Source organism: Spea bombifrons, chromosome 1 (genome assembly GCF_027358695.1).
Source record: "Spea bombifrons isolate aSpeBom1 chromosome 1, aSpeBom1.2.pri, whole genome shotgun sequence".
Classification (NCBI taxonomy): Eukaryota; Metazoa; Chordata; class Amphibia; order Anura; family Pelobatidae; genus Spea; species Spea bombifrons.
In genome coordinates, this window is record NC_071087.1 from 84126335 (window position 1) to 84198423 (window position 72089).

The 72089-nt window shown below is 39.6% G+C and overlaps 3 protein-coding genes across 4 annotated transcripts in view; all 3 read right to left on the reverse strand.

The window, feature by feature from the left end:
- Positions 1–5916, reverse strand: part of CILP2 (cartilage intermediate layer protein 2) — a 14309-nt gene extending 8393 nt beyond the window's left edge. The window contains exons 1-4 of the mRNA XM_053456316.1: positions 5811–5916; positions 1772–2041; positions 965–1147; positions 1–119 (exon numbers count right to left, since the gene is read on the reverse strand). The exon at positions 1–119 is cut by the window's left edge and continues 34 nt beyond it. Coding sequence (XP_053312291.1) covers positions 1–119; positions 965–1147; positions 1772–2041; positions 5811–5871 — 633 coding nt within the window. The 5' untranslated portion in view covers positions 5872–5916. The remainder of the gene's footprint in view (positions 120–964; positions 1148–1771; positions 2042–5810) is intronic.
- Positions 5917–10122: 4206 nt separating this feature from the next.
- Positions 10123–45197, reverse strand: YJEFN3 (YjeF N-terminal domain containing 3). Of its 2 annotated transcripts, none has more exons than XM_053465773.1 (6): positions 45107–45197; positions 26929–27037; positions 23417–23500; positions 14274–14387; positions 13489–13639; positions 10123–10381 (listed from the first exon to the last, which is right to left on the reverse strand). In XM_053465773.1, the coding sequence occupies exons 1-6, from the start codon at positions 45160–45162 to the stop codon at positions 10182–10184; spliced, it is 714 nt and encodes a 237-aa protein (XP_053321748.1). In that variant the 5' UTR covers positions 45163–45197; the 3' UTR covers positions 10123–10181. The 2 variants fall into 2 exon arrangements, with proteins under 2 accessions (XP_053321748.1, XP_053321747.1); XM_053465772.1 differs by having other exon boundaries at positions 23390–23500; positions 45107–45195.
- Positions 45198–48907: 3710 nt separating this feature from the next.
- Positions 48908–53561, reverse strand: NDUFA13 (NADH:ubiquinone oxidoreductase subunit A13). Its single transcript, XM_053456328.1, has 5 exons — positions 53408–53561; positions 52954–53032; positions 51509–51580; positions 50078–50147; positions 48908–49091 (listed from the first exon to the last, which is right to left on the reverse strand). Exons 1-5 carry the CDS (start codon positions 53499–53501, stop codon positions 48972–48974), a joined length of 435 nt encoding a protein of 144 aa, XP_053312303.1. The 5' UTR covers positions 53502–53561; the 3' UTR covers positions 48908–48971.
- Between the last annotated feature and the right edge of the window lie 18528 nt (positions 53562–72089).

Genomic DNA, 72089 nt, shown 5'->3' on the forward strand with positions numbered 1-72089 from the left:
GAACGACTTTCCAACACAGGAAATGTCCTTGCTATTGCAGGTCCGGCGTCTGATGCTTCTTCCCATTCCACATGTCTTTGTACAAGGGGTCCACAATCCCCAGGGTGACCACTTCCCTTCTGAGTAGTATGGCCATCGTCAAAATCAGTTTGTGTGAACAATTTTATTAAACATATGCAGCTATAAAATGGAGGCTTTAAAAAGTACCTTTCAGGTGCATCTAATGTCATTAACATGATGTGCAGAATATACAACATTTCTAAAGTCTTCTATACTTTAACGTGAAATTCATTGTTACTCAGAAAGTTAACTTGTCCAGTCTTTTCAGTATCCTACTAAACTATATGGATAAGTTGTGTTTTACTTTTACATTCTCTCTGTTAGAAGGATGAGGCATGTAGTCCCCACCATTTTGCTAATGTGGTCTTAACTTACCGTTGTGTTCTGAGTTCATTTAACCCCTTAAGCACAATGGGCTGTCCCAAAACCCATTGAAAACAATGCATTTTGAGCCCGTACATGTACGGGCTTTGTCATTAAGGGGTTAAGCCTACTATTACATTTTTCATTACCTTCTGAAATAAGTTCTTACCATATTTTGGGAGTAGCAGTGCAAGAAGGGCAGTGGCCCAGGCGCCACATGGTGATACGAATGCTAGAGTCACCCGGCAGTAATACCCCTTTATCACCTTTTTTTTTCCAGTAACTGATGTGATGCAGTGTAGGAAGTTACCTCCGACTGACACATTTAAAATCCAAGCTTTGAACAATGCAGTTGTGACCTTTAACATTATAGTCAGTGCTTAAAAGGGTCACAGAAACTGGTCTACCCATATGATTTGCCCAGGTAAGAATACTGTTGGTAAATACCAGGGCTGTCAGCCACAAGGTAAAAAAAATAATACTTGTCCTATCAAGGAATGCTTTAGTGAATAGAACCCATCAATGCTGCTTAGTTTCTCACCTACACAGGGGCTGGAGTTGCAGACTCTCCTCTCCGTAGCTTCCCCCACACACCTTTTCAGACTCAAAATACCCAAAGGCTGAGTATAGATGCAAGAACGATGCCTGACCTGAATCCCTCTGGAGCCACAGCTGGTCTGGGAACACGAACTCCATGGTGACCAATGAGACCAGTAAAGAAGATCTGGAGTGAGGCATAAAATTGTTGGTTCCCATGTAATTATCAATATATAGTTTATTCAATATGGTATACACACCAAAAAATATACTCCAGTGCTCCCACAAATACAGTAAATATTTTTAAAGAACTGGGATTATCTTCGTTTCCATTGGCTTGTTTTTTAAGGTACCAACTTGCTCTTATGCCAACAAGTTTTGGAAAATAATAATGCAACTAAATGCATGGTCTTTCAAGTGGACCGGTGATAACAAGTTTAATGTTAAATGTATGAAAGCTGCTTTTCAATAGAAGATAGGTACTGACAGTGGCTTTAAACTTAACTTGTGTTAATGGCCATGGATTTCCACTTGAAACAGCTGAGTTTCCCATGAAAATTCATTGACTCAAAGAGATGAATCGTTCTGATATATTAATCCATACAGACAAGCTAATTCATTTATGGCTCATAGTAATATTTTCAGACTACCAATGTATATCTTTTTTGGTTAGGGTGTGTTTCACATGAATATTGATAGAGATCACACACTCAACATGCTCTATTAAGTGTTACAGCTAATCAACCTTGGACCTACCATTGTTTCTATAATGTGTGAATCTTTGGCGTCTTATTTAACACAGATCACTTACCCAGTGGACACTGAAATCTAACATGGTAGTTTGAACACCTCTGGTCTTTGGGCTGCTCTTTGTTAATGCACCAGAACCCCTTTTCTGGATTAGAGTGTACAACCTCCTTTGTTTGTTCAGGAGTTGCCCAATCTGTCGTTCTGGCTTCAAGGGCAATAGGTCGAGAACACAAGCGATCTTTATAATAGAAGCGAATAGCCTGTACTGTTTCATAATCTCCTTCCCCTCCTGGGTGGTCTATGTTAAACCAAGATGTCCACTCTGTGGTACCTGAAAAGGTTGATGAGACTGTCTCAGTTGTATAGTTGACTGAAGACAAAAAGCAAAAAAAAGATGATACACAAGAAAATGACCACATCTTGTCAATAATACAGGGAGGAAATTATGGAGCAAGTGATATTTTTAATACAACACAAGGAAGCATAAATCAACAAAACTGTTTTTATAGTAGCCAAGGAACATATGGGGTATAGGCTTTTGCAAACAGGTTAGGTACTGAAAATACAAAAGCAATTTTACAAGGGTATATGATATAAGACACAGGCAAAGTATTGAGGGTGACGGTTAAGGATTGGTAAAAAGAAAACATGTAAAGAAGAAAGAGAACAGACCTATCATCTCCCTCTACATGAGTTCGTGTTTCTGTAACCCTACCCCCGTAGCTTAAAAGATTGAATTTGATTATTTTTTTCTGGACTTAGGGCACAACATAATTAATTAAAACGTACTTCACATGCCAGTCTCTGATTGTAGAATATGGAGTGGTGTAACAGAGGAACGTTTCAGGCAAAGAGAGCTGTTGAACATGCACCATGGTTACAAATACCACTACCAGGAGTTGGTGTACCATTGACAGTTGCATGTAGCCTCATTTGCCCTTGTATAGTCTACTACCACTTGTATTAAAGTAGAGGGGACAGTGCTGAGCGATACTTGACCTAATAAACACCCCTCTACAAATAAACACAGACACCAGATTTGGATGTAAACAGGCCTAAGTTCAATTTGCCCAACAGTGACCTAAATGAACGAACCCTCGCTACCTCAGCCTTCAAGTCTATGAATTTTTCCCACGGAAGACGACACTCTATGGCCACGGTGTGGTGTTTAAACCAAATATAAAAATATATCTCACAAAGGTTCGTCTATTTTAACAGATATTTAATAAGCGACAAAAACACAGTAACATACAATAAATGAGTGACAGCCCAACATACAATGCAACACCACCGATTACCCCATCCACGCAGGATGTTGGGCAGAGAGAGACTGAACTAAGATTTTGCATTCAACAGGCATATTGAATCACTGTAGGTGTGCCCTCGTTAACATATCAAAAGACACATGATACAGGAAGAGTTCAACTGGCAAAAACATTGACAACAATACTTATGTCACCACACACGGAATCGATCTCGATTCCCAGGAAACTCAGACAAGTGGTTGGGCCAAGGGAACTCTGAAACACTGCATAACCTCCTGAACCAAAGCCAGCAACCGAGCACATGCTGGCAAGTCATGTGACCCAATGCATAGAAAATCATCAAGGTAGTGCAGGATGGAGGAAAGCCCAGACTCTCTCCGCACCACCCACTCCAGGAATGTACTAAAACATTCAAAATAAAAACATGAGATTGAGCATCCCATAGGGAGGCTCAAATCCACATAAAACTGCCCATCGAACTGACATCCCAGAAGGTGATGGCATTCCGGGTGCACTGGCAGAAGGCAGAAAGCCGATTCCACGTCCGATTTTGCCATGAGAGCTCCAGATCCAGATACCTGAAGTAAACGAACTGCTGCATTAAAAGATGCATATGAAACCCTACACAGTTCCGCAGAGATTTCATCATTTACCGAACCCCCTTTGGGGGTATGATAAATGATGTATTAAACGGAATTTTCCGGGCTCCTTCATTGGGACCACGCTTAAAGGAGAAACCCATAACGTAGCCAACGGAGTGGCAGAAAAAGGACCCGCCATACGTCCAAGTGAAACCTCTTTTGCCAGCTTCTCACGAACCACCTGAGCATAATCACGAACAGATCGTAAGTTCCGCACAGTGATGCAGGACGGTCTGAGAAGGGGATCCAGAACCTGTGTGTGAAATCATTAAACAGGATCCCCGCTGCCCTACGGTTCCTATAATGATTTAGCCACGGGAGCATGGTGCCGACGTCCACTGGCGTCCTCCCCCTTACCTCCCAAGTCGCTTTTGTCAGCTGTCTTACCCCGCTTGAAGCAATGGGAAACGCATTCCGAACACTTGTGCCTGAACTGACACTGGCTGTCATTAAACTGATAGCAGTAGCCTGTTCTGCGTTGAGTGCTCCCCCCCCAAGAAAGGTCGCAAATCCCCCTTGGTGCATTGCAGGACGGGTCATGATAGACAGCCAGAGAGCGATATCCATGTGGTCCCATCCAATGGACCGGCGCACTGCCAGACGCTGGCGAAACTGTTCATCATAATGCCAACCCCCCATAAGTATGGCATGCCGTCCAAAAGAATTTCTCTGGACTCTTCTTCCCGATTACGCTAGCGAGGATAGAGAAAGCCATTATTCAGTTCCCAAAAGTCTTGGGAATCCTCCTATACCGGTATTTTTAATTTTCTCCTCTCCTTTTCTTATCCGATCCTTCCTTCTCTGGAGGAGGGGCCTCCTCCGGGGCAGGAGGGAGAAAACGAAGATTTCAACAAACTCTCCCTTCCATATTTTCTCCCTTGTCTCTGGCCATACCCTGCTTTCAAAGTGGCACTGACTAACCCCTTTGCTAATGACAGACACCCCACACAAACCGCACCCCCCCCGCATACAAACATAACCAATCACACCCACTCATACATGTGCCCTGTCCGCCCAGCTATACAAGCTCCCAGGGGCCTAAAACAGAGGTAGGCAATATCCGCACCATGACCCAATAATATGTCCCAATAATATGCCCTGTGATTATTACATTTTTGGTTGAATTAAATCTCATATTGAATCCAGAACAAATATTTTAATTCAGATCAATTATTTATTTTTAAAAATAAACAGCCAAATTCAGAACACAATAACAAGAACTGGTAGCTCAGTAAGGTTTCTACTTTTTTCCTTGAGGTTTCTCACTTACAAAGTAGGCACATGTGTGTGTAATGGCATAGGATCACCAAACCTTATATGTGATCCTATGCATTAATGCCTATATTACAATTTGATGATGGTGACACCTTCAATCTCAATAATATTGTCTGGAGCATTTCTTTCTCGCTCTCTCTCCAAATACATCCTCCCATGTCGGCTATACATTTTAGAGGCCCTAAAACAGATAAATGAGTGGTTCCCATCACTAACACAAAGGATGTGTTATCAATAACACACCAAGATCAGAGTTAGATGATGTGCTTTAACAATGTGAAATTAGCAGATTGTACAGCCTCTACAATAATGTTGATACAGCCAGTGGTCTTGATTCAATGCTAGAGATCAACCTTTCACAAGTAATTGAACTAAACTGCATAGATTACAATGGGAAAAAATTACATATATAAGAGTGCAATATATTTAATCTCAAGTATTGAATGTGGGCCAACATATGTGTGTTTTTATGGATTTCTTTTCCATTTTAATCTATGAAACGCATGCTATTCACTTACCTATAATATTGAATCCAGTCCAGTGTCTCTGTATGTGCTGGTCAATAAGAATAGCTACGATTAAAACCAAACATAACACTGGAAAGCTTGTGGTTCTTATCAGAACCGTTTTACATACCTGTGATTTTCCCAAGGTGCGTGATTAAAAAGAATTGTAATTTAAATTCAAATATTATTAGAAATGATTGTATTTGTGCCACCCCCATTGCAGTATAGGAATGTAAACTCTTTGCGTTAGAGTCTAAGTGATGCATTGTACAAGATAAAAGGTATATTTAAAATAGATGAAAAGTTTTCTTCTTGGGCACAATCACTCCAAAAATGTGAGGCTAAAAAGTTCTAATAGTATACAAAGGGAGTAAAGACACTTCAGGTTTTAGAAGAAGAAGTGGTCTACTTACTGTAAGTGGTTGAGAATTTCAGGAGAATGGTAAGGATAAGTGTAGGGTAACATGCTGGCATGTTTGTGTCCTGTGTAGGATAGATGGGTTTTTGAGTCTCCCTCCCTCAGGCTGTAGAGACAGGTAGTGAGCAGCTCTAGCAGATGCTGGATATAAATCCTCCTCCAGCTTCCAGATGAGGGATCTGTTTACAGGAGGAGAAATAAGAGCCCAAATAGGGTGTCGGAGGATCTGGACAAAACTCAAGATGTAAACCAACACTACAGTGTGTGCCTCCACTCTTTGTAATTGCCCTCTTTCTAAATCAATTTATTTTTATAACTTCTCCGCATTGTTTCATTCTGACTGTTGCCCTGGCTCTGTCCCCACATTCCCATCTTCCAGTGACTGCCCCACCAAGTCCCATTGCAAATAGGGGACTCGCAGACTAAATTGTCAGTGTCTCGGGGTGGAATGGGACGGACTTTTTCAGTGTGTGAAATTCCCTTCTGCCTGACTCAATGATAAAGGGAATCCAAATCAGTATCTTGCATGAAACTTTTTAATGTTCGCCCTTTAGGTCCCACAGAGTTAATTCTCGCACAGTCTTTGCCAATGTTTTGCAATTTTCTAATAAGGTTTAAATGAATGCATTGGAAATATTTTTTTTCTAATTCAGCCTCAGGGAAGTCATTTTCTAGAAAGAAATCCTTTAACTGTTTTTAAAAGCACGTTGCCAAAGTACGAGGCTGTATCATAATAAATATCAAGCATAAGGAGTTGCATCTGTAGGATTAAGTGAGGAAACCTTAAAAAGCGGTGTTTTAGGCAGGTTTTGCTTATGGACATCACATCCAAAGCTTTATCTTTATCGTCTTTCTGAGCTGACTATCAATAAAAGGTTGAAGGGCTGCAATTCATATGTAATTAACCCTGCAAAGCCCACTTTCAGATACAATGGATCCAAAAAGTGTGCTTTAGGCATATACAATCACAACAAAATTAATCCGAATCTGATCTATTTAGCTATCCTTGTTCTAATGATGTCATTATGCATTTTCTGTACTGTATCTTCAGTCAGGAATTCAAGAATTGATATACAACAGAGGCATCTATATTTATATCCAAGCTGAGCAGGTTCCAGGACCAAATAAATAGGTCAGCGCCATATCTACATAGCAACATACTATATATATATATATATATATATATATATATATATATATATATATATATATATATATATATATAAAGTCACCAACTGATTATCAGAAGCCTTATTTTGGACACTTTGTGTAAACCTAGGAGAAGGATACTTGTGTTATGAGGTAATGCTTTATTTTAAAAACAAAGTTTAGACTTATGGGACAAAACTGTTTTATGAATAATAGATCATTTTGGTACACTCACTGTGGTACTAGTATACTTAGTATCTGATAGTCTATGCACTGTATTACCAAAAGTATGTGAACACCTGACCTATATGAGTTCTTGGAAATCCCATAACAAAGCCATGGGCATTAATATGGAGTTGCCCCTTTTTTTCCAGCTATAACAACCTCCACACTTCTGGTAAGGCTTGCCTTATGATTTTGGAGTGCAGCCAAAAAAGCATTTGTGAGGTCAGGCACTGATGTTGGATGACAAGGCCTGCCTCCAATTCCTCCAAAGGTGTTCAATGGAGAACACCACTCCAAAAAACACACTTCCAATACTACAAGTCCAGCGATGATGTGCTTTACACCATTGGCATTGCAAATAGTGATCTTTGGCTTGTGTGCAACTTAGCCATCAAACCCATTGCATGAAGCTGCCAAGTGCTTGATGTTGATGTTTCTTCCAAAGGAAGTTGTAGTTAGTGATGCTACAGAGGACAGTAGATTTTTATGTGCTGCGCACTTTAGCACTCAGCATCCCAGCTCTGTCAGTGTGCATGTCTACCGCTTGATGGCGGAGCCCTTGTTATTTCTAGATGCTTCCACTTCACAATAATAGCATTTACAGTGGACTAGAGCGGATCCAACAGGCCAGCAATGTCTTGTGGCATCTAATGACAGTGCCATGTTTAAATTCACTGAGCTCTTCAGTATGACCCATTCTACTGTCAATCTGTGGAGATGGCTGCCTATGTGCTTGATTAATACCTGCTATTTGGCTGCAATATCTAAACCTAATAAATGGGAGATGTGTCCACAGACTTTTTGTCATATAGTGTACCTAATAAAAAGTGCTCCATTGACCGCATAAAAAATCTCTATCGTTGAGACCCTTGTTGTGTTGCTTCCAACTTTGTGACATTTGTCAATGATTATGTTACAAGCCAACCAGTATTTTCATTAAATATTGTGTTATAGGTGAATGAGCCAGCCAGAGGTACTGCACATGCAGAGCTAAGGCCGAGCCTGATCCCTAAACTAGTGCTTAGCTCTAACGTTCACAATAAGTGACATACCCATACCTGGGAACTTCTGGGCTCCGGCTACCCGGAGCCTTCCCTTGCGGGATGCGGCCAGGACGTGTGACGGGGAAACACCCTCATTTAAAGGAAACCCAGAGGATTCAGGTCTTGAACCGGAGAACCAGGCAATCTCTGGGTCAAACCCAGAGAGTTCCCAGGTATGGATGTACCATGCCTAGTACTGACATATTGTGCTTTAGCACTTTTCAGGCAACTCTCCTTCCCTTATGTACCTTCTTTTTGGGTGCTCAGAATATTTGTTCGGTGTGGTTGTATACCTACTGTGATGCATCCTTAAAGTTTACAATATAGTTTAGATATAAGACAAAGTCAAAGCGAAAAATGCGTCCCTGGGGTGACATTCACTCTAGGACTGTTGTTTGTATGTATGTATGTATATATATATATATATATACATATATATATATATATATATATATATATATATATATATGTATATATATATATACATATACATACAAACACACCATACATACACATAGATCTCACAAAACAGTTTTTGATTTACGTGATAAGCATACCAGTAATGTTCAAGTGAGTTAAAACCGAGAGAAACTAAATTACCGAGAGCTATTTTTCTAAGTCAAACAATACAGCTTAAATAAAATATGGTCTGGTCTTATTCCTAAGATACAATCAATTCCCAGATGCAGTTAGAACCAGAATGGCCTCATTTACACAAAACTTTGTTTATTGATATTATTGAAAATATAAACATGCAGAATTTTGCATGTTCTTGATTTTCGCACGTTATGAAAAAAAAATCGATTGAATGCTGTGCAAAAGAACTAGATTGGTGTATCAGTTGAAAAATTTAACATTAATGATGAATGCTTAAGTAAACACTATAGATAGGTGCAAAAACTATAAATTACTCCTTGTTAACTACTCCTAGTGATTTAAGCTGTTGTGCAACTCCAGAGTTAAACCCGTTAGAAGCTGGTACAATGGTAGGCATCTGCACTGAAAATAATTTTAAGAAATCAATGAGATACGTTCCTTCATGTCCTTCACATGACATGTCTTATAAAATCACCTTGTCCTGAAACAGATTAAGGAGGCAAACCCCATTCTACAAACAATGTATCAACAGAATTACCTCCACATGTTGTTTTGAGCTAGGGGTGCTAGTAATTACTACAGGTAAACATTTCAGCTCCCTTACCCCAGTGAACTTCTGCAAGATGTTCAAGAGATCATCCCACATTCCATTCCAAAACCATGGGCATCAATATGCAGTTGGACCCTTCTTTGTGAGTATAACTCCTAAACTCTTCTGGGTTTTTCTGTGGGAATTTGTGTTCATTCAGGCAAAAGAGCACTTGTTTGGTCGGGCATTGAGGTTGGACAAGAAGGCCTGACTCAAGGTAGATGTTCAAATTCCTGCAAAAGGTGTTCTGCATGGTCAAGGTCACGGCTCTCTGCAGGCCACTCGAGTTCCTCCACACCAAACTTGACAAAACATGTCTTTATGGACCTTGCTTTGGGCACAGTCATTCTGGAAGAGGAGAGCGTTTTCCCCAAACTAGTGCCACAAAGTTAAAAGCATACCGTTGTCTAAAATGAACACCGCAGGATATTACTCTTCTTTCGAAGTAAGGCAATATGGTACTATGCATTCTGCTGGGTAGTGTTCTCCTGGCATCTGCCAGATACATATTCATCCATCATACCTGTTAGCAGGGGTGTGGATGAAACACCTAAACGCAATAAAAAGGAGTGGTGTCCACATACCGTACTTTTTGTCATGTGGTGTACATAGTATTGAATAGTTTTCTGCAAACTCAGAGTTTAGTGAATACACAGCTGAGGTTTACTCATATTGTTTAAGCAAAACATGTATGACACAGAAGCTATACACAAAATGTTTAAATTTATTGACAGATTTAAATTCAGAAAGCAGGTTTGTCTTTCTAAAGCTGCACCACACTCTCTGTCCCAGGATACTTTGGTAGGTTGAGGTCATATTTCTTCTGTATGTCATATGGTAGGAACCTTCCTGCAACAAAGTGATGTTTCCCAGAATACTGGAGAGCACATTTCTTGGGTGCCACCAATGAGATCAAGACATCAGGGTTCAAACCATCAGGATTCCTGGCCTCAGCATCCCAACCTAGGTGTAATATGCAGGATTAAACAGAAAAGCAGGATAAAAATTCCAATTACCAAACAAATCTCAAAAATAAGCTAAAAATGTACAATACTAGTAAATTATGTATTAATACCAATGGGTTGTCTGAAATTGACGAACCTGTTGATGTTCACATCAGAAACAGCATTTTCAATCTTAAATATGGGCCTCAACCACTAGGCCCAGAAACATTTAGAGGCATGGTAGGGGTAGGCTGTGGCTCTCAAAACATATTCACGCCATACCACTGGTTCCCATAGGCAAAAGTGACTTTGCAGCCCATTGATAAAAAATGATGACGATGATGATGATGATATAATGTGCATACCAAGATTACAGCTTCAACCCTTGATTACCCCTATGTCCTTATCATCTTACCCCAGACTATGTTTTCTATCCTTCCACTGTTTTCAGTTTTACAGGAAACGCAATATGTATTAGTACGAATTTTAAAGCGGTCCCTTTCAGACAAAAAAGCTCAAAACAAAATCTCTTTTAATCCATGTAAATAAATACTGCAGTCTTCTAAATGACCTTTGTACTATTTCTGTAGTGTTCTAAATGACACACAATTACATAAATAGCTTTCAGTAAAATATATTTTGCTCCAAGTGTTCTTATTGGTAGACATACACAATGAAGGAGTAGTACAAATATGTGTTGCTGGTTTCTACTTTTATCTGCCATTGGCTGCTGAAACTCTCTGATATTTCAGAAACAGACATTTTTCTCTTCTCTTCTTGAGGCTTTTCCCATAGTCACATGGCATTACAAACCCCCTAACCAATGTATTTTATTGAATACTGCCCCTTAAATTAAGATCAATGAGATTAAATGAGATTAAAAAAAAACTATATATCCTTTATTTCTAGCTACATTTCCTTTATTATTCATATTTTTTCAGTCCACCAAATACAATGTATCTTGCCCCTTTGTATCTTATTGGAATTCTATAAATGAAGCACTTTATTATAAAATGTGGACAGCTTACTCCTTTGGACACTAAATTAATCCCAGGAAAACTAACTTTAAAAATTGACATTGCATCACTTTCCTGGTAAACTATATACTGTATGTATAAATTATATATACACTCAGACACTATCCTCAAAATATACGCTACAAAACCTCCAGACTGAGGGCCCATGAGAAAAGGTGATAAAATCTATCACAGGGAATGTGGCCTCTCCAATTTAAGCCACGTGGTGTTATTGTAAGCTTCTGTTTGGGGTACAGTAGGAAGGTATGCATCTCAGCTCCTGGTTTGAAGCAGGCTAACCAGAGAGATGAGGAATTGATAGGTTTCCTTTTTCCTTGGGATTTTGTTGATCCGTCCTCTCAATCCATCCTTTCTTCCCTGTGCTGAGTGGATTTCCAGATGCAGCTTGAGTAGACACGCTTAAATGTTTTCAAATGACATCATGTCTGCTACTTCTCATCTCCGAGATCCTTACTCTAGAGAGTCCCATCAAAGCCATAAGGAGGTGAAATAAAAACAACAAACACAGATTCCCTGATAATCGCCCCACAGGACTCATTTAGTCTTATCCACTTAACCCCTTCAGTATTCTAAACTCTTAATATCACAGCTAAGAGTGCATCTACTGCACCATGTAGTCAACAAAATAATAGACTTCAAACTTTTTTTTGGTTTAGTTTTAGTTTGGACACTACCCTGTACAAGACAGAACACAAGTTCTATATGTCTGTTACACTTGGAACTATGGGGTAGAACCTTAAAAACAATGAAAAAAACCCAAAGATTTGTGTGAAATCTAGGATGTACGATGAGTTGATTTACATTGACCTCCCCCTCTGGTACTGGTACCAGTCAGGATATAGGGCTGAAGTTTGGCCAGGTTTAGCTCAAGTGAAAGGACTCACACTCCACGCAACTCCTCTAATGATCACCATCACCTCCTGATTATACCCCTACACACAGCTCTATCTCAATCCCCTTTGCCCTTACCTGCCACTACCTCCACTGCCGTCCGCTGTTAGCCATATCGAATGCTTGTGCTCTGGACAGCTGCCCCTTTTGTACTGTCTTAAAAATAGACCTATCCTATGTGGAGTGTACAAAGTGAGATGCTCAACACTTAGCTTCACTGTCCTAAGATCTAGTGACCATGGTATGGTCATCAGGTGACAATCCTGTCTGAAAACAAATGTTAAAACATTCTTCTTTTAATTGTAGGATTTTAAAAGCATAGCCTTACATACCACAGACATTCAGAAATCTAAAATGCTTAGTCTGTAGAAACAGATTAATCCTGGCAGAACATATTGGCTCTCCGCTGCATTAACCTGTTTTCCCTGGCTGGAAAGACTTCACTGCAGCATTTCATTTTGTTTATATTTTAGAAACAAAATTGACTTTGTGGAGCCAGTAATAATGCTAAGTTAAGTTATATTGTGCTACTGTATAGGTTTTCAGGGTTTTTGTTTTATTTATTTTTTGTACTAGTGAGATAGGACACATGTGTGGATTGGATGCTGAAAGGTACCCACTGCGCTCTGGAAAGGTACACACAGAAGTGGAGAACATGGCAGGGGCACATAGGCAAGAAAACTGCTGTTTTTTCACAGGTCTGAAAAAATGCATAAATTTTTGAGCCTATTACACTTAATAAATATATTAGAAACCCATTTTGTGTGCAAACCAAGGGAGCCGCCATCTTTACCTTGCAACTCTTTCAAACATACACTGATGGTATTTAGATGTCTCCAAATAAAGGGAAAATATAACATATATATATATATATATATATATATATATATATATATATATATATATATACACACACACACACAACATATATTGATTGCCTTCACTTATTATACAAACTTATAATGATTGTCCTTTTTGAAGTTAATTTTGTATCTTCGTCATACTCCTTTTTTTGGCACTGTGCAAATATTAATTTTACTGTTAATTCATAATTCCAAACCTGATGTTGCCAGATCTGCCTGTAGTGTATGCGAGGAGGCTTCAGGTACCAGTTTCATTTTACTTTTAACATTCTGTCCACTAACCCCATACCCCAGAGTCACCATAATAAAGAACCGCAGTTGCCCCAATTACTCACCTGATGGAATATCCAGGCTGATTATAGGAATTCTTATCTGTTTCAAGGTCCCCAAAATGCTGTAATACGGTTCTTTCACTTCTTCAGATTCTGCTTCTATCCCCAGCACTGCGTCCACTACTAAATTATATGCATCATTAATTAACTGCACCTAGAGAATATGAGTGGAGAGATCACCCAAGGCAACAATAAAAAATACAATTTCCAAGAATCCTTAATGGTGTATTTTGGCTGGATCCCCCAGCACATACCTCTGTGGCTGCCATCCTCTGTGCTGAGTGGTGACATGCCAGAATATAATATACCAGCATTTTTCTGGTAGAAGAATATGCAGCATTGAGTAAGACACAGACCTCCATAGATCCCTGATCTCCCCAAGTGGCCCACTAAGTAGTTTCTTACCAGCGAGCCCAGAAAATGCCACTGCAAAGTTTGTAGATAAAACCAAGCCATAAAATCTTAGTGATCTACACAAAATAGATTTGTAAGCACAAATGGGTGGCAGTGAGATACTGTGCCGTGTTTACTTAAGTGTTTAGAGTGGTTCAGCTGAAGCAACAGTATTATCTGTCATTGTACTGCGCATGGGCATTATAATGGCAGAAATTTGACATTCAACATTTTTTTTTAATTACAGTTAGTAGCGTGGAGTTAAATGCACTTAAACCACAGGCTTGCATTTTACATGAACTAACCAAAATAATGGTGATCTTTAAAAATAAAGTCAACTTTATCTCACATTCCACCTCTTTTAAAGTCACTCTGTCTGTTATCCTGAATCTTACTTCTGTGGGAAGGTAGGATAGAAAAGGGATGTCCATTTTTTCACATTGAATGGTGAAGTCCTTGTAAAGGTTGTCTAGCGACCTTTTAGGGTAGAAGATTGTAGGTTCATAATCCTAAAAAAAAAGAGAAGCAGTAGAAAGAATTAAAGGTTATAAAGCTTATATTGGTCCATCATTGTGTTAATGATGTTTTATTTTGATGATGTTTTAATTGGTTATTGATATGATGTTTTAAAATAACATTAAATGGTTCTACTAATCGTCTAAAAAATGCGTCACTAAAACAATAATTAGTACTAACAAAACTGTGTACAAAATATCTGGCAAGATTATCATTTCAATATGGCAAACCACCCCGGGCTCTGTGTTTATTTACTATAGGGTTTCTATATCCGTGCTTCGCTATTCGTTATGAAGGGTCAACACTGCAAAGTTTCTCCATCAAGAAGGGATCAGTTGGCCCTGTATAATGTAATAATAATCCAATGGGTCAGGAGACCTAGAAGAAATCTTGATGATTTAACTATGTATTATATAGGGCTGAGTTCTTCTTGCAGCACTGAGAGTGGTAGCTCCATATTTTACAGTAACATCATGCAAAATTATCCAACATAGTCCCTGCCAATTAGTAAATGAACCAGTTTGGGGGGGGGCATAGAAGAAGAATTGACATGATATGTATATCTTAAATAGACCTAAATAACCAACGATGAGATTGTAATCACTCAGCCTGCCAAAATATTATTGTAAGCCTTATATCAGAGTAGGGGGTAACTGGCAAGCTAGCATGGAGCAGACCCTGCAAGGTGATTCTATATATTATAATAACCAAACACTATTGGCAAGCTACACACTTAATACCCCAATCTATCATGTACATTAGGGTCTTCGACCTTATATAGTTGTTAAGATACACATCGTGGTTGCTTTTTGTAAAATTTGTATTGGCCTAGAATCCTTATTCAGTGCATATAAGAGGTCATGGAGGAGAGGTTTACTCAGAGACCCAGTTGGACCAATGATGTCCCTTATGTCAGGTATAAAAAAAGGTCAAATATCTAAAGTTGGTGATGCTCTGCTTAATCCAGTTAAAGAGAACATATTGGCTGCAAACATATTTTAGCAAGCAAGTTTATGTAAGTTTCAAGTATCCATCTGCACAATTATTTGACAGTCGGAATAACTAGTTAGAGTATTGAGGGCCCTTGATATTAATTGCTACTGCCTATTCAGCATATATTAATTCAAGGCCTGTCGTTGCAAATTATCTCTTAATCCCTGCCAATTTGAAGTTTTGAATTCGACAGCAGGATTGTGAGACATCCCACGTGTACTGAGTTCTGATGTACATTTCAGCCATGCACGGGGCACAATGTAGAAACAAAGACAACATCTGCTTTTATTGCTAACATGGTGTAATAATGCTAAAAAATCACCACTGCTAGTCTATACTGTACCATCAGTTGATACCAGGAACAACTTGGTTTGCTTGTGAAATGCTTATCTCACACCTGTTCGATGTGTGCCACTCAAGCGGAAATACAGAATTTCACAAAAAATGATAACAATTAGACATGATGCTAATGTTTCATAAACAAGGCAAAGGCCCAAATAAGGTCTGAGGTTTTTACAGCAAAAAGGGCAGACTAGATAAGCTGACAAGTTCTTATCTGCCTGGAAAGTTTGCAGACCTTTTTTAATTTTGTCAACATAATTTATGTATTTCTGAATCTATGGCCTCAGAACCAGACAGACATACCTGGGAACTTCTGAGCTCCAGGCCAGGACTGCCCACTGATGTCAGTAGGCGGTTCCGCTGATGTCGGTGGGCGGTCTCGCTGATGTATGTGGGCGTTCCCAGGGAAACACCACCATTTAAAGGGGAAATGGGCGGGGAGCAGGGCGTGTCAAGACCTAGCTCCCACGAGGATTCAGGTGTTGATCCGGAGAGCAGGAATGCAGGATAGAGTATTCTAAATTATGTCTGAACAGTGACCTTTAAGGCATCATTAGTACACCTTTTTTCCCAATAATGATACCTCTTCCTGGACAACCTAGCAACCTACTGGTTTTTCCTATTGCTTCTCTACACAGCCCGGCCTACCCACTCACCTTTAAATCATCTTGAAATATTAACTCTCAAGTCCCTTTCTTATAATGTATTTGTAATCAAAGCCATTGTTCTGCCTTTGGATTTTTGTGTCCTAAACATTCTTTTATGGTTAGACTTGTTACACGTTAGGCCTCCAACAATAGTCCTTTCCTCTAGTTTTCTTAGATCATGTGTCAGTTGACCTGCAGTATTTCGTCTCTTGCACAGTCGCACACTACTAGCAATATTCTTAATAATTATATTATACAGAGCTGGCCCAAATACTGATCTATGTGGAACTCCTTGCGTAACCTTTCCTTTCTATATTTATACAACACTGTCCTCTATCATTTAGCCAACACGTTATCCATGCGATTACATTTAAGTCCAGTCTCAACATATGCAGTTTATGAATTAAATTACTGTGTGGAACAGCATCAAGTGCTTTACTAAAATCCAAGTAAGCTCTACTGCGTCACACTCATCTATTATTTTAGCTACAGTGTTGAAGAATCTGATAAGATTGGCCTGACACGATCTCTCTAGCGTAAATCCATGCTGCCTTGGAACTACATAGACTAAATCCTTACTACATTTATAATAATTTTTTTAAAGACATCCCTAGCAGAATGGGTTGTTTTAAATTTGTACCAGGCTGTATTAAAAATGGGCTTCAGATTTTTTAAGCAATATAGTACAAACGAAATGTATAATTTTAAATATGCAATATTGTTAGTTCCACGGAAATCAGTAAGTTCTAAAATTAAGTTTGTCAAAATCTGCATAAGAGGGTATTCATACTAAAAATATAAAATAGTACCATTAAAAGGAATCTCATCCTAAAATAAAAATATAATTTTGCATCAATATAAACCACATTTTGGTTTTCCTCCTTTTCCCAAGAAAAGTTTACCTAGTAAAACAAGACCATTCTTTATTGTCCCGAACGGCCCGAAGGCAGACTCAAAGTCAACCTTGCAATAAGTGCCCCTTGACCACATGATTTAACTGAGTGAAACGCTCTATCAAAGGATGTATAAACACTCTGCTTAGTCAGGAGAAATACTGTCATTGCCAGACCTTCCTCTTGCGAAATAGAGTATATATTGTATATAAGCTGAAATTTCTCAGGCTCCTTTTTGGGGATAACTCCCAAAAAGGAAAGTGTAAATTAGCCAAGGGGGTGTAAACGGGCCAGCCATTCTCCCCAATGCTATGCTCCCAATGTCTCAAAAACCACCTGCCTGAGACAGGGCAGACTTCCAGCTCTTCACTACCATACCAACCAACACCTCTCTAAAATGTATCCTAAACCTGTCCGAATAACCATCTGGACTGCAGCACCAGCACTCTGCTCACTCCCTAGGTGTTTGCCCTCCTCCCCAGCAATGGTATTGGGCTCCCACTTCTTCTGGCATCCTCCCAGGCCAGCATTGGAGATGCAGGGTCAGCCCCCTCGCTTTAGGGAAACATGGGGCATCAATCTTCTAAACCCAAGACCAAAATTGACAGCATTAGAGATAACACCCTTCCCATGGTGATAATCACATGATGCTCTGACCCTCCAACTTGCCACCCTTGACTGCTTCAGCCAGTCATTGCTACTGAAGTTTCTGAGGTCCTCACATCCTCCCAACTGCACCTGTCCTCTTGATCCTGTACACTCACATCTCCTACCATCTCTTTCTGGCATCCTTATCCCAACCCTAACAATGTATTTTCACTCTTTCCTCTGGTGTATTCCCATTCTCATTTAAACATGCCATGATCTCTCCCATCTTAAAAAACCTTCCCTTGATCCCACATCCCCTTTAAACTACCCTCTGGTTTCCCTTCTCCCTTTGGCATACAAACTGATGGTAGAATTAACTTATAATCAACTATCTACATTTCTCTCCACAAACTCTCACTACTTATACTCTTGGACCTCTCTGCAGCCTCTGACACAGTTGATCACCCCTCCTTCTACAAACCCTTCACGCTTGTGGCATGTCTGACACAGCTCTTTTCCTGGCTCAAATCCTACCTCTCTGACCGTACCTTTAGTGTCTCCTTCACCGGAATTTTTTTCCTCTCCCCTACGGCTATCTGTTGGTGTTGCCCAGGGCTCAGTTCTTCGGCCTCTAGTCTTCTTCTACTTTGTTTTCAATACCACTAATACGTGAATGATGTGACTTGCATCATGGATGGCTTCGCACTACCTAAAGCTTAACATCTCAAAGACTGAGCTAATGGTTATCCCACCATCCCCTCTGTCCACAATTCCAAACATCTCTATTACTGTTGACAGCTCCACCATCCAACCACGGCCCAAGTTCGCTGCCTTGGTGTCACACTTGACCCTGTTCTCTCCTTCATTCCTCATTCTAATCCCTGGGGACGAAAGGGGTTTAAGTGACTTTGAAAGTGGCATGGCTGTTGGTGCCAGACAGGCTAGTCTGAGTATTTCAGAAACTGCTGACCTACTAGGATTTTCAGGCACAACCATTTCTAGGGTTTACAGAGAATGGTCCGAAAAAGAGAAAATATCCAGTGGACGGCAGTTGTGTTGACGAAAATGCCTTGTTAATGTCAGAGGAGAATGGGCAGACTGGTTTGAGATGACTAAAAGGCAACAGTAACTCAAATAACCACTTGTTAAAACCAAGGTATGCGGAATACCATTTCTGAATGCACAACACGTCAAACCTTGAAGCAGATGAGCTACAGTGGGTGCCCCCCTGTTAGCTAAGAACAGGAAACTGAGGCTACATTTTGCCCAGGCTCACCAAAATTGGACAATGGAAGACTTTATTCCAGCTGCGACAGTCAGATGGATAAGTCAGACTTTGGCGTAAAGAACATGAATCCATCCTTGTATTAACAGTTCAGGCTGGTGGATTTGGTGTAATGGTGTGGGGGACATTTTCTTGGTACCCTTAGTACCAATTGAGCATCGTTTAAATGTGACAGCCTACCTGAGTATTGTTGCTCACCATGTCCATCACTTTATGACCACAGTGTACCCATCATCTGATGGCTACTTCCAGCAGTATAATGTACCATGTCATAAAGCTCACGTCATCTTAAACTGGTTTCTTGAATATGGCAATGAGTTCATTGTACTCCAATGGCCTCCACATTTACCAGATCTTAATCCAATAGAGCACCTTTGGGATGTGGTGGAACGGGAGATTCGTATCATGGATATGCAGCCGACTAATCAAAAGTGTGTGATGCCATCATATCCATATGGACCAAAATCTCTGAGGAATGTTTCCAGTACCTTGTAGAAAGTAAGCCATGAAGAATGAAGGCAGTTCTGAAGGCAAAAGGGGGTCCAACCTGGTACTAGCAAGGTGTACCTAAAAAAGTGGCCAGTGGGTATATATATTTAAATAAATCTGTTTAAAAAATGGATTGTTTGTTCGCAAAAAATTATCCTATTGTTACCCATTCAGTTATCTGTATTTTTTGTTGAGAGCTTTTCTTAACATGATTTTCACATGGTTTGAGTTTTTGGATCAAAACTCTGTATTTCAGTTTGATAGAAAATACAGACGTCTAAAACATCTTTATAATCTTGGCCCTGTGTAAGCGTGTACCTCCCTTCCATGCCTTGTTTGGCTAAGTCGGCTGTCTGAAATCCTAATGCCCAGTGAGACTGGTAAATGGTTTGGTAAACAAAAAAAGATTGCAAGAACTGTCAGCAAATTCCAAAGGAATCTTGATACGTAATTGTAGATATTTCTTTAAACATTTTTCGTTCTATTTGTTGTACATTTTGCTTTTGTCTAGACTTACAAACATTTAACAGCAGTTGGGATTATCATTAGCAATAGTCTGTTTTCCATACAGATCAATGAGTGTAACAGTACCCTTTAAAAAAAAATACAAAAATAGATGAATTGTGATGTTTATTTATACCAGATTAACAATTGATAGTCGTAGCTCCTGGATTGCCCAAATCAAAGCCACAGTTTTTGTTATTTGTTCTGTTTATTGTTGTTCATTTTGTTATTTAGCCACAGTTTTACATAATAAATTGGACAAGAAAGCTAAGAGCTCTTTCAGCAGCAGAGCACTTACACTTTAAAAATGATGTTAAAGCATCAATAACATTTTTGAAAGTGGTTAGGAATGTGAATGAGACCAAGAGCAACTCATATTTAGGAAAGCAGATGCAATAATAATTTCAGACAGGAATGTTGTCTCTGTGGGCATATCCGCCAGGTGGAGAGCCTGCTCCTCCCATCATTTTCCAAAACGGAAAAATAAAAATAACTTACGAGAGGGGAAATGCGTTAACATCAGAGGAGCCACAACAATACAGTGCCAGCCTTGGAACTAAGTGGATGGGCTGAATTGAAGGGCTCAATCAACTAAACAGTATGTCAAAATGTTAAGGGACCTTGTGTTACCGCATATGTAAAAAAGCTTTTAAAATTACAGTGTCTTCTCTTCGCAGATGTGATCAGCCCATGGTGTAAGTCAAAAGATTTGATTGCACTGGAGTAAAAAAGCTTTAGCGCTTGGGTGGGCATACACAGGCACAGAAAATATGTGTGTATATATACAACATTTTCTCAAATAATAGAATCTCACTCTGTTCTTGTTGGTTTCCCATGTGGGAAGAGCTCCTCATCCTGCATCCATTGGGAGTGGTCGCTGTGCACACTGCGCAGTCCGAAAACCATCTCCCGCTGCACAGACGTCATTGCGTTTTTAGTGTTGTGCTCTGCTTTTTCAAGACCATATAATCACCAACTTGTCTATGTCTGTCTCATTCCCTTAAACCTCCAATCCAAAAGTGGAATGCACCGTGTGAGTGGAGAAGAAAAAAAGCAGGATGGCAGCTTTGGAGACTCTGGGCCAGGGATAGGCACAGACATTTCATAGTAAACATTTTCAAAACCAACTGGATCAGTGGAGGACACATAATTTATAACAATCCTTAATAGTTTCCTTTGGTTAAAATGTATTAATTAACCATGTGTTTAGAACTCTATTGCCTTATAAACATACCTGGGAACTTCTGGGCTACGGCTACCCGGAGCCTTCCCTTGCGGGACGCGGCCAGGACTGCCCACTGATGTCAGGGGGCGGTCCCATGTCGTCAGTGGGAGTTCGTACTGACGTCAGTGGAAAACACCCCCATTTAAAGGAGAAATGTGTGGGACGTGTCAAGACCCCGGGACCCGGAGGAACCTGGAGAGTTCAAACCCGGAGAGTTACCAGGTATGCTTATAAAGGCCCAAAACCAAAATAGTAATGAGAACATACTGAAAAGCAAACTATTTTGCAAATCATGATGCCATGCTTTAAATATTTTTAAAACTCCAAAAAAGTGATATCCCTGTGAGTAATAATAATAATAAACAATTAAATATACCATATTAGCTTGATTATAGGCCCCACCCTTGGTGCGATTTTAAAGAAAAATGTATTTTAAAAGAAAAAATACACATTAGTGGAATGGTAAAACAGTATTTTACCTAATAAACAGGAATACATGTATTTTAACATTTTTGGTATCTATTATGCAGTTAGTCAGCATATGTTATATATAAACAAAAATTTGGAAAACTAATAGCCATTTTAAGGTCCCCCTCCTCTAATTCATAATGCTCCTTACTTATAGATATTCCCCTCTGCTCCCCTGATATGCCACTCTGCATCCTAGAAATGCCACTCTGCTCCCTAGATATGCTACTCCCCCCACAGACTTACCAATGCAACGCCAGACTCCCTGGTGTCTAGCAGGGCCAGCTGGTGGACGTCTGCGTGCAGACAACCTCCGCTGCCGGCACTTCGGCCGGGGCTTTTATGAAGGAGAAGCACCAGCGGAAGTGCCGGCAGTGGAGGTTGTCTGTGCGCACTGCACAGATGTTCACCAGCTGCCAGAGAGGAGGATACAGGTCCCCTGCAGCGCTGCAGGGAATCCTCCTCTCTTGCAGCTGGTAAACATCTGCGCAATGTGGGCAGACATCCTCCACTGCCGCCACTTCCGTCAGGGGCTTCTATGGTGGAGCACCGGAAGGTTATGTCACGCCGGTGCTCTGTTATAGAAGCCCCGGTGAAAGTGCTGGCAGCAGACGATGTCTACAAGTATTGCGTAGGTGTCCACCGGCTGCCGGAGAGGTGCCGGCTGCCGGGGGCGTCCCCTGCAGCGATGTGGGAGATCTGGATCCTAACCCTGCTGCTTGAAAAAGAAGAAAAAAAAACTACCTGCCCGGGCGCCTGGAACTGCATGTCCCGGGCGTCGGGCGATACAAACTGAGCATCCCTGTGCTAAACCCCGATTATATTATATATCATATTCGGGCCAATACGGTAACAAATGATGAAATATAAAATGTCACCAATTTTTTTTATAACTCAGTAAAGCATTAAAAAAATGCTGTACATGCGTGCTATTCGGGATTTTTGAAATGTATAAAAAGCTTATATACCACCCCAAACTTCTATGTACGCTAAGCCCTATTGTCCTAATCCATTAAATGGTTATCTTACCATAAAAAGACAATGTATTTAAACCTTCAGGATCTTTATAAAAGGCTTATTCAAGCCCCAGTTTGCCACCTTGCACAGACACATTAACTCACATGCACACAGACACACACACTAACATATCCACATACACACAAACATTCACACTAACACACATACCTGGACACTCACACACAACTGATGAGAGTAAGTGATCTTTCCCCCTATAGCAGTATGTCTTGACATGTGTTAATGTTATTGTCAGTTATGTATATTGTCCTTTTTAAAGTAGGCAATCACAGGCTTTGTGAAGGGTATTTGGCCAAATATCCATGAGGTCACGTGGACTTCCATAATCCTTGTTCTGGACATGTAGCCCACACATCCAGTTGGGCTAGAGCCTGCATGAGTGAAACTGTAACACGCAATTCCTGGTGATAGCTCCAGTACTAGATATGTCCAAATGTGAGTATTTAACATAATGCAGGTATTTGTTAGATTGCAAATACTTCATTAAGAATTTAATCTGATTGCTGACTTTTAATAAGACACTTACATAAGTACGCAGATGTCGGGCACATACCAAGCCAATAGCCCCATTTTGCTCTGGACCACAGATCACCAGTATTGTTGGCTGCTTTCTAGGCAGTGTTCGCAAAGGGAAAGCCTGCAACACAAAAAAAGAAGAAAGTCAGTTTCGATATTCCGGTAATATGCTTCATAGAATAATTATTTAAACCCGCATAGCTCAATTCCAAATTAAATTTAAAGAAAGCACAAAAAAAGAAGGAAAAGAGGTCTGTTGGATTTAACATAGAAACTGTACTTGGTCCTCGACCTTTACTTATGTCCAGTATACCCTTATGGCTGTCCCATGCACGCTTAAATTATCTGACTGTATTAAGTTATAGAACTTTTGCCATGTGGCAACTCCACGTACCCACTATCTTCTCATTAGAGATGTATTTACCTTAAGCGCTCTTAGCCCTAAGCATTTACCTATATTCTTTGCCCATTTATATTACAGAGTGTAAACGGCAGCAGCACACTGAGGAACTTAATTGGCCAAGAAAGTGACGTGTGTTTATGGCAGGGAGACTGCAGCCAACGTGGATCTGCCACTGTAGTCTTAGACCAGAATACATTATTGCTTTTTTACTACAGCAACAGTCTTTCTACCTCCAGTTCTAGACTAAAAACAGATGGATATAGCTGTATTGTTCCAAGAGTCAGAGAGAGTGTATAAAAAAACAAGTCACTGTGGGTATAGGTGAGGCTACTTGCACTGTGTATGAGCACCAGAGAGAAAGCTGCGGATGAGGTAACATGGTGCGAGATGAGGGGAGTGAGCTAGAGAGTGAGTGGGAGGGTAAGGGAGGAAGTGTGTGTTAACATGGATGTGTAAATGTATGCAAGCATGAATGTGTAAGTGCACTTGTGTAGGCATTTCTGTGTGTGAGCATGGATGTGTAAGTGTTTAAGGGGCAAAGATTGGACAAGGAGGCTGTTTGAGGACATTGACAAGCTGTTTGGGGCAAAGGTGGCACCGACATGTTTGGGGCTATGATGGGACAGGCAGGCTGTTTGGTTGCAAAGATGGCACTGACAAGCTGTTTGGGGGCAGATACAAGCTGTGGCAAACATAGCACAGACAAGCTGTGTGGGGCAAAGATGGCAGGGCAAGCTGCATTGGGTAAAGATCACTCAAGCAAGTTGTTTGGGGGCAAATATGACACAAACAAGCTGTTTGGGGGCAAAGGTGGCACAGGCAAGCTGTTTGGGAGAAACAGATCGCACAGACAAGCTGTTTTGGTGGCACTTACAACTGTTTGTGGACAAATGGGGCATGTTGCTTGTGAAGTCAGGGCCCTGTGGTTTCTATTTAAGCGCCTGCGTTAAATTGTAGGAATTCATGAAAACTACTGTTGAATGTTGTATGAATATGAAAGGGCATGCTAAGGGAAGGTTATTAAGATTATAGAGTAATAAAGGATAGGTACAGAGATGATGAGGGGGATGAATACGGTGGCTGGGAGATAATGATTTTGGTTGGGTATTGGAATGAATTAGAATGTTGGGGGCATGATGATTGTCAGGGGCAGCTCTACATTAACACATAATCACGCTAAACACAAACATACATACATACCCACAAACACTTTAGACATACCTGCACACACACTCTTAGAACATACACATACAATTGCACACACAGCCCCTCTACCACCATACACTTATACATACATACATACAAGCATGTGTGCACACTCCAGCACCATACAATGAAGCATACATGCACACACAATCTAAAATCATACACTTACATACACACACAGCCACTCTCTCTGATAATCCATGAAGCTCACACACACGTCTCCCTCCTTTTTACATTTAAGCTCCATTTTTCTACAAATGAGCTACAAGTTTATTTGAAACGTTTAATACCTACTGTTTTAATTAACTTTATTTTCAGTAATTTATTTAAATAATTTAATTTATATTCATTTCATTTTTTTTTGCATTATACAAACTATACAGGTACACAATGTCATTGGCCAAGTGATATTAGGAACTATGTGTTTTCATCTGTAACTTAATAAGACTAATGTGTTTTTAAAAGAGTTTTGAGTAGGTTTGTCTCTATCCTGAACTAAAAATATTGGGGCAAGAACTTGTCATGTGCAGCTTGATGGAAAATGGCACCATGAAATGTGCGGCTGGTATTCAATTATTTCCAGGGCTGCTTTTAATTCCCACACCTTGACCCTAGTGAAGATATAAAGGTATATAGGGCAAACTAATAATTACTATAATAAATATGGTATTGATAGTTTGCCATATATACCTTTATTGCTGTTTTTTAACTTACCTACTTGCTTGTGGCTTCCTTCATTATTTAAAACATTTGTACCATGGGCAGCCTCACTCTAACACGTGTGTGTGAGCATGGAACTGTACTTGTGTGTGTGTGTGAGCATGCATGCGTACTTGTGTGTGTGTGTGAGCATGCATGTGTACTTGTGTGTGAGCATGCATGTGTACTTGTGTGTGTGAGCATGCATGTGTACTTGTGTGTGTGTGTGAGCATGCATGTGTACTTGTGTGTGAGCATGCATGTGTACTTGTGTGTGTGAGCATGCATGTGTACTTGTGTAAGTGGAGTGAGATGTAATGTGTGTTAGTGAGTATGAGTAAGTCTGTGTAATTTGTGTGTTTAATTATGTTGTATGTTGGAAGGGGGGCAAAGACACAGACCAGTTGTGTGGACATAATTATGGCACAGACTAGCTGTTGAAGTTGGAGGGCCCAGGGCAATTTTTCGCACCAGGGCCCTGCGGTTTCTAGTTACGCTTTAGTTACGTTTCTCAGCTTTCCCTCAGCTCACCTTCTCATAGCATTGCTTTGCTCTACTCCTGCTCTCGGCTCTCTTTCTACCTCAGCCCTTGCCATGTCACAAAACTCATTCTCCCTCAGGTAAGCCCTTCTGACTGCACTGCATCTCTACGATTTTCCCTCTACCCCGGTTTTCACCATCTCAAAGCCTTCATTCTCCCTCAGCTTTCCCTCCCTCACAGCTTTAATTCCCCCTTACTTTTCTCCTGCTCTAGCAGCTCTCCTTCTACCTCAACTCTTGCCCTGTCACAGCACTCATTCTCCCTCAGCTCTGCTCTTCTGACACCTCTCCCTTGCTAAAACGTTTCTGTACCTTAGCTCTCACCATCACAGAGCCCTCGTTCTCCCTCACAGCTTTAATTCTCCCTATCGCTCTCAGTTACACAGCTTTCATATGAGTCCAACTGCACAAGTCTAGTTTATATCACATAACTTTCTCTAAGCTAGATATTTGAAAGTCTTTTTATGTTTTCATATATTTTTATCCTATATTTATTCTAGATTTTTTCTGACATTTAGTATATTTGTGTTTAATTGCTATGTCATACTGTAATTTTATAGCACCAGTTTACAGACTAATATTTTAATGGGGCACTACAGTTTTTTCACTTCAGGCATCAGCAAAACAAAGTTTACATCGCTCATGACAGAATATAATTCCAGCCACAAAAATTTTGAATTTTTTGGAACTGCGGAGCTCACCTTGGTAACTGCCATGGCACAGTTGTGTCCCAGTATCTCGATAAGCTGCTGTTTTCCAAAACGGTAATCCTCCAGCAACTCTTTCTCTAGAGCATCTGCTTCTTTTTTACTAGGAAGGAAACCGTTAGGTTAACGTAAAACTATATTATACATAAAGCTATTCATTAAAATCATTAAAGGTGCACTCATCTATGAAATGTGGTCCAAAGTTTGAAAAATATCACTAGAACAACCAATGGGATGTTCCTCTTTGAAATGACCAAGTTTGCACAGAACCAATTTTCATGTATAACCCTTATTGTTCACTCTAAATTACGCCATCCCAGCAAAAGCTCCTTATAGAGCTGGATTTGAGGCCTGTGAAATAGAGCTCAAAGCTTAAGAAGAGCACAGCTTTTCTATGTGACACTTCTGGTATTATCGAAGTAAGAGACCCATTTAAATATAAGGAACAATGAAAGTACAGGAGCCATACAAGTTATAAATATAAAAAAAAATATAATATATAAATATATAAATATAAAAAATATAAAATTTGTGACTTGCTTGCATAGGAGCAAAGAAACCGCTGTTGTAGCCATAACTACAATTGGTAGCAATAATAATGGCATATCTGTCGGGAAAATGGCAGCAATAAGTATACCTCAAGACTCAAAATGTTTAAAGGGAAAAGTTAACAATTTATTTTTTTTAAATCCTTTGACTCCCTCTGGTGGTAGGAAGTAGGAATGACGTTTAAGATGAAAAGGAAGATTGCACTGAATCATATTGTCTCAATTTATCTTCTGTTGCAATTTTATGACTTAGTTGAGTCTACCATATAAGCAGCTGCTTAGAATGATACATATACCTCCCTTATATAAAGATGAAGGGGTTGCAAGTGTGACTGTGGCATGTCCGCATTATCATAGATACTGCAAATAGGTAGTCAGATATATAAACTCTATATATATTGCATTATTTTTGGAGAAGTACCCTACATTTCCCTTTAAACCTATATCCCTCCTAGAGTGGAACAAGCTAGTGCAGAGGTAGAACAAGCCAGTGCTTATATGTATTTAAGACAACAAAGAGTTAAGACTTCTCCGTAGGGAACCATATATCTGAGTGAGTGTCACTGTGTTTCCAGAATGGGCATCTAATGACATTACCTCCCACACACATTAACAAGATTTGAGCCAATTAAGCAGCTGCCCTGTGAGACCTTAAGCTATAACCGGCTATTATTTGTATTTATGATGTCTGCTTCTATCTCCCAAGGCAAGGTTGTAATACAAGGTTTTTTAATATTACACTGCCTTCCATGTCTGGACTTCTAGAATAAAGACATTTAAATAGGGATTAGAACATGTCATTAATATGATTCAGGTAAGTGTAAAGGACATGAGCGTATGAGACAAAATTGTTGGTATGCCTGGGGCACTTTGTGAATGTCCTCCACAAAGCTTATTGCTACCTACCCTTGATCCTTTCCACTTCAATGTGAGTAAGCACCACACATTAATCCGCCTTTTGGCAATGTAGAGTCTTAATTTATATACTATTCTACTTGCATGGGGAGTGTATCCTAGCTTTGTAACCCCTCTCCTCCACTTGCACACTAGGGCCATATAATTTAATGGTACTGCTGCACAAGCGGCAGATCAGGTCTTTTAATCAGCGCCCTCCTGCTGAATACGCTGGTTGCACGTCGAGAGAGTATAACAATGAAATGTGTGTCCACACATATCCAGCCAGTGGCCACACAAACGTGATTGGGCAGCTGTTGGCCTTAAAGTGCCAGGGCTGCTCAATCCTCCCTTGTCCAGCCCTGCTGATAACTGTTTTGACAGTGTAATATGCTATATACACTATATATTCTATATATAGTCTAAAATTTCTATACCCATTATTGTTACTTCTAGGGGTATAGATAGATATCAAATATTCTCATACTCTGACAGCCCCACCAAAGAAGAATACATATTAAAGTATGAATGTGAGTGTGAATAAGCATTTTTCAAAAATGGAAAAAAAAACGCTGCAGGAGCGGTGAGAGCATGGATGTGTACTTGTGTGTGTGAGCATATATGTGTAATTTTGTGTGTGTGTGAGCATGGATGTGTAAGTGAGGTGAGATGGAGTGTGTGTTAGTGAGTATGAGTGTGAGTAATTTGTGTATTTACATGTTGTATGTTGGAAGGGGAGGGCAAGGGGCAAAGAAGGCACAGATCAGTTGTGTGGGGCCAATGATGGCACAGACCACCTGTAAAACTTGGGGGCCCCGGGGCAATTGTCACACCAGGGCCCCGTGGTTTATAGTTATATCCCTGGTTATAATGAACAGAAATTATGTAGGAAAAAGAAAGAGAAAACAATGATAGGATACAGCTGATGTTGGTTAGCTAGGTTACTAGCCAGCTCAGGCATTAGCTTGTTTAATGTGCCAGGTACATTAAAATTATCACTAAAGAACAGCTGCAGTCAGCAATAGCTCATGCCCAATAGTAAGTAAACACAAGACTAATGAACAGTTCAGCCAAAACTAGTAAGTGAATGCTGTAAATAACAACATACACCATGAAATTATATGTTAGTAGTTATGTAGATGTTAGGGTGTCCTATGACTTCATCGTGCACGTATAGGCCCTTCCGATACATTACTGACAGGTCTATAAAGCCAATGGACAACTTTGCAGTTTATACATACAGTCACTATCACAGTGTTATCACATGAGGAGGACACCTTTTCAACATGTCAGTTTGTCAACTTCCTGCCTTGCTAGAGCTGTCCCAGTCTTCTGTACATCTATTATTGTGAAGTTTAACTGCTAGGTCATGGGCTTCCATGACCAAGTTCACCTTTGGCTGGAGTTATATAAACATCACCCCTAGTAGTCTCTAAAGTAGTGGAATCACACTTACCTATCTGACTCTGGGTTTGGCAGATGCCAGAAGAGTGCTATCAGACTGGAACCTGAATTAGTGGTCTAGGACTGTTTTTTATAGTATCACTTACTTTTATTGAAGGGCATGTGAAGGCTACAGGAACACAATGACATTCCAAGTTATTCTGTGCTTCTGATTAGAATCTGGGATAGCGGTCTTTCAATGGAATAACTTCATTTTCATTGAAAGGCAATTTTTTTATTGAAAGGCATCGAAACGCTGAAGTAACAATTACATGCTCAATTATCCTGTGCTTCCAACTTTGACTGGCCAATTTCTCGAAAATACAGTCACGACTGCGAACAAAGACTCACCCCTCAAAATCAGTGTTTGGACTTACTACTGCTCTTGTAGCTAAGCGGAAGAAAATGTATGCAGCCCACAGAGTGCTAGGTAGAATGGTACCTGTGCTAGTCAACATGATGTGTCGTTGAAAAAATGCTGATGGGACCATCACACTGGATACCATAAGAGGCTGTTCACTCATGATGGAAAACGGAGATTCTTCTCCCTTAGTGTTCAATGATTAATGTTTGTGCTGGATATGTATTTCAAAAGCACTGCATGAGTAACTGACCATCTAAGCTGACAAGAGATAAGTGTCACTTTGGTTCCTGTTCCATCACTTAAGTATGTACAAACAAATAGGTGGATGGCAACGGATAGTTAGGAAAGCAGTTACAGAACACTATTCATTAAATCTTGTGTTGAAGATATTGATCCAACCCACTCACCTTTTTACACATCAGACGTGTTAGGAAAGAGCATGTGGACAAAGATACATCGTGGCCGAGTTAATACACTTGTGGTAGTTCTCCATTTCTAGGCTCTATTGGTTACTTAGAGGTGCTTATCTTTTTACGGTAAACAATCCAAGCATTTCCATTGTTTCCCCGACAATATAGTTGACCATAGTTTTTTAAAGCCTGCTGTTAAAAGGCATTGATGAGCACACCAATTTCTATTTGATGTAATTGACCTTGTAATATTCTCATACCATTCATAGTTTGTTCCTCTCATCTTATAAATATAGTACATTAACCCTTTATTTTTTGTACCTTTCATGACAATGGCTGTTTTAAAATTTCTGCGGGGTTTATGCTTAGCAGTAACTTTCTTTTTCCTCATTTAGTGTACCCACACGTTATTTTTCTTCTTCAGGACAAGAAGGACTTTCTTTAGATACCATTATTTTGATCACATCGTCTAATTTTTTAATATACACTTTTACTCATTTATAAAAGCTACATCTGCCCCCACATCCAATTTGTGATATCTTTGAAGCTGGCCAATTAAAGTTACCACCATGTTTGAAAACTAGACACTAGTGTTTTAACTCTTTCCATTCTACTACCAGCCGTTCTGTTTTTTTCCCCACAGACATTGTACTCAGGTATGAATTTAATGCTCCTGGTATATGTTACTGTCAAACAACACTCCAATATGTTTTCAGCCACATCTTCTGAGTAGAGTGATACCACCAATGCATTTGCCAGGTAGTTTGGGGGCTAAATGGTCACATTTGGAGGTGGGCATTTTTCAAATTTCAAAGTGGTCATCCTGCCACCAAGTCTTATTTTGGACATCTTTGAAGCCTGCCAAATCAACTTACCCATGTCAAATCATGTATTTTTAAAAGCTAGACACCCTAGGATATTTCAAATACCAGTAATTTACAGTACATATTTCCACGCACACATTTTACCACCAGTTTGCAGTAGTATTTTTGTGTGTTTTTTCACACGTGTTCTACTTTAGATATGAATTCATAGCTTCTGGTATGTGCCAAACACCCCAAAATGTTTTCAGGAAAATCTCTAGAGAACAGTAATACCACCCATGCATAGGTTTGCTGGGTTGTTTGGGGGTTAAAATGACATCTGGTCAGTCTGTACTCATGTCCTATTTGCGACATCTTTGAACCTGGGCAATTAGATTTTACCCATCAAACCAATGGATGTTTCAAATGCCAGTATTTTAACACTTTACATGCTAGGATTTTTGTAAAGATATAGTGCTAATTTTAGGACTTGCTTGTTTTTTTTTTTTAACTATTTTTTTATTGATTGCCTCCTAACTTCTTTAAAACCAGGTGGCCAGCAACATATTTAATATGATGCACATTTACACTGCAGGGAGCGATCAGAAGGGGGCCCCTGCAGCAGTTTTCAGTGTTTCTGAATGCCTCTACCTTAGATTGCTTTGCCAGACACGTCAATTGTCGTTAATGGGATGCAACAGAGAGCTACTAACAGCACTTCATTTATGAGCATACCAGAAAGCATGACCCAGGTTTGAGCTGGAGTCTTTGAGTGAAGTTCTGCTTCTCCTGGGTCACTTTCCCGTTTCTTGAGTCAGAAAAGCTCTCTTTGATAACTCCCATTTCCCCTGTGTAACGGGAAGCAGGGGGTCTACCAGGAGTCCCTAGCCTTTGTTGCCACCTTCCTTGTAGCAAAAGCTGGCTACTAGATGGGTAACTGCTCTGGTTTCAAGAGTAAAGGTGCTTCTCTGGTGAAAAAGATCTCCTAAAGAACGCTGTCCCTAGTCACTACACGACACACCAGTCAGGGTGCAAGAGAACACTTAATTGGGACTGGACATGGTTTATATAGTCACTTTATCAGGTGAGGGGAAAATGTCAAACATAGAAAATAGGAAAGGATTACCATAATTAACACATAACACAACGGCAAGAGATTACACAGAGAACATCGGCACCAGACTAATCTCATCACACATTTAACAATGGCAAATATGCAACAGAGGTGAAGAGAAAAAAAGTAGCACCTAAACGTAGATAAAGCAGTGAGTAAATCTGAATACACATAAAAACGGAAAATGAGAGTGAAAATACAAAATATTACAATTTAGCCCCTGCAAGAAAATACAAAATTACAGTCACAATAATCTTTCTAAAATGAGCATCATCCCTTCCACCCTCCTACTCCATACCCACTTACAGCTCCCCTTATGTAGTCCACCTCATGCATTGCTTTCCTTGCCTCTTTTAAAAGCCATCCCAGAAGACAGAGAGCTCCAATAAGCCTATCCTGGGAAATTCCCACATATCATTATGAGCAAAACTGGCACTTCTTTAGGATGCTGCAAGCAAACCAGGTTAAAATCATGTTTTCTCGAAAGCAAGACAGGTAAATAGTAATTTTCTTGCCGCTATCATGTAGTTTGCCATGAGATACACTGCCAACGACATGCCATGCTCAAATGATATATTATAACTCATACACTTCAAACCAGTGTAAGGAGACCTTGTGTGAATTTGGATCCCTTAGATATTTAAAGATTATCAGAGTAGGCTTACAGAATAAGATAAGAAAGTGAGGGGCAAAAACGAGCCCCCCTTAGATGGAAATGGGATTCTACATGGAGCTTGTGATATTTTCACGCATATGTATTTTCCAGAGGCTCCAACATTCGATGTTCTTTTATTACTGTTATATCTCAGACAGCAGAAGGGTAGTACAACTCTCTTAATAAAAGTTCTAATAGTATTATGCCCGACTTTATGCCAACGCTTATGAGAGCTACGGGGATAATCAGCAGCAGCATGCGAGTAAATACATATGTCATATGTAACAGAGCTAAAGGGAGCATTGAGTTGTAAAGAGGGGGTATATGGAGTAGGCGTTAAATAGAAAGGTTGTTATATTGAGTGATAACAATTATGGGGGGTGTTACATGATACAGTAGGAAGAAGTTTAGTGACATTTGTATATATAACAAGGAGAGGATAAATTACAGGAAATAATAGAAAGAGGCAACATTAAGTGGAATAACAGGTAGTGTAGAGAATGACAGAAGTGATAGAATATTTTAGCTACATTATCACGCTGCTCATATAAAGGCAATTGGTCTCTGAGGAGCTTCACAATAGCTTGTGCCTATATTCTGCATATTTTATGCTATAAATATCTCTAATTGTGGGGATTATCTAAACACAGTTCTATGTTGGTTTACAGAATGACAGTGAAGTAGGAGGTGAGACTCCTGACATGATCCCCCTGGGGTAAAATTAAATCCATATATATCCTGTATGTGGTTATACTGTCTTACAGCATGTGGAGAAGGCATATGATTGCCTTCCCTATGCATTTTTTAAAGGGCCAGGCTACAGGGTAAAGGAGCACAAAGGATTTGCAATATTTATTTTATCACTAAATGGAAATAAATGTGTTTTCAAACCCATTGAAATCAGACTGATATATTCTTCCTACGCCATGATTAAGTGCAATCACTTGTCAAACCTATGAAACCTATTCATATTTAGAATTAGTTTAATTGTAGCTGCTTAAATTGCAAGTGTCTTGTATATTATATGTATGCTGCCTACTTTGTAATTAAAGCTACAGACATTGCTGGCGCTTTCCAAATAAATATTATTTCTCTAATCTGTGCTTTAAGACTCCATCACTTTATTTATCAAGTACTGCTAATAACATCTATAAACAACACTTTAACTTAACACAGATCAGTCACATTTCCCGAATATTACCCAAAAGTCACTTGGCCAGATGAATTTTTTTAGGGGATAGCCCCCTAGTTGAGATTTCTATCTCCAAGTCAACATCAGGTTGAATCGTTATTGACTGATATATCATATGTGGTTTGCAAAGTGGACATGGGATGTCAACCACATCTCTAACTTGGTGGCATCGTTAGGCTCCTTTATAACAATTATGTTTAAAACCACAGAAAAATGTTTTTGGACATGTGTGGATTGACAGCCATCTTTCCCTCTCTCAGTACAATTCTAAAATGTTAAATTAAAATAACATGGCAGCTTACTACCATGAACTCAAAAACAAACAGAAAAAGCCTCACTCCAAATGTATCTAGGAGTTAGAATTGAATCCACAAAGATTTCAATAACAAATATAATTCAAATTAATATGTACCTTTTATGCAATCATTTAAGATGGGGATACCAAGTAGAATCTATATAGCTATCTGCTTTTAGACAGGGCGAGGGACAAGGCTAGTGGAGTGGCTAATCCCCATTCCCACGTTTACTACCCTCCATTCTGCCTAATTTTCAACCCTATGTGTTCCACAATAGGGTGTTTCTCTTACATCTTTTCATTATGCTTACTAGCATGGAAATGATTGTATTTTATTTTTAGAATTCAGGACTGCCTAGTAGTCGACTTATGATGTCATTTTTTTAACAATCAAATGAAATTAAAGGTGTGAACAGATGGGAGTGAACAGATTTTGGCTCATAACACTGATATTACTAGGGTGCTTTTTAGGTGTCATTTAGCTGAAGATTATATTTAGTAAGAATCTTTAATGACAAATTATACCTAATTTTCTATACTCTAAACTTGGAAATGTTTGAGGAATACGGTGAAAAATAGCTTATCACATCCTTTTCATATGGCAGGTGCATAGAAGCCAAAATAACTGTATGAAGAGATTTGTACACAGTGAGCGAAAGATGTGTATTAATTATATATTCAATTTCCAGGCTCCACGTAGTGATTGGGACTCAGAGGGGGTAGGCAGCTTCTTTTCAGCCGTCTCTGGCTGAGAGGCAGTAGCTCTGCATGCTAGCGAAAGGGGTATTGGATCTCTGTAGACTATGCATTGAGAAAAGCCCATTTAATATGCATGTTTTGTGCCATGGGGCCTTATGTACCGGGGTTATTTAAAAAGGAGATGTGATTTTCATGCAAAAATTCCAGTGCAGGGGAGTTCCACTCAAGGTGCACACTGTGATTATCATTCTCAATGAAACAGGGGGTTTTTACTAAGTAGCAGTTAATAGAAGTTTGTCTATAGGGAACACTCTATAGTTGGAAGGATCTATCTTTATAAGTAGAGGTGAAGTGCAACTACTCATCAGTTAGGAATTCAACTCTTAAGTATGACAGGCTTTACCCTGCCAAATATCACAACCGGGGTCAAAAGGGGCACCTGCTGTGGGCCCAGGGTTACATACGGGGCCTACATCATATGTCACAGACTAGCATTAGGCAGGTGCAACATGAAGGAGGAATTGCTTATAGAGATGTCTGAACTAGTGGCTGCACAAACATCAGTTTCCAACTCACTGTACCACCAGGGATGAAAGGAGCTCTAGAGCTGGTATGACTTGGCAGGTACGCGTACCATGAGTCTCAGTGCAATTAAAGTTGGCTGTGATTACATCTTGTTTACAATGCAACATAATCTATAATTGTAAAAATGTCCATCAGGACCATCTCCAGTTAGTTTAGAAGAATCCCTGCATTCTTAAAACGGTTCTCCAAAATCTCTGTTACGGTGTGTACACTACAGCCATTCTCTCCAGTCATAAATGAACCATCACTCCTTCTTTGATCATGTTCCTATATTCAGTGTCCAGCAGCTTCAACCTCTCTCTCTCTCTAACATGCATTAAACTCCCCTAGGTAGCATGAGCTCCTCTCCTTACAACCCTTACAACTGGTGAAGATGCTACAGTGAAGTTGGGTAGCATAAATTCTGTTTCCTTGGTAACTACGTAATTACCACAAACATCCATGCAAGCAGAAGTCTTGAGTGTTCTCCCCTCTGACTGCTTGCTGCATCAAAGTTAATAGATCACCCCCATCTAAAATACAAGCTCAGATTTATTGTGAATCATTTTATTTTCCTTATCGAATGACCTTAAATTTCCATGGATACTTTTATTTATACAGGATATTTTATTTATACAGGATCAGGAAATAGAACTGTAGATCCATATGCCAAAGAAAGAGAGAATCATTTTCACTAAGCATGTGATAACATTATGTACATTCTAGACAATAGGAATTGGAAGTACATATTAAGAGATAGATGTGCACCGCTGAACTGACAGCTGATCATGCTGTGTAACAGCTGCCACACCTCAGTGGGTGAGAAGAGGGAGAGAGAAAACCAGGTCAGACCATTAACAATGACACACTTATTTCCACAATTCACCAGGCTCACAGAAAACCAGGTGATAATGAGAGGGGCTGTAACCCCTTGAGTGCAAGACTGGCCTCTAATTAGCAGATACATGTGCTTCAAGCATTGAGGACTGTCTAACTTAGTTCCTTGGATCATCATTTAGTCTCACTGTAGCCAATCTGAGTTTCCAAATTTAAGATCATCCGATATATATATATACACACAGTATCTCACAAAAGTGAGTACACCCCTCACATTTTTGTAAATACATTATATCTTTTCATGTGACAACACTGAAGAAATGACACTCTGCTACAATGTAAAGTAGTGAGTGTACAGCCTATATAACTCAAAATAACTCAACACACAGCCATTAACGTCTAAACCCTGGCAACAAAAGTGAGTACACCCCTAAGTGGAAATGTCCAAATTGGGCCCAAAGTGTCAATATTTTGTGTGGCCACCATTATTTTCCAGCACTGCCTTGGGCATAGGGTTCACCAGAGCTTCACAGGTTGCCACTGGAGTCCTCTTCCACTCCTCCATGACGACATTACGGAGCTGGTGGATGTTAGAGACCTTACATTCCCCCACCTTCCATTTGAGGATGCCCCACAGAGGCTCAGTAGGGTTTAGGTCTGGGGACATGCTTGGCCAGTCCATCACCTTTATCCTCAGCTTCTTTAGCAAGGCGGTGGTCGTCTTGAAGGTGTGTTTGGGGTCATTATCATGTTTGAATACTGCCATGCGGCCCAGTCTCCGAAGAGAGGGGATCATGCTTTGTTTCAGTATGTCACAGTACATGTTGGCATTCATGGTTCCCCCAATAAACTGTAGCTCCCCAATGCCGGCAGCACTCATGCAGGCCCAGACCATGACACTCCCACCACCGTTCTTGACTGTAGGCAAGACACACTTGTCTTTGTACTCCTCACCTGGTTGCCGCCACACATACTTGACGCCATCTGAACCAAATACGTTTATCTTGGTCTCATCGGACCACAGGACATGGTTCCAGTAATCCATGTTCTTAGTCTGCTTGTCTTCAGCAAACTGTTTGTGAGCTTTCTTGTGCATCATCTTTAGAAGAGGCTTCCTTCTGGGACGACATGCAGACCAATTTGATGCAGTGTGCGGTGTATGGTCTGAGCACTGACAGGCTGACCCCCTCACCCCTTCAACCTCTGCAGCAATGCTGGCAGCACTTATACGTCTATTTACACTGTTATACAGACTGTACACTCACTACTTTACATTGTAGCAGAGTGTCATTTCTTCAGTGTTGTCACATGAAAAGATATAATGTATTTACAAAAATGTGAGGGTGTACTCACTTTTTTGAGATACTGTATATATATATATATAAAAATTTTAATAAGGTGGGGTCTAATGAAGGAAGCATTGGAGCAAAAAAGGGTAAAACGAAGGGTTCAAAATGCACAGAGTGGCAATTCTATTTAAAGCACAGAGACAGATAGAAAAAAGTAAGATTTATGCCCTCATTTGAGCTGTGGTTATATGTGTATATATGTGGTTACCGCATATTTTACATGAAAATCAATTCTCCTGGGTTTAAAATCTCAGTGAGTAGGTTAAATAGATTTTCTTTCCATTTTCGCTGAGCATTCCCTCACTTCTTCCCTCGCTCACGCACCCTCTCTTTCTCTCCTGTGTTCCAGATGCGTTAGGGACATTTCTACTTGACACAAGCAGAAAATTGCTCCATTAGTGTCACGAATGATAATTACTGCACAGCCGTTTAATGGTGATTAAGAAATTAAAATTCAATCAGAGGAAAGCTGGGAAAAGAAACTGCTAAATAAAGAACCTGTTATTTTTCCTTCCGTGTTCACAAACTATTTAAGGTTTAGTAATGTCATCGCACCCCTGGTGTTATGGGTGCCAGGAATCACCCCTTGGGTAAAACCCCATGACACATGATAAATATGAAGACTGGGTAAATGTTATGTGGTGCTATGATTGTATGAGCCACAGAAAAATTAGTGAATATAGTACATGAAATGATGAAGAATGCAGAAAGGGGAGACCATCTGATTCTCAGCCAGTCATTTACATTCCAGAGGAACTGTCAAGGGGCAGCCAACACATCTTTTCCCCATAGTATAACCAGTGGAATGAGCTTTTGAGAGGGTCTCAGGTGGGGATACCCGATGCCATAGGGAATAAGGACAACTGAATACGAACATCTGTTGTGCTGTATAAAACAGGACAAATCATTTTGTCTCCCACTAGGCTAGAGGAATTTGCAGCTACAAGAACGTTTATGAAAATGATAAACTCACTAAATGGCATTAGTATTTTGGGCCACTTAGGGAGTAAAGTAACCAATTACACAACACATAATTTATTTTGTGCATATGTTTAATTAAAAGCCAATTAAGGAGTAAGTAGGAGTTGTTTGTAAGGTCTACATTGCACCTGGAGCATTGGCGAGGCAATACACTGGCAGAGAGGACTTCAATATAGGGTTGCCACCTGTCCAGGTTTTCCCTGAACCGTCCTGTAATTATGAGGTTTGTCCCAGGCCCTAGACTTACCTCTTTACGTTAAGGAAAAAGCTGAACCAGTCTACAGGCCAAAATAGATTTTGGACAAGTGAAAGCAGATGATTGATGCACTTAACAAGGTCCTGGAATGCAGGAGTTGATATGCTGTGGATGTTCACAATAACGCACAGGAGGAAACATACAATTTGATGTTAGAAAAGAACCATGTGGCCCACCTTGAAATTGTCTTAGATTCAGGATTGCTTTATGCCTATCTGACGGGAGACTCTTCCATTTATCTACCACCCTCTGAGGAGGTGACCAACGGTCCAGTCAGTGTAGATTCTGTGGAAACATGATGACTTATCCCCCTTTTTTGATTCTACCCCCTTTCATCATATGCTTTCTCTCTCCTCACTTTATTTTCTCTTGCCACTTCTCCTTTCTCTTTTTTTGTTTTTGCCTTTCTCTATAGCCTGTGGCCACACCCTGAACAAGCCTCACTCATCCAAACAAAACCAAGTAAGTGTCCAGGAAACCACACATCAGAAATGTACAACCTTACTTCCACATGATACCTCACGTAACTAAAGTACATTTTTTCTGCTTTGGGTTAAGTTTATGCAACAGGAGGGGACTGTCAGCTCCCAGCCCAGGAGGAAAGCCTACCCATATAGTCTAGTTTGGCAGAGAATATGCTCAGTGAGCAACAAGGACTGCACAGAGTCAATTCAGTGTTCTAATGCCCCTTTAAGCTCACGTGATTGGCTATTTTTGGAATTGAAAAGATAAACACAAAAGAAAAAGGCTTTTGGTAGAGTCCCGAATCTTCCAATTAGAGAAGACCAAGGGAAAATTGTCCTCCCTTGGTACCTCTCATCCTGCTGAACATTGAGCATTACTATGAACATTGCATACGGTGAAGGTCTAAAGAATTAGCTTACATTTATCCTGCCCAGTATCTGCATTCACTCCTTACTTATATAGTATAGATAAATATGGTGTCCAAAAAACTAAATCTCATTTCTGTATATTCTCTGTAATATTATAACAGCACCGAGCCTTGCCACTTTCTAAGCTTCATCAACTTATACATTATGAGCAACAAAACATAACATCAGTAGTATGGAACTAGAAATGCCAATGTGCTGACGTCAATAGCTCCTGATAGACAAGACTTAAGGAGGAAGCTGCAGAGGGGGTATTGCTCCACGCATAGCAAAAGGTTTCTGTAGTTCAATTTTTTTTAATTAGGCAAATCCGTGTGCCTTGTATACAGTGATAATAGCCCTTTCCTTGATCTATAATTCTCCCCGTGAAAAAATACATTAGATACAGTGGGAGTCAAATAAAAATTGTATGTTTAGAAGAGCGCTCTTAGGTGTTAAAAGCTTATGTAATTTTAGATATTTTTCTATGTTGGGCAAACAAAAGGTGTACGCTTCAGAGGCCATTTTCTCAGGTGACATTTTATAAACTTGTTGACTGTTTTGTCAATTTGGTGTTAATAAAACAAGTTTTCTGTGACTATTCAACAATGGGGTGGTATAATTTGTTTCAAATAAGTCAACATGCAAAAAATATGCTGTTGTGGCTGTATATATACAGATTGTTTTACCTTTTAGGGATGTAGAGCTCTAGAATGGACTCATGCCCACCAAACATTCTGAGCTCGTCTAGTTGCCTAGTTAATACCGTTGCTGCCTGTGACCAATGCTTGTTCTTGGTATGGAAACTGTCCCAACAGGTAGGAGAGTATCTGTGTATCTGTGTGTGGGTGTCAGTGTGACAGAGCCTGCCCTGGTGTGTTTGTGTGTGTCTGGGTGTCGGTGTGGCAAAGCCTGTCCGGGTGTGTGTGTCTGGGTGTCGGTGTGACAGAGCCTTTCCTGGTCTGTGTGTTTGGGTGTCAGTGTGGCAGAGCCTGTCCTGGTGTGTGTGTGTCTGGGTGTCGGTGTGACAGAGCCTGTCCTGGTGTGTGTGTCTCGGTGTCGGTGTGACAGAGCCTGTCCTGGTGTGTGTGTCTGGGTGTCGGTGTGACAGAGCCTGTCCTGGTGTGTGTGTTTGGGTGTCAGTGTGGCACAGCCTGTCCTGGTGTGTGTGTCTGGGTGTCGGTGTGAAAGAGCCTGTCCTGGTGTGTGTATGTCTGGGTGTTGGTGTGACAGAGCCTGTCCTGGTGTGTGTGTGTTTGGGTGTCTGTGTGACAGAACCTGTCCTGGTGTGTGTGTTTGGGTGTCAGTGTGACAGAGCCTGTCCTGGTGTGTGTTTGGGTGTCAGTGTGGCAGAGCCTGTCCTGGTGTGTGTGTGTTTGGGTGTCGGTGTGGCAGAGCCTGTCCTGGTGTGTGTGTGTGTTTGGGTGTCGGTGTGGCAGAGCCTGTCCTGGTGTGTGTGTTTGGGTGTCAGTGTGACAGAGCCTGTCCTGGTGTGTGTGTTTGGGTGTCGGTGTGGCAGAGCCTGTCATGGTGTGTGTGTGTCTGAGTTTCGGTGTGGCAGAGCCTGTCCTGGTGTGTGTGTTTGGGTGTCTGTGTGGCAGAGCCTGTCCTGGTGTGTGTTTGGGTGTCAGTGTGACAGAGCCTGTCCTGGTGTGTGTGTGTGTTTGGGTGTCTGGGTGGCAGAGCCTGTCCTGGTGTGTGTGTTTGGGTGTCGGTGTGGCAGAGCCTGTCCTGGTGTGTGTTTGGGTGTCAGTGTGGCAGAGCCTGTCCTGGTGTGTGTGTGTTTGGGTGTCTGTGTGGCAGAGCCTGTCCTGGTGTGTGTGTGTGTGTTTGGGTGTCTGTGTGACATAGCCTGTCCTGGTGTGTGTGTGTCCTGGCACTTTACTTACTGCAGGAATAAATAGAACTATTTAATTTTAACTTCTGGAGATAAAACGTCTCCTGAATTTGTAGTCATTTCAGAGGACAAACATTCTAGGCCCAGAAATCAGTGAGAGGAAAAGTAAAGGTTTTGTGTTATTTACTCAGTTCCAATCTGCATATTTTATTGAAAAAGGATTAGTGGCACTAAATTGTGGTTTCAGGCGTCCCGTGTATGATGACTTTTTTAGTGTATGGATGTACTCCCAATCCCATCACATAAGATTTTATCTCATATATCTGCCGAGCTCTGATGTCATCTTTATCCAGCACACGTGGATGGTGAGGAGTTAAGATTCTGTCCATTCCCAGGTACTTATTTGGGCTTTTAACCCTTTTGGTTCCTGGGATTTTAATAATAATGTGGTATTCTGTTATCGTAAAGAAACAATTTAATATAGTTTTAAAAAGAATGATTTATAGCTATTTGGATGGTAAATAGTGCGGCTCAGATAGGCGTGTGTAAGGGGTGTGGCGTGTGGGCACAAGAGTTTGACCACTCGATACAATACATGGGGCTGGTGTCCAAATATTTCCAGGGCTGCTATTCATTCTCAGTCCGGCCATGTCACTAGGGCCGTCTTTAACGCAGGGCAAAAGGGGCAGCTGCCCCTTGAAGAGCCGAGGAGTTAAGATTCTGTCTGTTCTGCCTATTTTATTTATTTCCATAAAAAGGCCCACCAAAATCCTTAGCACCAGGCCCATGACGCTCTTAATCCGGCCCTGTTCTCTGCCATTGCGCAGGTTGTCCAGTACCATACTTGCTGTGTGGGATAGGGAAATGCACTGTTCAAAATGGCCCTGTCTTGTCCATGGTCAAAACTTAAGTCAAGTGCCCCCTCACCCATGCAGATGCCAATAAAGGCTACAAAGCATACAAATGTTGATTGTGGAAGCACACATAGATTTTAAAAGGTTGGGGCATCTACCGTATTTATATAAATTCAGAATTCTGCATAGTATTTATAGATTTATTCCCTACACTTATTTACAGCATTTTTTGTTAGCAAAGGAAAACTTCATCTCAATGAATTAATTATACATTATGTAGGGCCAACTTAACCCATGTCAAAGCATACATAATGTCGTAATATCTTAATGTATAATTTAGAGAAAAAACCCCACATCATGAACACTGATTAGGTTAGAAAATCCACACTTTAAGCAATGCATTACTTGTCTCAGCACTGTACAGGACTTACCTACAAGTAAAACAGATTCTCTATTTGTAATAAGTGAAGTCTCAATTTTTCTGCTTTATTTTACAAAACAAAACTGAGAGCTTCTATTGAGACTGCAGGAAATCAGATTATAGAAACATAGACTTTGACAGCAGATGAGAACCATTCAGCACATGTTTTCTTGATGTAAGGATTCACACCTTAATCAGTTCTTGGACTCCTCTTAGATTCAATAAACTGTTATGCCATCCCATGCATGTTTAAATTACCTCTACCACCTGTGCTGGGAGGATGTTCCATTTATCTACCACCCTCTCGGTAACGTAAAATGTCCTTAAATTACGTCTAAATGTTTTTGGTTTTTTTTTTTCAGGTTTATGAATTGGCTACAGAGAAATAAATCAGAGGCGTAAAAACATAGTACTGCCACACAGACCCAACACAGTAAAGTAGATGGAAAACTGGCATGGTAACTGCTGTAGGGATGGATATCCAGCTTGGCAGAAATGCCAGAAGGGTAGCCTTCACTCATTTTGCCCACCATTCCCTTCCTGTGCAATAGACTTTGTTGAACGAGTGTCCATTTTCCAAGGCAAAGCCAAAAATTGGCACTCTCATTTTAAAGGGACACTCCAGCAATAATATGCACTTTAATACATATGATAACGCTGAGGTCCCCATTACAAATATACGGAGGGGATTCTACAAAAGTTTCCCATACGTATTTATCACTTTCCCTGTCTCACAGGCTAGTTGCAGTGCAGCGTTTGGTCATACACGTTTCCTGCCGGATATACTTACCACCATTTGGCTCTGGGTGGTGAGGGTTATTGGGTTATTGGGGATTCCATCATGCACATGGGCTGATAGCGCTATTGTTGGTTTCACTGGGAGCACTTCAATAGCGTGACACGGACCACGGAGGTGTTCTTCTGCAACTCCAGAGCTGCAGCTTCTCCTAAAGGTAAGCAATTCTTTCCCCCCTTTTTTCAACATTTTGAAGAATGCATATTAAACTACTCATAAAGTACCTTAATATGCACTCTTGTTTGGCGAAGCTTCATGAGACATTAGGCCTGTCCTTTAAGTTTCCTTCTGGGCATCATCAAGGCCTTTAGTATGAACCTTTTTAATTTTAGATCTGTAGAGTAGAACAGTTGGGAAATCGGCATTTGCGTATCCTTGGTTTGTGTTTCCTACTAGAATAGGTTGTACAAAATTTCCATCCAATGGACAACCGTCAGAATAAATTTCTTAAAATATTTCTCAAAATGTGAACATTATACTACATCAAACACTTAACGGCTATGCTTTTCTAAAATGTACATTGAACTGTATTTTTGACATATATAGTATGCATTCAATTAAAGCCACGGTACGGCCACTTATGTCAAAGATCACTGAAACCCCAACCCACGGCAACTTACAAGGCCAGCTAAAAAAAGATTTCGATATTAAAAGATCCTCTCATCTTTGGTTGAACGATCGCAGAACTGACCGTTAACGACAATGCATTAATTATATTATATAGAAAGATATAGAGGCTAATATGTGGCTAATATTCTAACTTTTTCAATTTTGGTCTTTTCCAGTGTCAGTGAAAAGGCAGGCTTTTCATTTCCTCTTTGTTAGGGGAGATCAGCAAAACTACACAGTAAGGTTCAGTGATTCTTGCCATCGTAATAGCGTGTCGATATTATTGGGAGGGAACTGTCTATGGAAAATCCAAAACCTGCTTTCAACATCATCTACAGTCGGCCCTCTGAAATAACAAGACGACGGGAAATGACAGTTTTACCTGATGTACCGTAAAGCTTCTTCTGTATCTTTGTTTTCAAATCCGGAGTTGCTCATTTTCCCTGGATTGTGGCTATCTCAGTGTGTCTCGGGATCTGGCTGCTCACAGCTGAATGTCTGTGTGCGGCTGGGTATAGATATACAGAGGCAAGAATTAGCCAGTCAGCAGCCAGCAGTGGGGTCTAAATTCCACCGGATTGGATGCCACACACAGGTGCTAGCTGCTCATGTGCATTTAACCCCTCAACTGAATTACAGAATACAATGGCTGATGAGTGTTTCCCTATTCAGCATACCCATTTGATACAAGTCTCTGGACTTTAAACGTATTAAGGATTATGTACAATGTAATGTTTGAGTTAGTCCTTATCTGTTTACCATTCCTGAGCCCCCCTTTTCTACTGTTATTTCTGCCCTCTCTAGCTTCACTTTGCCTTGTTCTTGTAAGCCTTTTGAGATGCACACCACTGGCATTCAGAGAGTTAATAGGAATGTCATGTAGATTCCAAACAGTATTTTAGAACCAACTCTGGCAAAGTAATGCTTCTGTACGACAGCCACTAAATCGAAGGTGATCTAGGCACTTTGGAACCTGATGTTCATTTTATAATAGAAATAGAGACTACATTCAGTAGAAATACACCAATCAGCCACAACATTATGATCACTGACAGGTGAAGGGAATAATTATTTATTGTTTTATATAAATGCCATAAAATTCCGTAGCGCTGTACAGTGGGTAGACCGGACATAACAAGTCGTATGTAACATAACAATTTGATTTACAGAAATAACAGGTGAGGAGGGCTTTGCTCAAATGAGCTTACTGATAATCTTGTTATCGCGGCAGCTGTCAGTGGGTGGGATATATTAGGCAGCAAGTGAACATTTAGTCGTCAAAGTTAATGTGTTAGAAGCAGGAAAAATGGGCAAGTGTAATGATCTGAGTGACTTTGACAAGGGGCAAATTGCAATGGCTAGATGACTGGGTCTCAGGATTTCCAAAACTGCAGCTCTTGTGGGGTGTTCCCAGTCTGCAGTGGTCAGTTCCTATCAACAGTGGCACACAGAAGGAAAAGCAGTGAATTAGTGACAGGGTCAGGAGAAGCCAAGGCTTATTGATGCACTTTGGGGGCAAAGGCTGGCCTGTGTGGCGAAATCCAATAGACGAGCTACTATAGCTCAAATTGCTGAAAAAGTTAATGCTGCTTCTGACAGAAAGCCATCAGAAGACACAGTGCATCGCAGTTTGCCGCAGACCAGTCAGGATGCCCATGCTGACCCCTGTCTACTGCCAAGAGCAGTGAACACGTGAGCATAAGAACTGGACCATGAAGCAATGGAAGAAGGTGGCCTGGTCTAATGAATCATGTTTGATGGCCGGTTGCGTCTCTTACCTGGAGAACACATGGCCGGCAAGCCGGCAAAGGCAGTGTGATGCTTTGGGCAATGTTCTGCTGGGAAACCTTGGCTCCTAGCGGTCACGCAGATGTTACTTTCACACGTACCACCTACCTAAGCATTGCTGCAGACCACGAACACCCTTTCATGGACACAGTATTCCCAGATGGCATTGGCCTCTTTCAGCAGGATAATGCTCCCTGCCACAAAACAAAACTGGTTCAGGAGTGTTTTGAAGAACACACTTCAAGGTGATGCCTCTAAATTCCCCAGACCTCAATCCAATCGAGCATCTGTGGGAGGTGCTGGACAAACAAGTCCGATCCATGGAGGCCCTTAAAAGGATTTGCTGCTAGCTTCTTGGTGCCAGATACCACGGCACACCTTCAGAGGTCTAGTGGAGTACATGCCAAAGGGTGGCAAAAGGGACCTACACAATATTAGGCAGGTGGCCATAATGTTATGGTTGATTGGTGTATATGACCACCAACAGCTTACAGTAGTTGTCTTCTATTAAAAATAATATGTACTAGGTCACCTAAGCTCAGGCTGGCAGTGGGGTGGCTCTTGGGTCTCAGTTCCATGTTTACTGTGCTATACATGGTATGTGTGATGCTTCAGAATTCACCTTATGCCTCTAAGTGGAAGTATGCTATATGAACAAATTTATGTGAACACTGGACCATCATGCCTTTATAGGCTTGTTGCACATTCCGTTCCATAATTCCAGCTATAACAGCCTACACTCTTCCGTGAAGGCTTCCCATCAGATTTTGGAGGGCGTACGTTGGCATTTATGCCCATTCGGCCAAAAGCATTTTGAGACCAGGCACTCATGTTGGACAAGAAGACTTCAATGCTCCTTGCAGGCCACTCAAATTCCTCCAAACTATGTATTTATGAACCTTGCTTTGTGCAATGGGGCACAGTCACGCTGTATCAAGAAAGGGTGTTTCCCCAAACTGATGCCACAAAGTTGGAAGCATACAATTGTCTGAAATGTCTTTGATGTAGCGTTGACGTTATCCTTGCACTGGGAGTGACAAGAATCAATCTGGGTAGTCTCTGAAGAGAACTACCAGATGACCTTCAGTAATTGCCATATGTATATGTCCCTAAGTAAAGGATTGTGCAACACTCTAGAAACACATGACATTCTAATAATAATAATAAAAAAAACACCAGCTGAGACTTCCACCCAAATTTGTGTGCATATCTGGTGCTCGTTTACCCTCATCAGTAGCAACTGATTTCCACAAACCTGTCTCCAAAATGTTTACTAACCTGACCAGTCTGAAAACCAGCACAGCTGAATGTATCCCAAAGAGAATACCGACCATATCACAGTAATATAGAAGAATATTCTATATACAATGCACAATGTTACAAATAAAATATTTAGAACTTCATGCCCACACTTCTGATATCAGTTTTATCAATTATTAAACATATCCAATGGCACAGAACAAATCTGTGGGCTCTTTTATATGAAGTAATGTCAGTTAGGCATGATATGTGCACTTATATATAGTGTGTGTGTGTAATATATATATACACACACACACACAGTACCATATCATTATTACAATTGTAAATGTACTTAAAAGTAATAAAAAGCACTTTTAAAACAATTCTACCATTCCGAACCATTCGCAGTGCTTTTTCCCTGCGTAGCTTTTTCCATTACTTAAATGTTTCTTAAAAGGTGCTGTTTCCCTTAGGGCACACATAATTTGGTACACTTTATAGCAAGTTTCGTAAATAACCCTCAGGTGGTGTATAATTTTGTTCTTTCCTCTGGAGCTTTAATCAGTAAAAAAGTTTAATCTATGTGAAAGTCTAACATTGCCCGCCATATCACACAAAAAGTAAGCATTTCTATCCTAGAATTATTTTTGCAAATTATCTTAGGTATTCAGCAACAGGAGGAAGGATGCCTCTAATACCACATTTAGTTACGTTCAGGGGCAGATAAAATATCTATAGTTTGTGTTTTGTTTTACTATCACTGCAATTACTTACTATTTTCTGATTAGAAAAATCCTTTTCATACTACCTGTGGTAAATAATAATAGCTTGGTGTCAATCATCTAGCTAGACACTCAGAACTAATTCAAGTGTTTTTATTGGATTTGAAGTACGGTAGTTTGTGAAGTTTATCGGTGCAAAATAAAATAAAAGCAAACTTTTGGTCAATGCTAACATACAGTACTTTATATGGCACAGTATGTTATGCTAAAGAAAAATATTTTTGTGGTACTTGCACTTTAGTTTCACTCCATGATCTGTTAACCACATCCTGATTTTTAATTTAGACCTAGAACCCAATGACAGAAGACCAAAGCCAACAAAAGCACTCATTAGCACACATTGCCAAATCCCAAGTACAAAATGTACAGGCTCAGAGAGATGTAGAATTTTATTTTCCGGATGCTAATACAGACTTTTGGAGTAGATGCCATGGGTCAGACGTACCACTGCAAACCAAATCTCTTTCTGACAAGTTCTTCCCTTGGCTGCAGGTTGTATAGCTCATTCAGAGTCGGGGTCACCCAGCGATCAGTGTTGAAAGTGGACTCTCCAACCTGCCAAAGAAGTCACATAGCAAAAGTAAGCCATTTAGCTCAAGGGAAGCGATATATGTAGCAACAGGTACCAAGCCAGGGATCCAAGACGTGTCAGGTGGCAATGCTTTTACTTTGCTTTGAATGTACACCGCATGTAATTAGTTAACAAGCTTTTTATGTTGCACTACAGTAGACAAAGCTATTTAAAAAATCATAATTTTATGATCGCCTGGCTCCGAGTGCTGCTTTTGGGTCCACAGGCAGATTGATTGTTTCATCTCCGTGGTTGATGCAGCTCCACGATGGTAGTGTGGGTGAACGAGATGCTTTTTATGGACTATTTTAAAAGAACACTTCAGCCAATGTTCATATTAAATGCACATTGGAGTCCATTTCACATATGGTTAAATGCACCGGAGCCTAAGTGTGTTGGGGCAGCATTCTGTACTTACTGGAATTGTTAAACTAGTCTCTTTTTCTCAAAAACCTCTACTGAACACAAGATGGCTCATTATTTTTTTCCATGCTCAGTAAAATTCTTGTTCTAATCAATAGGAGCTGAGCTCCGATTAAAATCAAGCACCAGCGCATTTGTATGTATGCTAACATGTTATTGGCTACTGCTTCAGTGGGATTGCTACTAAAGTGTGTGCAGGTTTAAATAAGAATGCTTCCTGTTTTCAGTAGAGGCAGCTAGGTGATGATTTAAATGACAGAATTTCTAATACATAAAGAATGCACGTTTCAGTGTGCATGCAGTAAAAAGCATGACCGCACTCCAATGTGCATAAAATAATTAACACGACTATTCCTTTACAAGTGCCCAATACTGAAATAAATAATCTGATAAGATTACAGATCTGCTATAAAGCATTTAGTGTTCAGAAAAGCATCCTGTGCACTGTTCATGATATTTTAAATAAATGCGAATCTTGAAACAAAGTAACAGAGATACAAATGATCATCAAGTACATTACTATTTTACTTTTAAACCAGATCCTTACCTTCCACCCTGGTACGTCTTTCATAATAACGGCCTCTTCCTCCAGGTTTTGTCTCAACTGTCGTAACATTCTAATCGAGAAAACACTGGTCAGTGTTTCAGCCTTAATTGACATTTGCGTTACGTGCCATACCAACATTTTAGAAATTGCTCCCCAATGCATAAGTGGAGAGAATACATTTATTGGACTTATGGTCTATATTAATCTTATGATGCAGTACGACAAAAAGAAAAGAACGCCCTTAAAGCCACTGCACCGTTTTAAACATGTTCTACCCTAACTTAATTAAAAAAAAAAAAAACCTACATGGTGCTTTATCTACCCATCACTCTTAGGCCGGATTACCAAACACACTGCTAATGTGCATCTGCATTGAATGGAAATACGAAAAAAAATTCAAAACTATTCAATAGATTTTATTTTAAGAACTCAACGGGGGCAGCCAGACACAAATATGTATTACATTTACCAGAATAGACTCCCTTTGCATAATTAATCATCTTAATATATTCTGGCTCCTCACAACTGGCATAATCAGAACTTTTTGTTCTATAACACAATTCTATTAATGTAATTCAATGCTTTGATTGCCACTTGGGTGCTTTGCTAACAATTACAATCATTACATAGGAGCTGTAGCATCTTACTGGAAGAAAAAGTACAATACGTTTTATGTATTCGTTTTATGTAGTCCTCTGGCAACATGTCAAGCAACTCCTACATGCATTATATAAAATTGTACTGCTCACAGCCATTTGGTTTTTTTTAGTACATGCCAAATGTTTGATCAGTAGAGAGGATGAGGTAGTTAAAAGTATCAGTCATGACATGAAAGGTGCACATGCAGCTCAGATAAACAGGACTGGTTATTAATGGAATAACTAATATTAATTTGAAGCGGGCAACTTCAAAGGGAAGATCAATACTTTATTCCTCTGTCTCAAGGATCAGGGAAGCAAGCAAGTTTAAGATTGTACCTGCTGCAACCAGTCTGTGTTAATCACAAAATAAGCTGCTAATGCCCCATCAATCAAAAAGGAATAGAGCCAGACACTGGGGCAGGGTCTTCAATATCTATGAATATTCTTGAGCACACCTAAATATATTTGTTAACAGATATATTAAACAAATGCAGCCCCTTCCTGTGGTTTTCAGGTTGGACACCTTAATCCTGACAATCTATGAATAAGGCAGGCTGGAGACAAGCCCTTGACAAGCAGTAGTTATGTATAAATCGTATAAGTGCAGTTTGCAAAACCAGACAGCAGCATGCAGGGTGTAAAGGTGTCAGAGTTTATCTGGCAGATCTGGCAAACCCAGTCCCATCAATATATGCATTACAAATTAACAATAAGAGCTTCTTGCCAAAAGACTGACTGCGCTACGCCAGGTACATCACAGGTTAATGACGACTTAATATAAACCTCTTACCGTCTGTCTGATTCAGCCTGAAGGAGGGGTAAAATAGCTACACGGGTTTCTAGATCTTCAATTAGCAGCCGCCTAGAAGATAAAGTCAAAGTGTTGAGTAAATGAATGAGCTCATTCATAACAACGACTGATAACGATATAAAATTACTAAAGTGTACATACTTCGATTAAGAGGCAATGTTAAGGTAATACAGCATTAGCAAGGAATGGCTTGAGAAGTCCACTTGAGAAGACTCAGAAACAGAATACATTATATACTTTTCCACTCTTGCTAACTTTTATTAGGCTTGTTACAAAGTCTTCATTCATCTTCAACTATGTCAAATCGGAATCACTCTAAAGCTTGAGAGACGTGTTGCAACTTTTAGCATAAGTAAATAAATTTACCAAAACTACTTACAGCTTGTGCTTTTTGTTTGTCAATCAGTATAATTGTTTTGGAAAATGTTGGCAGCTGGAGACTTGTGGCTGCCTGTGGCAGTGCCAGCATTATCCAACCATCTTACTGTCCTGATGTTATCATACAAATCCTCTGGCAAATGGAGCAAAGGATGCCGAAAGCAATCAACACCTTACCCATCAGGGAGGCCAATTTTTGGCTATTGCCTTTTAGTGGCGGTTGTAAAGCTTTGGACAAATTCTGTACTAGAAAGAAGTGTCAGATTGACTCATAATGTGTTAACCTCAGAGCATATTACAATATATGGTAATTCACATTGTTTTAATTTGACTCGGTATAAACATGAATAAGTACAATAGTTGCTACTGGGAGGAGTCAAAAAACATCAGAACCAAGCTAATCTGGGAGCTAGATCGGACACTTAGTATCTCTAGCAAATGTTTATCTGTAACAATAAAGGAAGCACTTATTCTATTTGCACCAACTCAAATGCCACAGGGAATGTATATTCACAAACCTTGCCGCTTTTGGATGTAGCGGTGTATCAAACGCTCACAGTATAGTGTCTATGTCTAATGTCAGCAATCCACGGAGCTGAAAGCAGGTATGGTGCACTGGAGTAATGGTTCAAATAACAGTAACTCAAGCTTCAAGATATTCACAACCGTTTTAATCTCCAATGCAGTATGAAACAATAGGTCTGGTACATGTGGCTTTCGACAAAAGAAGCACAGGGAACATAAATCCAGGAGTCCTACCAGTTTTGGCGTACTAGCTGCCCTAATCACCTTGATGATGGCGTCTAGCATGCCAAAACAGATCAGAGTCACGTATGCTGCCTGTTGTGCACCAGACTTTGGATTTTTATAGCAGACGGAACTTGGTCAACCTAACCGTTGAATATTTTCCACAATAAACCCTCTACCAGAAGTTAATAGAATATTTTAATTCAGTACCAGCAGTCATCACTTTGATAAGTAAATCACAAGCAAGAGGCAAGCATGCCTTGCGATTTTAAAGCGTGGTCCAACTATCTAATACACACCTTCTTTCTCTGTTCCAACGGAATATGCTCCAATAACCAAAGAGCAAGGTGCCAATGCCAACAGCAAACATGGAGTAACCTGGAGGGGAAAGAAAAGTTAGACTGCGCACGTTTCTAAAATAGCATTACAACTGAAGGCTACCCGTTACACACAGTCCTTTAACTGGATAGCATTTCGCCTTTTTATTTTTGTGTAGGATAACAGATATTGCCAGTGAGCCCCTCAAGCCATTTCTTTCTCAGTGACAAGCTTTCATTCATGGGGCCAGTGAGTAACCTCACTCTGTGACAGCTTCCATTTACGTGGGTCTGCCTCCACAACCCGACTCAGAGCATACGTTTCACCCAAAAACGACATTATATAAAACAAAACAAAGACAAATGCTGGAAGTCTAAGGCAGCCTCACGGAAGCCACCTTCTCCTGTCACTTCTTGCGACTGCCCTCCCACTTACCGCTCAAACCACGGCGGGGGAGATTTCTCTTATAATCTATGGGTCCATAACCTCCCGGAGGAGGCATGTCCTGCTTCACCTTGGACGCCGCCATCTTCCCCCTCCCGTCAGTCTCCTACTCTCTCTAACCAGAGAACCGGTCTCCGCAAGATTACGTCACTACAGACACGACGGGTACCCGTCGGATATCCAACTCCATCTTTAGTGTGGCATGAACGGCCGTACTCTCGTACCGCCCCACTGGTGAAATGGCCAATAAAGAATGCGCTTGCTTTAGGGGCGGGGTTTGTTAAGACATGTCTGGGGAAAACTTGTGTATGTGAGTTAGACACGCTGAGGCGCGTTGTATCTATTTCGAGCAGCAGTAGAATTCTGTAATACACGCAGAGCCAGAAAGCCTCGCTGAGCTCCAAGATAAGAGCGCCATCAGTGAGGGAAAGACGGACAGACGGATGTAAGAAATAGAAAATGGCCAAATTAAACAGGGACACTTGGTGGATGTGCAGTAACCTTCCGCAGGACAGTGTTAAGTTAACAAAAAGAAAACACTTTGCAATATACAAGACCAGCTAATCATTGGTGGCCCTGTTATATTGCATGAGTCAGCACATGAGGGGTTAATGTTTCTGTGATCCAGGTAAATAGTGCTGCTTTGATTACCCCCTATACATTGATGTTCCAGCCGGAATGCTCTGACACTCTTTGTATTCACAACTGGGGAGGGGGGAGATGGGGTGATACTGCCTTGGGGCAGCTAGCTCTAGGTGAGGGCTGACAAGGAGGGATTGGGGGGACTAGACCTTGGCTAGTTTGAATAGATAATAACACTATTTTAATTGTTGCTAGGTTGTAAAGGTAGCTGTAATGCGAAAAGAGATCTTTATATCTTTTTATATCTAATATATATTGTCTATTATATCTAAAATAAATTAGACATGTTTTCGGATTTGTAGGACGTAATTTGGAAGAAATTTTGTTAATTCGTTCAAATGTACTACACCAAGCCAGAATAATACAGACAGATCTGCTGAGCATTTCTATACCTCTCTTTTCTCTGTCAAGCCATCTACATAATTCCTGCCACTTGGAGTACTTCCGCTAAAGGGCGGAGCCCAGCTTAGCCTCACGAGGACAGCCTCTCCCCATTCCTCCAACCGGGAGAGAGGGAGTGTGCAGAGGCTCCACCCCTTTGCAGAAGCTCTCCAGGAGGTCTTGATAATGCAGCGGACAGTGGGGAGACCAAAAAAGAATAAAAAAACAAGTAGAAGTTAAGATCAAGAGGCACCACAGAGGAAGCGCGTCTGAAGTTTGCCATAGTACACTTCACACTCTACAATGCTACTGGGAAAATATTTTGTGGATTGATGAAACTAAGCTTGAATTGTTTGCAAAGAACACACAGCACTACACATGGCGTAAAAAGGGCACCGCATACATGCATGAAAACATCATCCCAACAGTGAAGTACATTGGAGGGAGCATTATGATTTGTGGCTTCTTTGCTGCCTCAGGGCCTGGACTGATTGCCACCATTGAGGGGACAATGGATTCCCAAGTTTATCAAGGTATCAGACACGAAAATGCCAGGATGACTGTCCACCAGCTGAAGCTCAGTAGAAGTTGGGTGATGCAGCAGGACAATGACCCTAAACATCAAATTATACTACAGAATAGCTTAAAAAACTGCTTTTTGGAGTGACCCAGTCAGAGCACAGATCTTAACCCATTGGAGATGCTGTTAAATGACTTCAAGATAGCCATTCATACCACCCTACGTATATGGCTGAGCTTAAGCAGTTCTCACTTTTCCACTGGCATTGTGAATGTTTAATGGGTGTGTTCAATAAAAACAACAGTATCATTGTTTGTGTGTTATTAGCTTAAGCACATTGTGTGTATTTATACTTATGACTTAGATGTAGATTAGATCACATTTTGTGAATAATTAATGCAGAAAACCAATCATTCCAAGGGGCTCACTTACTTTTCCTTGTCACTGTACATCCAATTTTAATATTTAGCAGGTTTGAAATACCTTTGGTGGTCAGTATAAAACAAGTAGGAAACTTCACAGAGCTTGCTCACAGTAAGAGCTTGGTTTTCACAACATGACATTTACTGTTTGTGCACACAGAGGTTAGTGCAACACAAGAGGTAGAGAAACAAAGCAAAGCCATAAATTTATTCTTTCAATTTGTAAGGACTCATGCCCACCATACATTGTGAGCAAACACGGAGATCTCACTCATCTAGCTATATGTATGCATGCTTGGAACAGCAGTTCCAAGTTCCATCATGTGGTGAGTGTGAGCAAGTGGCCTTCCTGGAAGCTCAGACACAAAGATATTGACAGCCTTGAGAAGAGTATCTTGCTCATTGAGCAGAGGTTAGATGGGGCACCAAGCAATGAGGGTGGAGATCAGTCAGAAGAAGGGAAGAGTGCAGCCAATCCTGAATTCCATCCCATCAAATTTGAAAATGTTAGGAAGGTAGTGGAATTGCTGGATAAAACTGTTTTTCCTAACAGCTCGTCTAGTGTAGAGGAGATCCAGAAGAAAGCAAACCTAGGCAGGTCGTGGTGGTAGGGGTCTCTATTATTAAGAGTTATCTACCACAACAACATGGAACATGGCAGTGGCGCTAATTGTATGCTTTCAAATAGCATAAATTTAACTAGTAAGATAGGAGAATTGGAGATGATAGCTCAAATGGAGGACCTTGAGTTAATTAGCATAACAGAAACATGGTGGGGTCACATGCATGATTGGTTAACCAATTTAGAGGGCTACACGTTGTGCAGAAAAGATAGGTCAAACAAAGGAGCAAGAGTGGTCGGTATGTTAAACAGCAACATTGCCTCATTTGTGGGAAGACATACATGACAGTAGTGAATTTATGGAACCCTTGTGGTTGAAATAGTGGAGGTAGAGCTGGCCAGAAAATATTACCAGGTATTTGTTACAAACCACCAAACATGGGTGATCTTGAAGAATTACAACTGTTATTGCACATAGAAAATGCTTCTTAATTAAGGAGAACTATAACTATGGGGGGATTAAATTATCCGGAAAGTGAACCTGTAGTTCCTCAAAGGGGAAGAGTTTTTTGGGTATGACGAAACAGAACTGGTTAGATCAGTTAGTGGAAGAGCCTACCAGATATTTATTATTGCTGGACATGATGATCACAAAGATTGTAGAAATCCTATCAAACATTCAAGTGTGGACATTAAGGAAAGTGATCACAACATGGATTATTTTGAAATGCCCTCGGTTAAACCGTGTTGTTGGGTTACTAAAATATGGCTTATTTTACTCTCTGAAGCTCTTTTTCAGGTAAAAGTACAGAAGAAAAATGGATGATCTTTAAAACACTGTTGGAAGAGGCAACAGATAAGTACCTACGTTGTGACATATGATGTTTTGACACCATACAAATAGCAGATAACAGATGGCGGTGGTAAAGGACACGTTTTCTAGCTGGACATGCGTCTTAAGTGGTGTATCAAGGGTCTGTCCTTGATTATTTACTTATCAATGTACAGGATTTAATGTCCCAATATTTGCAGATGACACAAAATTATGTTTTATAAAGTCTGAGCAGGATGTCTTTTCCCTCCAAGGGAATTTGGTTAAAATGGGAGAAGGTGCAGTTAATTGGCAGATATGTTTTAATATAGACAAATGTAAAATTATTCACTTGGGTAAGAAAACCAAAACTGCTAACTACAACTAAACGGTTGTGTGTTGGGTAAATCCTCTATCGAAAAGGATTTGGGTGTTTTTACAAGCAAGATGTTTTCATGCATTAAAAGGGGAATAGGTTTTAGAAATCAAAACCTAAACTCTTTATGGGTCATTGGTAAGACTGCATCTAGAATATGCTGTGTAGTTTTGGGCACCAGAAAAAAATGGACATGCTGAAAATAGACAGGGTTTAGATCATTTCATAATTTGATGAACTCTATGTCTTGTTCAACCTAATTAACGATGCAACTATACAAGGAAATACTGCCACCAAGTGAGTTAATATATGTAATGCAACTTTTGTTTCAAATGAGAAGACTTTTAATGATCAACTATACCAGACCTGGGCAAAGCACGGCCCGCGGGCCACATCCGGCCCGCTGAATAGCTCGGACCGGCCCGCAAAGAGTGTCCTGGTGACTCACCAATGAGTCCGGTGTCCCCCCCCGCCCCGGTCACTTACCTTAAACTCCTGTGTTGGAAGCGTTTGTCTCGGGTGCCGGCGCTTTACGCTGGGCGCCGGCATATGACGTCAGACGCCGGCGATCAGCAGTGAAGCGCCGGCACCCGAGACAAACGCCTCACGCTTCCAACACAGGAGTTTAAGGTAAGTGACCGGGGCGGGGGGGGAGATCCTGAGAAGGGGGGGTTAGGGAGTTAGAGGGGAGATACTGAGAAGGGGGGTTAGGGAGGGAGGTCTTACTGTGTGTGTGTGTCTTACTGTGTGTGTGTGTATCTTACTGTGTCTGTGTGTGTCTCACTGTGTCTGTGTGTGTCTCACTGTGTCTGTGTGTGTCTTACTGTGTCTGTGTGTGTCTTACTGTGTCTGTGTGTGTCTCACTGTGTCTGTGTGTGTCTTACTGTGTCTGTGTGTCTTACTGTGTCTGTGTGTCTCTCACTGTGTCTGTGTGTGTCTCACTGTGTCTGTGTGTGTCTTACTGTGTCTGTGTGTGTCTTACTGTGTCTGTGTGTGTCTCACTGTGTCTGTGTGTGTCTTACTGTGTCTGTGTGTGTCTTACTGTGTCTGTGTGTGTCTTACTGCGTGTGTCTTACTGTGTTCATAGCTTATTCAGTTATTGTAATAAATATTTTAGCCCATTTTTTAGCTCAAAATATTTTTTCCTTTTTTTTCTCCTCTAAAATCTAGGTGCGTCTTATCAGCTGGTGCGTCTTATAGAGCGAAAAATACGGTATGCACTCCGAAGCCTTGTTCATTTTGTTCACTTCTGTGCTGTGCTAATAGTTATTCAGGCCTTACTTATTCAAGCACCTCTACCAATGACGTAGGCTTGAATAACTTTATTAAACAGCACATAAGTTAACAAAATGGACAAGGCTTCGGAGTTTGTAGTTTGTAGAGGTTTGGCCCTCTAAAACCATTCCAATTTCTCATGTGGCCCCATGGGAAAATTAATTGCCCACCCCTGAACTATACTGTACATTAATAAAGTACTATACTAGGTGTTTTAAATATTGTAAAGATACACCCATTTTGTGTGTTTAAAAACTGTTTGTATCATTTCTAGTTCTACCTTATCCTGGGTTCTGGCTATAATTCATATGCAGTAATTCTTTTCCTGTTGCTGTTTTGTCTATGTGTTATGTACAGATAAAAATGTAAGAGAGAAGTAATACTTACATAACGTTCGAGTGATCACACGTTTGTCTGGAAGATGCACGTCACATCTATCTATATATTGTGATCTGTCTCTCTTCAATAAAAATGTTCTTAGAAAAAAAAACAAAAATACATGTATTTTTTCCTTATTGTGTGTATTGCAGAAAATTGAATAATAATTAATGCTTGCTGAAAATATGTGCCACAAAAGCAAAATCCTTCACGTGTGGTCACCAAATGCTAAGATCGTAATGTAGAAGATAGTGCCCAATATCAGGTAGAAGCTGGATACCAAAATACATTGTCTCATAATCGTGTCCTTATCTGTATTACATAGGCTGCAATTGTCTCAAGTGTATCAAAGATCGGTAAGACTTCATTGTTACAGTTCACTAGTTTCACTCCATTGAGTGGCTCAATACCCCATTGAAAAAGACAAGTGATACAGCCAACAAGAAATATACAATTTTATAATCTATTCTTCACACTAAACTCTGAAGTCTCTTTTTTTTGTGGTTTAGCACTAGCTTTAAGTAGGCTGTCACATTAGCAGAAGCTGCAGATCACATGAAAACTTTTTAGATGAGTACATTGGAATAATTTGATTGACAGGGGTTAGTACAAACCCTAACAGGAGTATGAATATTAATGTAGGGCAATTTAAACAGAAGAAAAATCCCACCAACAATGCTAAAAGTACTAATACATTGCAAATACAATGCACAGAGTAAAATAAATTATAATATAATAATATGTGAATAAAACTAGCTTAAGCACTGGCAGCCAATACAGAAGTCTATACTCACATAACCTACGGGACTAACAGGCGGCAGAAAGTAGAATTAAAAAAAATGCAGTACAATAGACTTAATATATATGACATATTTTAATAAAATACAGTGACTTAAGTTATTTGTACAAAGAAAAGTATGTGAAAAAAAATCATCTAATTCTAGTTTTCATTGTTTGCCAATTTTAGTTTTGCCATACTCAGTGATGTATTTACCTTTGGGGCAGTAGCGTACCTAGCGGGGGGGGGGCGGCCCGCCCCAGGTGCCGCTCGTCAGGGGGGTGCCACAGGCTAGGGTGACTACATGTCCCGGATCCCCGGCAGCCTCGCTCAGCAGTGAAGCAGCGCAGCGGCAGAGCAGGAAGACGGAGGCGTCGTGCTGCCACCACAGGACTTCTGGATGGTAAGTCAAAAACCTTTAACTACAAAGGGGGAGAGGGTAGATAGTGGGAGGGTAGATAGTGGGGGGGTAGATAGTGAGGAGGGAGGGGGGTAGATAGGAGGGAGGGGCATTTAGGGGGTTAAAAGGAATATAATGGCATATAGGGAGATATAAGGCATTTCAGGAGGCAGAGTGGCGTATAGAGGGTTAAAGGGCATTTCTGGAGGCAGAGTGGCATTAAGGGGGTTAAAAGGCATTTCACAGAGCACTCCAGAAATGCCTTATGCCCCCCATTTAACACTCTCTCCCCTCCCTCCTCCAAACTTACCGGAGCTTCTGAGTCCCCGCTGCGTGGCTGGGGCAGCGTGTAGAACTCTACGCGATTCGCGTAGACAACGTCCGCTGCAGCCGGGAGGAGGTGCGGCTAGCAGCGGGGGTTGTCTGCGTCCATCGCTCAGACCTTCCCCGGCTGTCAGAGATCACAGGGAACTGTGTACGCGAATCGCGTAGAGCTCCACACGCTGCATTTGCTCTGGAGCAAATACGGTATTATTTTTAAACATACTTTTAGTAACATTTTACTTTTAATTTAATTTTGAAATGATTTTAAATGAGAAATTGTTAACACTTTAAGTGACAGGCTTGTTAAAATTATTTTTGGGATAGCATGAGAAAGCATTCAGAATGCTTTGCTATCCTAATATCATAGCTGAGCACTTTGGGTTTCTTAGTTTCGCATTACATTTTATATAAACAGAATTATTTTGTTAATCTTTTTTCATTTAATTATTTTTGTAAATTTTTAGTTTCAATGCGAAAGTGATGGACCTGAGACTGTATGAATATTTCAATGAAAAGAGGATGATGATGGTAAGTCGTTATTCTTATAGTTCTTTTAGTATTCACTTCTGGGAAGCTGTTTCATGTATGTTCAATCCTCTCATTAAAGTAAAATGTCCTTATAGTCAATTTAAGTATCTAACCCTCTAGATTTCGATTATGACCTCTTGTATGAAAACAAGTATAAAAGATAAGCTACATGCAGATTTAGCAGAACATGCTCAGTTTTTCCAGGGAAACCAGACCTTCCTTTTAAGGTGGTAGGTATCTATTAATGCATGATATTTTTCACTCCGATTTTCACCATCGATTTATATAAAATATGGTGCTATTTCCAGAGTACATAAATAAACCTGGAAGAACTGCAGTTAATAACAGCAGCAGTGTTTCCAGTTCAAATAAGTTCCTATCATAGCACTCTTCATAGATAAATCGTTAGACCAGGCAGATTCACAACCAATTCAGAAGAGTCCTCTTGAACTGTAAACACAGGTTTACTTTACTATGTCAGCAAGGTGTTGGTGGGAAACAATGAGCGCCTATAAACTGGCAAGTAAAATTTATCCTTATTCTTTTCCAGGAGAAGCAACTAACTTGGAAAATGGTATGTACTCAACGAAGATAGCAATACATTGATCTTTAATCTGGATTCTGTATATGTAATTACCACACTGTTCATAGAGTTAAAAAATTGGCAAGGTTGGCAAGAATATTTATATGTGTAAATTGTATGTCAACTGAAAAACAAAATAGAAATCTGAAAAATATAAATTACTAACGTATAAATAAATTAAATAAGCTTAAATAAATATCATTTAGTGATAGGAGTCATGCTGTACCACCATCAGTGTCTGGCTCAGTATATAGTGATAGGAGTTATGCTGTACCACCAATAATTAGATTGCAAGCTTGCAAGAGCAGGGCCCTCTTCTCCTTTTTTGTCTGTTTGTTATGTTATTATGTATTAAAAGACCTCCCTCTCCTTGCAAAGTGAAAGGAGCAGTGCTGTTAAGGAGACTCTACTTTATACACAGCAAAAGAATGATGGGAACATCTGATTATTCCTACAGGAGCAACAAAACTGGCTTCTCTTGTTCTAGACTGGGCCAGCCTCCACATAACAATCCAACAGTCCTTGAAATAGAATTGGGGTGATAACTACCCAGGTGTTAGCAGGAATTTAGTTGTTACTAATAAGTGTTAGAAAATGAACAATATATAATTATAACCGGGGCTGTTTTATAATAGGTCACCAGATTTTGGCTTCCATTCAGCTTGATCACAGTGCAATCTGATGCACTCTGATTAACCTGCTTAGTGTACAGGAAATTAGCTAAAGAACCAAAGTCACTAAAAAGAAACATTTCTTAAACACATCATAGCACACATTACCTCTAATTAAGAAGACTCTACGAAAAGCTAAGAACAAACAGACTGAACACTATATATTATCAAAGAAAAGATTTTGTAGTGGAACAGATTTATTTGTCGTAACTCTTTTGTGTATCTAATAAAAGAGTAACAAATATCAGGAGAACAGATTGATTGGAATGAAAAGCGTATAAATGTGTCTCCATTCTCTGTCATTTTTCCCTATTTAGAGATTGAAATGGAAGAACTTATACAGAGGTGAGCATTTGGAGAGTAAATGTTATTCTTTAACCTCGAAAACAAGAAGGACTTTTATTAGTTCACAAGCATGTTAATTAAAACTCTTTGTAAAGCAACTTTTTTCTTTGCATTGCATCAGAGAAGAGGAAGTCAAGATAGTGGAGGTAGCAGTGGTGGTAGAGGAAGCAGAGGAAGAAGATAGACAGAAGTAAGCCAAGTGAAAATAGAGCATTAGTAAAAGTACAAGAATAAAGGGCAGTGTAGGAAAGGAAAGAGGGCAATAGAGGCTGTTGGCTAATACTAAAGGTAAATCCGTAAATAAGGTAGGATAAATTAGACTGAAAGAGCAACATGTGATTGATAAGTGAAAGCCTGCAGCTGGTCAGCGTATTGGAAATGGTTAAATGGAAAAAGAGCAAGGTGAATGAACAACATGGGAAGACTGTGAAGTACTTAAATGATGAATTGAATGGGGAGAATACAAAGATAGGACAGTATGGCTAATGTCAAAACTAGTAAAACTGAAAACTTATATCTTTATTCTTACAGAAACTCATGGTGTTCTTGGTCAAGGTAAATATGTTTACATGTATTTTTAATATATGCTTATGTACACAGGAGCTAGGGATGTGGATAACCCCCCTTCTACTATGAATGGGATATATATATATATATATATATATATATATATATATATATATATATATATATATATACAGCCAACTCCCACTTTAACCCATCCATATCCACTTGCTGCCCACCGCTCCCATAGAAAAGTTGACATTGAAGTTCGTGTCCAGAGTGCCTTGTGGTTAATTTTGCTATAAATGTAATTTTTTATTATTTTACATATATTAACTGTATCTATTATATTTTAAAGATGCAAAAAGATAAGATTAATTTAAAAAATGTGGCACCTTCTGAGCTTGTGATTTCTAGAAGCTAATATGGAACCAAGAGGCAACTTTTTAGTGTTTTATGGGAACAAATTCACCCATTGTCCTTTTTGGAAAGGTGGTAAATAGGTATTGATAACTGTGGCGAAGAGAAGTAAAACAATTATAAGGATACATTAAATCATAATGCATTAACATAATTTGAAAAGGCTGATTGCTGGACTGCAACTTGTTAGGTCCATCCTTCCCTGCCTGGTTCTATCTTACTTCCTAGCCTCAAGGTAGTTTTCATGGGAACCTTCAAAATAAAGGATGTGCATTTGTCCTTTCACTTATTTATTCCAGTGTTGGCTACAACACGCCTATTTAAAGGGCAAATGGGCAGGGAGCGAGGTGTGTCAAGACCCCGCTCCCGAGACCCGGAGGAACCGGTAGGTACTTCACCTGGGATCTCCGGGTCAAACACAGGGAGTTCCCAGGTATGCCTATTTGATATATTAAAAATAAAAAGAAGATTTTCTGCGCATAATCTCCTGCACAAAGATGGACTTCAGGTTGTCACTATAACTACTAATATTAAGTCTTTTGTTTCTATTACAGAAACTAAAGAAGAAAAACACTTTTATTATCTCTGCTTGTTAAATATTTTATTTTAATTGTATGAACGAGTATACCAATAATAAAGTTTAAATCCTTCAACAACACAAAGATTGTGTGGTTGTGAATGACAGCAGTTTAGACATCTATTTTTTTCATGCAATATTGAACTTCCCTTTTTCTTAACAATTTGTTACGTGTAACCTGGTCCCTGCTGCCTACCCATTCTTCCCAGTGCTCTCAAAAATTTGCAGTCTTTCCCTTACCCCATCACTAAACAATTGTCACTCTTTCTAAGGCATTATTTAAGATAAATTGCCACATAGAAAAAAAAATAATTGAAATACTGACAAATAGGGCACCTCTACCTACAAAACGTAACTCAGCTGCTGGGGATAGGTAGGTAACAGCTCAGATAGACTCAACTTTTTAAATCTAACTTGCCATACATATTTATTCAAATAAACTGATCTCATTGTTGAAATTCAATTGATATTTTTTATTTGACTATGACGGTTAGAGTTTGACTCATATGAACAAGTATGCGTGATTAAGGGAATTAATTAGTATCTGTGAATGAATGAGTATCTGAATGAATATCTGTAAATGAGTATCTGAACGACTGAATGAATTAGTATCTGTGACTGAGTACTTGAATGAGTAAAAGTCTGCCCTCACACCACATGCGCAGGATATGGGGGGGTGCAATAGTTCGCATATTGCATAGCAAATGAATGGTGCGGGTCTGACAAGCGTCCTGAAACAGAATGCGTGCTGTGATCAAGGTCAGCTTTAGGTATTCAAAGTTTTACTGAGAGGGTGGTTAATACATGGCACAGCCTTCCAGATGAAGTAGTAGAGGCTTAACCAAGGATTGATTAATTTTAATATTAAGTTATACATACACTTGGGAACTAGATTGGCACTCAAATACAACACTTGTGAATTAAGTCACCCATACTCACGCAGGGGTATGTTTCATTAATGTTGCTGAGCTCAGCTGTTCTGAGAAAAGTTAAAAGGAGTGCTAATTCACTTATACAATAACACTTTCTATAAATGTGTAAAATAATGGACTTTAATGGTTTCTGACTATGCTTGGCTTGCTGTGTGATTTTTAACACAGGAGTGCAGGGACTTCGATATTTTCTTTCTTTGTAAAAGGTCATGTTTGCGTATTACTCTTGAGTGGCAGTACGGGAAGAGGAAAATTACTACTTCTTTATGCCATTTCTATAGAAGATTATGCAAACAGGACCCATGAGATTGTCATGGTGTCTATTGCAGGAAGTATTATGCTGGTATCTGCCGTTATCTTATTGCTGGCAATCATAAAAAAGGTATGTCATGTGGCATTGATAAAGATTCTGCAGAAGACCCAGGCAGATAAGGGTGATTTTAAGGATGGGGGACCAGCTGATCCCCATGATTTTCTTATTTCTCGTGATATGAGGTCAGGCACTGGCACCTTCTGTTTTTTTACTTGTAATTATATGTATGCTCTCAAGGGGCATTTATGCTTAAATGTAGCTATGTCTTTAGTTATGCCCTGGTCTTATACATATTTGGGAGGGACACATAACCTACCTCCTCATCCTTGTACTGAGTGTAATCTTGGAGTACCAGGACATGACTTCACAAAATAACGCCTCCAGAGGTCACACAGGTTGGCCAAAGGGGTATTAGGGAGGTCTGTGCCTGCTGTGATGTCCAACACACAGGAAAGCCTAGATCTAGATTTTAATTTGCAGTCTTATTTAGTGAGTGTTGGTGTTGGTGTGATAAGACGAGCGAGCATTGAGATTGTTCTTAATGTGTTTTTACTCAGCCCAACAGTTGAAAGGGTGATAGTAGGGTATTACGTCAAAGTTGATACTTTATTGGGCCAACATACAAAACAATGTAAAGTTACAAAGGTTTTCAGAAAGCCATGGGTCTCTTCTTCAGATGGAACATTTTCTGTGAATATCACTTGTTTAAATGGTTCTTTGTCCTTCGCACAAGCGTTGGGGTGGCTGTGACTCCACTTACAAACAGTACGGAGAAGAAACAGGAGTCTCCAGTGTCAACGTGAATCGGAACACACATGACAACATCTCCACAACTGACTTCAAAGGCCCGGTGCATATAACTTATGTTACAGAGAAGGAGAAACCACGCTCGGAGATTCCCATCAGTAGGGTGAAGCTATCCAGAGATGCTCTTCTCTATATTTCTCTGATAACCTGTATGAACCTTCCCGATGACATTGATTCAGAAGAAACTCTTTAAAGATGACAATGCATCAACATGATTCTAAGAATCGATCCTAGAGTCCTGACTTGGTTGGCCAAAAACCACTTGGTATGGCCACTTTCACGTTCCCATGAAACCACCAAACTGTTTAAGGACACTGGGATGGCGTGTACTGTATATATGTCTAGAGGAACTCTTAAATTATCCGGTGCCTAGTTACCACTTACCACGTCTTACCATGTCGAAAACATAGTAAACATAATGAAATATATCATTAATTAGAGAGAAAAAAAACAATTGAAAAAAGTGAAATAAGTGCATTGATATTCAATAAATGAATAAGAAAGAGTTCACACTAGAAAACTCATTCAAGGCTCCACCACAATATAATAATATCTCCATTTGGGGGGCTTTTGTATTGGACCCACTTGCCAGATAAAATTGAAGATCTGTAAGCAATGTGATGAAAACCAGGAATACATTGCTCATAACGGGATTCAGATTGAATTAATTAATTTCTATTTATGTATATTTTGAAGAAGCCAGCCGTTGTATCTTTAAAACAATATCAACATTTTGTCAGTTCCATTGTACAGTTGTGTCTATGTTAAGTATCTGTCGTGTATTTAAAATATTTGAAATAAAATTAAAGGTGTAGCAAAGTCTTGGTATTGTTCTTACAGAGCTCCACAAGCAAAATGGACATTTAACTGTATAAGTTGTATGATTTATATTGAAAGGTGTGTGTTTGGACATCAGAGGTCTCTCCTACAGAAGAAATGTTGATGAAAAGACCTGTGAGGTCTAGAAAGCCAGGTTAAAAAAGTATAAAGATCAGTGGGTGCAGGGTTATGTAGCAAGAAGGAAAAATAGGAAACTGGAAATGTACACACCTTTGGTATCCAGGTAGATAATTCCGATACCAGCCTGGAGTTGTTTAATTTTTTTTTATATATATGACACCCCAGCCTGGGGTGTACCTAAAACAAAAGTGCTTTGTGAAGACATGTAGAGTATGTTCTCTCCTCCATACACAATGAAAGTTTGGTGCTGGTACATGTCAGCGGTAAGGGTGATGCACAGTTCCCCAAACCACAGTGCATTATCAATATCAATACAACATGGTGGGGTATACCTTTCCGATCAAAGTCAACAGCCCTACCTAGTGTTAGGCAAGACCCCAACATTGTATACAAAAGTTGTGATCTACCTAACCCAAGTTGCCGTGTTTAATACATAGGTGCTTTAAGATAAATTTGGAACTGGCAAGAGCTACATTTTCTACAGTTCCAGCTAAAGATTTTGAGAAACATCCTCTGATCCAAAGACAAAAATGGCATTTTCCTTGTACAATCCCCCCACAAAACACACAAAAAGTCTGCTATAAAAAAAGTATTAGGAAAAACTCCCTAGGTATCACTGCCCTTCCTGTCCCTCTCTACCAGGACTCTGTATCATACAAAAGTAGGGAATTGGACATGTTTTCAATAAGATATATCGTTCTGCTTTTGCTTTAACGGTAGGATTGCAATGACATCCTGGAGTGTTTTGATTCTGTTTTAGTTATGTTTATTTTTTTATTAATACTGCTGTATTTTTGTAATACTGTATTTTCTGACACGATCACAGTATGTTGATCTCCTCTCCGTATCTGGTGTTATTCACTGTCCACTGTTCATTCTAGAGTCTTTAGGACCCTGGTACGCTTACCGATATCGTTTTGTTTTACTGTGCAAACGCGGGAGGTGTCTCCCATTTCTCTAATGTACACACTATAACTTGTCTTTACGCATACCTTGAATAAACGGAGATTTGAATTGAGATAAAAAAATAAAAAAAAACTTAGGATTGCTGCAACTTAGTAAAACAAGATGAAAATGTGGGGTATTTTGATGGCACATAACCTACATAAAAACTCTTTGTTCCAGACAAATTCCCCCCAAAAAATGTAAAAAAACCTATGCATGTAGGGTATTTCCATAATTTTAAAAAAACATATACTGTATTTCTCTGCCATAACACATAACCTGTGCCAAAAAATTCTAAAAAACACAGAAGCGTTGGTGAAACAAAGTTCAGGAAAGTATTTCTATAGCTAATTTCGGCAGTGATTGGTGGCCAAATGGCTGCTTGGAACGTGTCCTGAAGCCAGTAGTGACATATCCTAGATTGGGTGGAGTTTATGGCTTCTTTGTTTAAAATTTCCAGTTACAAACCCAACATACTAAATGTAAAAAAACAACAGTTCCAAAACAGCAATATACACCTTATAAGCCCAATTAAAATGCTCAAAACGCATATACAATCTGGACACCTTAATTGTTGTTGGGGGTAAGTTCTGTCAATTTAACTGATTTAGTGAGGGTTTAGATATATATGAAAAATATGGGGTTTTAGTATTTTTTTATAACATTACTCATTCTAAATGTTTAACTATGATGTGTGTAAAGATGTAAGTGACGTCTATACATGAGAAAAAAGACGCAGTGATGCAAATTTGTAACCTTTTAAATTCATACATTGTCCTTTTTCTACACCCGTGCATTGGTGTTTTTTATTAAAGCATGAAATGCCTGGCAAAGGGCCCTGAGGAAGCCAGCCTTGCAGCTCTTTAGCGTACACACTGGTTGGGCCCGATCCATTGGTCTGGATAAACTCCATTCATTTTTGTTATTACATATGGTTACAGCTACTTTTAGTCAATAGTATAAAAAACACAACAGAAACTAATGGTCATTTAATTTATTTATTATTAATTACAACATTAATGAATTAATAGTCAAATTAATTAGGCCTGAAAGCACTGATCATGGTGACAGCTACCTCGAGACTCACGAAGAGTCACCTTTCAGCACACAAGAGAGGAAAAACCCCTAAGGGGGGAAACCTCTGGGGGAACCATGGCTTGAAAGATTGTCGTTCCCTCTGGACACTAAGAGGTTAACTGTGTATTTAGACTTGTAGAGAAGATAAGGCAAAACGTATTTGACAACACGGAAGCACAAAGCCTCTATGGATGATTATGCCTCCACCGCAAGCTCATTCCCTTGAATAGGCTGCCTTAAGTTCAATATAAATGGACATAGCATTAAACATGGAGATGACTTTACAAATGGACATGGCATTAAACATGGAGATAGCATTACACATGGATGTAGAACTACCTGGACATATCATTACACATTTCATTACACATAGAGATAACATTAAACATGGACATAGCATTAACAAGGACATAGCATTAAACATGGACATAGCATTAAACATAGAGATAAAATTAAACATGGACATAGCATTACATATAGAGATAAGATTAAACATGGATATAGCATTAAACATGGACATAGCATTAAACATGGACATAGGATTAAACATGGACATAGCATTACACATGGATATAGCATTACAAGTAGATATAACATTAAACATGGGCATATCATTACACTTGGATATAGCATTAAACATGGACATATCATTAAACATTAAACATAGACACAGCCTTACACATTGATATAGCATTAAACATGGATATAGCATTGCATACAGAGATAAAATTAAACATGGGCATAGCACTACACATGGAGATAGCATTAAACATGGAGATAGCATTAAACATGGAGATAGCATTACACATAGAGATAACATTAAACATGGGCATTATATTAAACATGGACATAGCATTAAACATGGACATAGCATAAAACATGAACATAGCATTAAACATGGACATATCATTAAACATTGACATAGCATTAAAAACGGATAAAGCATTACACACGGAGATAGCATTAAACATGGACATTTCATCAAACATGGAGATAGCATTAAATATGGATATAGCATTAAGCATGGATATAGCATTAAACATGGACATAGCATTACACAGAGATAACATTAAACATGGATATAGCATTAAACATGGACATATCATTAAACATGGACATAGCATTAAGCATGGATATAGCAGTAAACATGGACATAGCATTACACATAGAGATAACATTAAACATGGGCATGACATTAAACACAGCGATAACATTAAACATAGAGATCACATTAAACATGGACATGGCATTAAACATGGGCATACCATTAAACATGGGCATAGCATTACACATAGAAAAAACATTAAAAATGGACTTTGCACTAAACATGGACATAGAGTTAAACATGGACATAGCATTACATAACGACATACGATTTCACATGGACATAGCATTAAACAAGGATATAGCATTACACATAGAGACAACATTAAACATAGACATAGCATTAAACATAGAGATAACATTAAACATGGAGATAGGACTACACATAGAGATAATATTAAACATGGACATAGCATTAAACATAGACATAGCATTACACATGCATATAGTATTACACATGGAGATCGCATTACACATGAACATAGCATTACACAAAGCGATAACATTAAACATGGCTATAGCATTACACATGGACATATCATTACAAATAGAGAAAACATTAAAGATGGGCATAGCATTAACATGGATATAGCATTAAACATGGACATAACATTAAACATAGAGATAACATTAAACAAGGACATAGCATTAAACCTGGACATACATAAAATTACACACGGAGGGAGCATTAAATATGGAGCTAGCATGGATATAGCATTAAACATAGAGATAATATTAAACATATACATAGCATTAAACATAGAGATAACATTAAACATGGGCATAGTATAAAACATGGACATAGCATAAAACATGGACATAGCATGAGAAAAGGACATAGCATTAAACATAGAGATAAAATTAAACATGGGCATAGCATTAAACATGGATATAGCATTAAATATGGACATAAGATTGCACAGAGATAACATTAAACATGGACAAAGCATTAAACATTACAGAATAAACATAGACACAGCCTTACACATAGATATAACATTAAAGATGGACATAGCATTCCACATAGAGATAACATTAAACATGGGCATAGCATAAAACATGGATATAGCATTAAACATGGACATATCATTAAACATAGAGATAACATTTAAACATGGAGGTAACATTAAACATGGACATAGCATTAAACATGGACATAGCATTAAACATGGATATAGCTTTAAACACGGAGATATAATTACACATGGAGATAACATTAAACATAGAGATAACATTAAACATGGACATAGCATTACACATGGATATAGCATTACACATGGAGATAACATTAAACATGGACATCGCATTACACATAGAGATAACATTAAACATGGGCATTATATTAAACATGGACATAGCATTAAACATGGACATAGCATAAAACATGAACATAGCATTAAACATGGACATAGCATTAAACATGGACATAGCATTAAACACAGAGATAGCATTAACGTGGATATAGCATGAAACATGCACATAGCATTAGAAATGGATATAGCATTAAACATGGACATAGCAATAAACATGGACATAGCATTAAATATGGATATAGCATTACACACGGATATAGCATTAAACATGACATAGCATTACACATGGATATAGCATTAAACATGACATAGCATTACACAAGGAGATAGCATTAAACATGACATAGCATTACACAAGGAGATAGCATTAAACATGGACATAGCATTAGACATTGACATAGCCTTTCACATGGAGATAGCATTAAACATGGAGATATCATTAACATGGATATAGCATTAAACCTGGACATATCATTACACATAGAGATAACATTAAACATTGACATAGCATTAACAAGGTCATAGCATTAAACATGGACATAGCATTACATATATAAATAAGATTAAACATGGACATAGCACTACACATGGATGTAGCATTAATCATGGACACATCATTACACATAGAGGTAACATTCAACATGACATAGCATTACACATGGATATAGCATTAAACATCGGCATAGCATTAAACATAGAGATAACAGTGAACATGGACATAGTAT

What these genes read in the sequence shown, in the direction of transcription:
- NDUFA13 (XM_053456328.1), bottom strand. Translation starts at nt 53,501, where the DNA reads ATGGCGGCGTCCAAGGTGAAGCAGGACATGCCTCCTCCGGGAGGTTAT. An exon ending in CCCCCGCCGTGGTTTGAGCG is followed by an intron (nt 53,033 to 53,407) that starts GTAAGTGGGAGG and finishes TTTCCCCTCCAG; the next exon opens with GTTACTCCATGTTTGCTGTT. An exon ending in CGTTGGAACAGAGAAAGAAG is followed by an intron (nt 51,581 to 52,953) that starts GTGTGTATTAGA and finishes TTTATCTTCTAG; the next exon opens with GCGGCTGCTAATTGAAGATC.
- YJEFN3 (XM_053465772.1), bottom strand. Translation starts at nt 45,162, where the DNA reads ATGAGCAACTCCGGATTTGAAAACAAAGATACAGAAGAAGCTTTACGG. An exon ending in GTGCCATGGCAGTTACCAAG is followed by an intron (nt 23,501 to 26,928) that starts GTGAGCTCCGCA and finishes TTTGTGTTGCAG; the next exon opens with GCTTTCCCTTTGCGAACACT. An exon ending in CAGCCTGGATATTCCATCAG is followed by an intron (nt 10,382 to 13,488) that starts GTGAGTAATTGG and finishes TATTACACCTAG; the next exon opens with GTTGGGATGCTGAGGCCAGG.